The sequence below is a fragment of the Pseudophryne corroboree genome, assembly GCF_028390025.1.
Source record: "Pseudophryne corroboree isolate aPseCor3 chromosome 3 unlocalized genomic scaffold, aPseCor3.hap2 SUPER_3_unloc_9, whole genome shotgun sequence".
Taxonomy (NCBI): Eukaryota; Metazoa; Chordata; class Amphibia; order Anura; family Myobatrachidae; genus Pseudophryne; species Pseudophryne corroboree.
The window spans coordinates 2,528,404-2,600,492 of NW_026967585.1; the positions used below are offsets into that span (position 1 = coordinate 2,528,404).

The 72,089-nt window shown below is 43.5% G+C and overlaps 1 long non-coding RNA gene and 1 pseudogene across 2 annotated transcripts; both read left to right on the forward strand.

The window, feature by feature from the left end:
• Positions 1-19,368: 19,368 nt before the first annotated feature.
• Positions 19,369-22,448, forward strand: LOC134984889 (zinc finger protein 268-like; annotated as a pseudogene).
• An 18,735-nt stretch (positions 22,449-41,183) lies between these two features.
• Positions 41,184-44,969, forward strand: LOC134984862 (uncharacterized). Of its 2 annotated transcripts, XR_010191789.1 has the most exons (4): positions 41,184-41,218; positions 41,370-41,474; positions 44,256-44,351; positions 44,461-44,969. It is a non-coding gene; the product is annotated as an uncharacterized LOC134984862 (long non-coding RNA). The 2 variants fall into 2 exon arrangements; XR_010191790.1 differs by lacking the exons at positions 41,184-41,218; positions 41,370-41,474 and adding an exon at positions 43,874-43,934.
• The last annotated feature ends 27,120 nt before the right edge of the window (positions 44,970-72,089 follow it).

The following is a 72,089-nucleotide window of genomic DNA, read 5'->3' on the forward strand; positions in this document are numbered from 1 at the left end:
TCTGGGTGATGACTGGAGAGGTGACTGCTGGGAATGGGACATTATACAGTAACACCAGGGGATGTGTCTGGGTGATGACTGGAGAGGTGACTGCTGGGAATGGGACATTATACAGTAACACCGGGGGATGTGTCTGGGTGATGACTGGAGAGGTGACTGCTGGGAATGGGGCATTATACAGTAACACCAGGGGATGTGTCTGGGTGATGACTGGAGAGGTGACTGCTGGGTATGGAACATTATACAGTAACACCAGGGGGTGTGTCTGGGTGATGACTGGAAAGGTAACTGCTGGCAATGGGGCATTATACAGTAACACCAGGGGACGTGTCTGGGCGTTGACTGGAGAGGTGACTGCTGGGAATGGAACATTATACAGTAACACCAGGGGACATGTCTGGTTGATGACTGGAGAGGTGACTTCTTGGAATTGGATATTATACAGTAACACCAGGGGACATGTCTGGGTGTTGACTGGAGACGTGACTGCTGGGAATGGGACATTATACAGTAACATCGGGGAATGTGTCTGGGTGATAACTGGAGAGGTGACTGCTGGGAATGGGACATTATACAGAAACACCAAGGGATGTGTCTGGGTGATGACTGGAGAGGTGACTGCTGGGAATGGGACATTATACAGTAACACCAGGGGATGTGTCTGGGTGTTGACTGGAGAGGTGACTGCTGGGAATGGGACATTATACAGTAACACCAGGGGATGTGTCTGGGTGATGACTGTATCACTGTGTGTGTGTCAGGTTCCTATAAGGTGTCAGGATGTCACTGTCTATGTCTCCATGCAGGAGGGGGAGTATATAGAGGAACACAGGGGTCTGTACAAGGACGTGATGATGGAGAATCACCGGCCCCTCACATCACTGGGTAAGAGGAGACTATCATGTAATGTACAGGGGAGAGCAGGTATGGGGGCCCCTATATACACACATCACCTGATAATCACATATATACACTGTACTCAGTCACTGTGTGTCTCCTACAGATAGGCCCAGTAACAGAGATACCCCAGAGAGATGTCCCCGTCCTCTGTATTCCCAGGATTGTACAGAGGAGAATCACAGGATCCCACAGGAGGATCAGGTAGGTGGGATTTATGGTCTCCCCAATATACCAAAGTGACTGTCACTATATGATCTGTAGAGGAGCTGTGTGTCTTATACACTGATATTATACTGTTTCACCTCAGTTTAATCTGACTGTATGCAAATGTCATTAGAGTGTTTGTTTGTTTGTTTTTTAGGCACAACGTCTATCTGATATTAAAATAGAAGGTACAGAGGTAGAAGAAGAGACATATGTGACTGATATAAAGGCAGAAGATACAGAGGGAGAAGAAGAGACGTATGTGACTGATATAAAGGCAGAAGATATAGAGGGAGAAGAAGAGACGTATGTGACTGATATAAAGGCAGAAGATATAGAGGGAGAAGAAGAGACGTATGTGACTGATATGAAGGCAGAAGATATAGAGGGAGAAGAAGAGACATATGTGACTGATATAAAGGCAGAAGATATAGAGGGAGAAGAAGAGACGTATGTGACTGATATAAAGGCAGAAGATATAGAGGGAGAAGAAGAGACGTATGTGACTGATATAAAGGCAGAAGATATAGAGGGAGAAGAAGAGACGTATGTGACTGATATGAAGGCAGAAGATATAGAGGGAGAAGAAGAGACATATGTGACTGATATAAAGGCAAAAGATACAGAGGGAGAAGAAGAGACGTATGTGACTGATATAAAGGCAGAAGATATAGAGGCAGAAGAAGAGATGTATGTGACTGATATAAAGGCAGAAGATATAGAGGGAGTAGAAGAGACGTATGTGACTGATATAAAGGCAGAAAATATAGAGGAAGAAGAAGAGACGTATGTGAGGGGTGATCAGCAGTGTAAGGAGGAGGAGATTCCTACAGATATCAGCACAGGTGAGTAATAAACACTTTTCTCTATCGTCCTAGTGGATGCTGGGGTTCCTGAAAGGACCATGGGGAATAGCGGCTCCGCAGGAGACGGCACAAAAAGTAAAGCTTTTCCAGATCAGGTGGTGTGCACTGGCTCCTCCCCCTATGACCCTCCTCCAGACTCCAGTTAGATTTTTGTGCCCGGCCGAGAAGGGTGCAATCTAGGTGGCTCTCCTAAAGAGCTGCTTAGAAAAAGTTTAGCTTAGGTTTTTTATTTTACAGTGATTCCTGCTGGCAACAGGATCACTGCAACGAGGGACTGAGGGGAGAAGAAGTGAACTCACCTGCGTGCAGGATGGATTGGCTTCTTGGCTACTGGACATCAGCTCCAGAGGGACGATCACAGGTACAGCCTGGATGGTCACCGGAGCCGCGCCGCCGGCCCCCTTGCAGATGCTGAAGTCAGAAGAGGTCCAGAATCGGCGGCTGAAGACTCCTGCAGTCTTCTAAAGGTAGCGCACAGCACTGCAGCTGTGCGCCATTTTCCTCTCAGCACACTTCACACGCAGTCACTGAGGGTGCAGGGCGCTGGGGGGGGGCGCCCTGGGAGGCAAATGTAACCTATATAAAGGCTAAAAATACCTCACATATAGCCCCCAGAGGCTATATGGAGATATTTAACCCCTGCCTGGATTCACTAAATAGCGGGAGACGAGCCCGCCGAAAAAGGGGCGGGGCCTATCTCCTCAGCACACGGCGCCATTTCCTCTCACAGCTCCGCTGGTCAGGACGGCTCCCAGGTCTCTCCCCTGCACTGCACTACAGAAACAGGGTAAAACAGAGAGGGGGGGCAAATTTAATGGCAATATCTTGATATATATAAAGCAGCTATACAGGGAGCACTTATTATAAGGCTATCCCTGTCATATATAGCGCTTTTTGGTGTGTGCTGGCAGACTCTCCCTCTGTCTCCCCAAAGGGCTAGTGGGTCCTGTCTTCGTTTAGAGCATTCCCTGTGTGTCTGCTGTGTGTCGGTACGTGTGTGTCGACATGTATGAGGACGATATTGGTGTGGAGGCGGAGCAATTGCCAAATATGGGGATGTCACCTCCTAGGGGGTCGACACCAGAATGGATGCCTTTATTTGTGGAATTACGGGATAGCGTCAACTCGCTTAAGCAGTCGTTTGACGACATGAGGCGGCCGGACAATCAATTAGTGCCTGTCCAGGCGCCTCAAACACCGTCAGGGGCTGTAAAACGCCCTTTGCCTCAGTCGGTCGACACAGACCCAGACACAGGCACTGATTCCAGTGGTGACGGTGACGAATCAACCGTATTTTCCAGTAGGGCCACACGTTATATGATTTTGGCAATGAAGGAGGCGTTACATTTAGCTGATACTACAGGTACCACTAAACAGGGTATTATGTGGGGTGTGAAAAAACTACCTATAGTTTTTCCTGAATCAGAAGAATTAAATGACGTGTGTGATGAAGCGTGGGTTGCCCCTGATAAAAAGCTGATAATTTCAAAGAAATTATTGGCATTATACCCTTTCCCGCCAGAGGTTAGGGAGCGCTGGGAAACACCTCCTAGGGTGGACAAGGCGCTAACACGCTTATCAAAACAAGTGGCGTTACCTTCTCCTGAGACGGCCGCACTTAAAGATCCATCAGATAGGAGGATGGAAAATATCCAAAAAAGTATATACACACATGCAGGTGTTATACTACGACCAGCTATAGCGACTGCCTGGATGTGCAGTGCTGGGGTAGTTTGGTCAGAGTCCCTGATTGAAAATATTGATACCCTGGACAGGGACAATATTTTACTGTCGTTAGAACAAATAAAGGATGCATTTCTTTATATGCGTGATGCACAGAGAGATATCTGCACACTGGCATCACGGGTAAGTGCTATGTCCATTTCGGCCAGAAGAGCTTTATGGACGCGACAGTGGACAGTCGATGCGGATTCAAAACGGCATATGGAAGTTTTGCCGTATAAAGGGGAGGAGTTATTTGGAGTCGGTCTATCAGATTTGGTGGCCACGGCTACAGCCGGGAAATCCACCTTTCTACCTCAAGTCACTCCCCAACAGAAAAAGGCACCGACTTTTCAACCGCAGCCCTTTCGTTCCTTTAAAAATAAGAGAGCAAAGGGCTATTCATATCTGCCAAGAGGCAGAGGTCGAGGGAAGAAACAGCAACAGGCAGCTCCTTCCCAGGAACAGAAGCCCTCCCCGGCTTCTACAAAAGCCTCAGCATGACGCTGGGGCTTCTCAAGCGGACTCGGGGACGGTGGGAGGTCGTCTCAAAAATTACAGCGCGCAGTGGGCTCACTCGCAGGTAGATCCCTGGATCCTGCAGATAATATCTCAGGGGTACAGGTTGGAATTAGAGACAGATCCACCTCGCCGTTTCCTGAAGTCTGCTTTACCAACGTCCCCTTCCGAAAGGGAGACGGTTTTGGAAGCCATTCACAAGCTGTACTCTCAGCAGGTGATAGTCAAGGTACCTCTTCTACAACAAGGGAAGGGGTATTATTCCACTCTATTTGTGGTACCGAAGCCGGATGGCTCGGTAAGGCCTATTCTAAATCTGAAGTCCTTGAACCTGTACATAAAGAAGTTCAAGTTCAAGATGGAGTCACTCAGAGCAGTGATAGCGAACCTGGAAGAAGGGGACTTTATGGTATCCTTGGACATCAAGGATGCGTATCTCCACGTTCCAATTTACCCCTCACACCAGGGGTACCTCAGGTTCGTTGTACAAAACTGTCACTATCAGTTTCAGACGCTGCCGTTTGGTTTGTCCACGGCACCTCGGGTCTTTACAAAGGTAATGGCCGAGATGATGATTCTTCTTCGAAGAAAAGGCGTATTAATTATCCCATACTTGGACGATCTCCTAATAAGGGCAAGGTCCAGAGAACAGCTAGAGATGGGATTAGCACTATCTCAAGAGGTGCTAAAGCAGCACGGATGGATTCTGAATATTCCAAAATCCCAATTAATGCCGACAACTCGTCTGCTGTTCCTAGGGATGATTCTGGACACGGTTCAGAAAAAGATTTTTCTTCCCGAGGAAAAAGCCAAGGAGTTATCCGACCTGGTCAGGAATCTCCTAAAACCAGGAAAGGTGTCTGTACATCAATGCACAAGAGTCCTGGGAAAAATGGTGGCTTCTTACGAAGCAATTCCATTCGGCAGATTCCATGCAAGAATTTTCCAAAGGGATCTGTTGGACAAATGGTCAGGGTCGCATCTTCAGATGCACCTGCGGATAACCCTGTCTCCAAGGACAAGGGTATCTCTTCTGTGGTGGTTGCAGAGGGCTCATCTATTGGAGGGCCGCAGATTCGGCATACAGGATTGGATCCTGGTGACCACGGATGCCAGCCTGAGAGGCTGGGGAGCAGTCACACAAGGAAGAAACTTCCAGGGAGTGTGGTCGAGCCTGGAAAAGTCTCTTCACATAAACATTCTGGAACTAAGAGCAATCTACAATGCTCTAAGCCAGGCGGAACCTCTGCTTCAAGGAAGACCGGTGTTGATCCAGTCGGACAACATCACGGCAGTCGCCCATGTAAACAGACAGGGCGGCACAAGAAGCAGGAGTGCAATGGCAGAAGCTGCCAGGATCCTTCGCTGGGAGGAGAATCACGTGATAGCACTGTCAGCAGTGTTCATCCCGGGAGTGGACAACTGGGAAGCAGACTTCCTCAGCAGACACGATCTTCACCCGGGAGAGTGGGGACTTCATCCAGAAGTTTTCCACATGCTAATAAACCGTTGGGAAAGACCAATGGTGGACATGATGGCGTCTCGCCTCAACAAAAAACTGGACAGGTATTGCGCCAGGTCAAGAGATCCGCAGGCAATAGCTGTGGACGCGCTGGTAACACCTTGGGTGTACCAGTCGGTGTATGTGTTTCCTCCTCTGCCTCTCATACCAAAGGTATTGAGAATCATACGGCAAAGCGGAGTAAGAACGATACTAGTGGCTCCGGATTGGCCAAGAAGGTCTTGGTACCCGGAACTTCAAGAGATGGTCACGGACGATCCGTGGCCTCTACCTCTAAGACAGTACCTGCTTCAGCAGGGACCGTGTCTATTCCAAGACTTACCGCGGCTGCGTTTGACGGCATGGCGGTTGAACGCCAGATCCTAAAAGGAAAAGGCATTCCAGAAGAAGTCATTCCTACCTTGATTAAGGCAAGAAAGGAAGTCACCGCGAAGCATTATCACCGCATTTGGCGGAAATATGTTGCGTGGTGCGAGGATCAGAGTGCTCCGACGGAGGAATTTCAACTGGGTCGTTTCCTACATTTCCTGCAATCAGGATTGTCTATGGGTCTCAAATTGGGATCTATTAAGGTTCAAATTTCGGCCCTGTCAATATTCTTCCAAAAAGAATTGGCCTCAGTTCCTGAGGTCCAGACTTTTGTCAAAGGAGTACTGCATATACAGCCTCCTGTGGTGCCTCCGGTGGCACCATGGGATCTAAATGTAGTTTTAGATTTCCTCAAATCCCATTGGTTTGAACCACTAAAAGATGTGGATTTGAAATATCTCACATGGAAAGTGACTATGTTACTGGCCCTGGCATCCGCCAGGAGAGTATCTGAACTGGCGGCTTTATCTTATAAAAGCCCTTATTTAATTTTCCATTCGGATAGGGCAGAGCTGCGGACGCGTCCGCATTTTCTCCCTAAGGTGGTATCAGTGTTTCACCTGAACCAGCCTATTGTAGTGCCTGCGGCTACAAGCGACTTGGAGGACTCCAAGTTGTTGGACGTTGTCAGAGCTTTAAAAATATACATTTCAAGGACGGCTGGAGTCAGAAAATCTGACTCGCTGTTTATACTGTATGCACCCAACAAGTTGGGTGCGCCTGCTTCTAAGCAGTCGATTGCTCGTTGGATTTGTAACACAATTCAACTTGCACATTCTGTGGCAGGCCTGCCACAGCCTAAATCTGTTAAGGCCCATTCCACAAGGAAGGTGGGCTCATCTTGGGCGGCTGCCCGAGGGGTCTCGGCATTACAACTCTGCCGAGCAGCTACGTGGTCAGGGGAGAACACGTTTGTAAAATTCTACAAATTTGATACCCTGGCAAAAGAGGACCTGGAGTTCTCTCATTCGGTGCTGCAGAGTCATCCGCACTCTCCCGCCCGTTTGGGAGCTTTGGTATAATCCCCATGGTCCTTTCAGGAACGCCAGCATCCAATAGGACGATAGAGAAAATAAGAATTTACTTACCGATAATTCTATTTCTCGGAGTCCGTAGTGGATGCTGGGCGCCCATCCCAAGTGCGGATTATCTGCAATACTTGTACATAGTTATTGTTAACTAATTCGGGTTATTGTTTAGGGAGCCATCTTTCAGAGGCTCCTCTGTTATCATACTGTTAACTGGGTTTAGATCACAAGTTGTACGGTGTGATTGGTGTGGCTGGTATGAGTCTTACCCAGGATTCAAAATCCTCCCTTATTGTGTACGCTCGTCCGGGCACAGTACCTAACTGGAGTCTGGAGGAGGGTCATAGGGGGAGGAGCCAGTGCACACCACCTGATCTGGAAAAGCTTTACTTTTTGTGCCCTGTCTCCTGCGGAGCCGCTATTCCCCATGGTCCTTTCAGGAACCCCAGCATCCACTACGGACTCCGAGAAATAGAATTATCGGTAAGTAAATTCTTATTTTTTATAGTCTTACATTTCTTAAGCGAGTTTTCTGAAAAGCATCTTACACGCACCTCAGAAAGCGTTACTCCAACAACTCCCCGCCAGGTCGCAACAACGCTAACCCACGTGTACAGTGCTGTTTCGGCGGAAGTCTGTGTTGGATGTACTAGCAAGTCCAGCTGACGTTAACAGGCTGTGGCCGGAGCACGGGAAGAAGGTAAGGCGTCAGTTCCGCATAGCGTGGGGGGGGACTACTACCGAACAGTTGCTGATGCGGCTGCCACCTCGGTACACCAGTGCTAGGTTCCAGGGATCATAGACTCCAGGGATTAGTGTGAGGCCTGGGTCCCTGGGGTTTAAGTCAGCAGTGGGGAGTAAGACGCTCCCCTGGTCACCCCTCCCCCGGTTCATGACCAGTTTCCTCCGAGTTTCCTGCCATGAACTGATTTGCTGCTTCCGTCTGAGATGCTGTGTTTCTAAAGGACCCAATCGCAGCATAGGCGCCTGTGTGACTGGTGCATTGGTCTTCACTTGGGCGTCTATGTTCACTGTTGTGTGCACTTGGAGTTTGTGTACACTATTTGCGTCTGGATCCACTCAGCATTCACTAATGTATTGGGTACGAGGAGTTGGATAAGTGCCTGATGCACATGAGTCTGTAAACTATTGCCGTTTCTTTCGCTGTGTGACTGAATACGTTAAGTTTCCTATATAAGGTAATGCAGTAATATGGTTCTCCTACATACTTGAAATGTATCTGTAGTTGATGATGTGCTCATGTTGCTTATTATACTAATGTATAACTTGTGACTGATTGCTAGTGTGATTGCTGACTTTACTATTTCTGTCATGTATACAGATCCTCAGTGCTGGTGCAAGGCAGGGAGGAATCGGATTGCATGTCACTTTAGCAAGCTATTAATTGATTTCAGTCACAAATTGTGTAGTTAACACCATACAAATGTGTGATTTGTTTATCATGTCTAAGAGCAGCAAGGGTGAGGAGGATATACTCTCCACAGCAGCACCAACACTGATTTCATGTTTGTCCTGCAAAGCTGGGTTAACCTCTCAGGATCTGGTGCAGAATGGATTATGTGCAAATTGTTTTAGCTTTCACCAAAGCCTCCTGAATAATCCTAGGCAGGCACACGTTCAGATGGAACCCCCATGGGCTACGTTTGCACAGACATTATTTGGTGTAGCTGAGCGCATAATGCCAGCTCCTATACCAATGATAGGTTACCCTGTTAACCCTTACATGCAACATTCCCCCTGGGTTTTATCACATCCAGTCCAGGAATCTGCAGCCTTTCAACTAAAACGGACTGAAAGGCCTGTGGAAGGTAACATGAAACTACATCTTCACAGTCTACACATGTTTCAGATGGGGACACTTCGGAGGATGAGGATTCCTCACATTCTGGGTCTGCATACAGAGACGAAGATGAAGGTCCCAGCTCAGTGGATATACCTGAGCTAATTAGTGCTGTGAAAGCCTTTCTATCCTTATAGGAGGCAGCAGAGCCCTTTGTTAAAATCCAATGCTACTGTGTTTAAACATCCCAAAACAGTCAGAACTGAATTTCCGGGGTTAGAACAGCTGACGGAGATTATGCAAGAGGCTTTGGTCACACCCAGTAAGAAGTTTAGAATTTCATGGAAATGGAATTCCCATTATCCTCTTCCAGCTGGGGACTGTTTAAAAAGGGAGTGGCTCCCAAAGTAGATACACATGTCATTCGATTGGTTCGAAAATCTAGATTACCTCTGCCTTCAACATCATTATATGATTGTTACGGATAGAAAAATAGATGTTTTTTTAAAAACAATCTTCTCATTGTCTGGGGTAATTGTAAGACCAGCCATAGCTTCAGCCTGGATGGCAAAAGCAGTGGCGGCCTCGGCTGATGCATTGGAGGATGATGTCTCATTGGCATCTAGTGAGCAAAACTCCCATATTGCACATATTAAACAGGCGGCTATGTTTATGGAAGAAGCAGCCTTGGACATGGGTACTATTGTCTCTCAGGCATCAGCCTCAGCAGTAGCAGCTCACAGAGCGGTCTGGCTACGTACATGGAGAGCTGACTCCGAGTCCAAGGAGGTTCTAGAGTCTTTACCTTTTATTGGAGATATTCTTTTTGGTAAAGAATTAAACAGTATTTTGTAGTCAGAGGCAGACTCCAAGAATGTGAAGTTTCCTTCAACCCACAAATCCAAACCTAGGTTTCCAGCTTTTCGGCCCTTTCGGACCCAGGGAAAAGCAAAAGGGAAGGGTTATGGCAAACAGTCCCAATCTGACAAGTCTGGTAAGACTAAAAAGCAATTAGCAGAGGGCCTGCTTCCAAGTCAGAAGATAAACCGTCAGCTTGATGGTGTGGTCCTCCACCTGGGGGACTCCAGGGGGGTGGGAGGCAGACTTCATCATTTTGCACAGATCTGGCAGCAGTCCACCACAGATGCCTGGGAGCAAGAAGCGGTTTCTCATGGTTATGCGTTTGCCTACAAGAAACACCCTCCACAAAGGTTCTTTTGTACCAGCCCATCTCCCGTAGAAACGAAGGCCAGGGCCTTACAACAGGCAGGTCAGTAGTTGCTTCAATCTGGGAGGATAATTCCAATTCCCTGTGCGCGCGCAACAAGGACAAGGTTTCTATTCCAACATGTTTCTAGTTCAGAAGACAAATTGGTCATTCCGGCCCATACTCAATCTCAAGGTGCTGAACAAGTACATTTGGGTGCCTCTGTTTCATATGGAGACTTTACCTTCCATTATTTTGGCCATGGAGCTGGAGGATTTTATGGTATCCCTTGATATCCAGGATGATTACCTGCATGTTCCTATAGCACCGTTTGCTATCCTCCAGCAACACTTTCAGTTTCAGGCCCTACCATTTGGACTGGCTACAGCTCCCAGAGTGTTCACCAAAATTATGATGGTAATGGCGGCTTATCTCCGTCGACAAGGGATAAGGAGTTTTCCATACCTCTACGACCTATTAATCCTGGTGCAGTCTCAGGAATTGCTTCAGTGTCACAGTTGACTCATAAATTGGGCAAAGTTGTCCCTGGTTCCAACGTATGACTCACTTGGGGGCTGTATTGAATTCTGGTCTTCAGAGAGTGTTTTTACCTCTGAACAAAATGACCACAATACAGTCAAGGATTCAGGAGCTGCTACAGAGTCAAAGGGTATCCATTCACGCAGCTATGCGTGTGATGGGATCAATGGTGTCGACATTCGACATGGTGGAGTATGCTAAATTCCAAGTGGAATGGGTTATATCAGACAATAAAAACTCAGACTATGGTCCTTCCTCTGAAAGTACGGAGGTCATTAGCCTGGTGGCTACAGACATCCCATCTGGACAAAGGAAGACCCTTTAGGATTTCAGATTGGGAGGTTCTGACAACGGATGCCAGTCTTCAGGGCTGGGGAGCAGTGTCAGAAAAATGTTGCTTCCAGGGGCAGTGGACCAAGGAAGAAAGTTGCCTGCTAATAAATATATTGGAACTTCGGGCCATATATATGGCACTCATTCAGGCAAAGGACTTTCTGCGGGGGAAACCAGTTCAAATTCGCTCGGATAATGCAATGGCAGTAGCGTACCTCAATCATCAGAAACTCGCAGCCAAAAGGCAATGAAGGAGGTGAGTCACACGTTACGGTGGCACTAGGAAGCGGAATTTCTCAGTCGACATGCCATTCATGCAAACGAATATGGCATGCTTATATTCAATGGTGCAGTGCCAGGAAATTTGACCCTAGGTCTTTCAGAGTTCCCAGAGTCCTAGCATTCCTTCAGGCAGCAATAGATAAAGGTCTACAGGTGGCTTCCTTGAGAGTTAAGGAGTCAGCATTGACTGTGTGGTTTCAAAAGAAAAATGCTAACCTGCAGGATGTTTGCACTTTTTTCCAAGGAATGCTTCACATCCAACCTCCATTTGTTCCTCCTACAGCGCCTTGGGATCTAGGTATAGTCCTAAAGGTGCTTCAAATTGCTCCATTTGAACCACTGACGTAAGTGGATCTTAAATGGTTGACAGCTAAGATTCTCTTCCTACTCTGCTATTGCCTCAGCTAGAAGAGTTTTAGATTTCGCGACATTGTTGTGTCGCCCTCTTTTTCTGATATTTCACCCAGACAGAGCGGTTCTCAGAACCAAATCTGGTTATCTTCCTAAGTTGGTGTCTAAATTCCACCTTAACGAAGAAATTGTAGTCCCAGCCTTCCAAGGGCCAGATCTTTCTGCGGGAGATGCATCTTTGGACGTAGTCCGGGCTTTAAGGATCTACGTGGATCGTACCAGTGCCATCAGAAAGACAGACACTCTTCATTTTCTACGGATTTCACGAGAGGATTGGCTGCTGACAAGAAAACACTGGCGAAGTGGCTTCGGATGACGATTCAGAAGCATATTCTCAAGATGATATCCCTAATCCAGCTAGTGTCTCTGCTCACTCTACTCGTAAGGTAGGTCTGTCATGGGCAGCACAACGTGGTGCTTCAGCAGAACAGATATGTAAGGCAGCCACATGGTCTTCCATTAACACATTCATTAGACATTATGCCTTTGATACCTTTGCCTCTCAGGATGCTGCATTTGGGCAAAGGATTCTCCTTTCCAATCTGGAGCGCCCCCTCCACGAAATTGATTTGGGACATCCCAATGTATATTCTGTGGATATTACTGTGGACCCTACAGGAGAATTATGTAGTTATGGTAGACTTACTGTCAATAACTCTATTTCTCCTTGGTCCACTGTATCCACAGGGATCCCACCCTGACACACCTGATTTGAGGATCCTTACACTTACTAACCTCTTCCTTCTTGTACGGAAGTGTGTGCATGTGTCTTCTTCTCGCCTGATTAGGGCTCTCTATGATGCTCCTGTCTTGAGCTTTGGAAAACAACTGAATTTCCTGAGCCAGGAGGCGGGGATATAGAGGACTGGCCCGTTGCATTCTGGGAGGCCAAAAGCTTTTGATCATTGGTTCCAATCCGCTGACCTCATATCCCAATGTATATCATGTGGATACTGTGGAATTAGGAGAAATAGCGTTATCGACAGTAGGTCTACCATAACTACATATATTTCTGGCATGGTGCTGGGGCACATGCTCAGGGTTACTCATGCCACATGATACAAAGCTTAGGAAATATCTGGTGCAGCCCCTGTCATGTATCCACATGCTCCTGTAGCAGCCGGCCTCAGGGAATTGGCTAGTGAACGGCTCCTATTACTGAGTTGGCAGCATCTGAGTCTTGCTACCACCGCCTTAGGTATATAATACATTTATTGAGCTTGTGTGTGGGAACCAGCATTCAGAGTCCTGCACATTCCCTGCTGATTACCTGTACCCTGGCACTTGGATGACGGCCTTCTGATCCATGGCCTTAAGGACACACCAATGGTTCCTAATGGAAGTATCTTCAGGAGCGTCCACGTCTAAGTAGGAGGACAGGGCCTCTTGCAAAAATTCTAGTGCCTTCAGCATCCATTAATATATAATCCTGCAATCTCCAAGGTGGTAAAGGAGGAGTAGCGGGAAAAGGCGACCAGGTCCCAATCAGAGGGGTGTGATCAGACCATGAAATTACTGTCGGTAGAAAAATTCAAGTGACCAGGTTCTGGGATACACTGTGATAAATATGGAGACTGACACAGGACATATTATAAAGGATAAGCATTTATTTCTCTAAGTTACAACAATGAGAACCTGCAAATAACAAGTTATACTCAGTTACAGTAATAGCAGGAACACATTAGAATACTCCGCTCTTATCTCAGATGTTTCATGATCTGTTCCAGATGATGGTCATCGATTACGTAGTTTAAACAATATAGTTCAGTCGCCCCCAGGGTCCCCCTTTAATAACATAATTTATCTTATCCTGGACAACTGTCCCCTTTCACCTACTTATGTATACAATATTCCAAACATCTTACTAGACAGTTTCCATCTGAGATACTGATAATAGGAACATATATCTATTATAATCAGCCAGCCTAAAAGCTGTGTATATTCTTCCCACTAATCCTAATAAAGTGAACATATATAGAGCAGTGAGGACATACATAAACAAAATGGAGATACACATGGACAAAATGGCATCTAAAAAGTAGTAACTAATTGTGAGGATACGGATTCTCAGATCACTCAGGTAAACAGTTTAGTAAAGTGGCAAATGCCCTTTATTGTAAATATACACACACAGTACACTAAAACAGTAACTATCACATGCCAGGATGGTATATCACTAGGTCCCCACAATAGTATAGGATTACAGATATATGCGGGAGTATCTATATAGCAGAGCCACCAAGTCTGCACTCCCAGGAAAAGCTTGTCATCCAGTGTCCACAATGCGTCCAGACAATCCTCACTCAGCACACTGGCAGCCTCGTCCTCAGTGCACGTCCAGTAGCCTTTTTAAAACGAGAGGATAACAACCATGCTTCTAGGCCTCAGCACACTGGAAGCGCTATCCTACCAGTAGCTTTCAGAAGCAATACACCTCATTCCTCTCAGGTCAAGAACTCCACACTCTCTGACCTTCTAGCCAGATCTCACCTCAGAAGAGCCCACTCCTCTTGCCTCCCCTGTCTATTCATCACACAAGCTGGTCAGTCAGGAGGTCACAGAGGACTGGAGACGAGGTGTCTGGGCTCCTGTACACAATGGCGTGTATAGGATCAGATTACCTGCAGCTCCATACAGAAACTGTTTACTACTGAACCTACTCCTAATCACATCTGATTGTATAGCTAGGGGACTTACATTACAATGACCTGATACTATGTTACTTACACTCTGGCATACAATCACACACATTGCACACAGTATAACCAAATAACCTGCATATTCCTAATATAACAGATAAAACATAACTACAATATAATAACACAATACAATACAATATTGCCTAGCATATGACTAATAACATAATGGCAATTAGTGGAGTCCATGGTTAGGACCAGGGCTAGGAAAGTAACCGCGTGTATTTCACCACTGTGCGACACGATGCACCGGCTGTGTCGTCACACTATCACCCAATATTGAAATAGATTAATGTAAGGGATCAATTGTAATGACCTAGAAGAAGGTCTATTCTCTAATATGACTGGTGTACAGCAGAGTAATAAGTGTAATCACGCACACCTGGATGTCTATTTCTCCATTATAGAGGTCAGATTCAGCTAATAAAGGGAGCATGAGGAAGCTAAGGAACGGGCGGCATTATTGGTCTGTTCATCAGTAGTGGAGGATCTATCAAGATGAGGGTCTGGAGCAAGAGTAACATCTCCCATAAGGAGAAGTGCAATTGCTTGTAGCTTTTGAAAAACAATATATAAGAAATCGGGGCTGTCTGGCATTAGCGGCATAGAGAGAAGTGAGGGTGACATATTTATAATGGATTTTCCCAACAAGAATCCAATATCTACCATTGCAATCCACCCAATTGCTTTCCAGGTGAAAGGGGCAGTATCTATGGGAAATGATGGGTACACCACAGGAGATAGAGCATGCTGGGTAGTTATTGGTAAACTGAGGGGCAGAGTGCAATGGAACATGTGATTCCTGAGTGGCTACCACCGCCGCCTTCTGGTCAGCTAAATATGTTATTGCAAGACGTCTCTTATGAGGAGAATTAAGACCTTTTACATTAAGAATTAAAAACGTCACCATGATAGAGATCAGATCATGGTATGAAACATCTAGGATCATGTGTGTAAAGTCCAATAGAGTCTGTAGGACGTGTGCATATTTCAAACTATCATAACAGAAAAAATAAAATAGGGAACAAAAATGGAAGACAAACAGAAATAGCGTCCATAAAGGAGCTAGCGATTCCGTCACTAGGGTACCGTGACAGAAAGGTAGAAAAAGGTGGCAGTCGGGCCTAAAAGGGAAACCCACCGACTACCCCAAGTAGCCATATGACAGTGCAAAATCTAATCATCATAGTAACAACTGTACAAAGAAATATCAAATCTCAATGTAACCAATGTGTCCAAAGGAGGTAAAGGCCAGGAACATGGCCTGATATTCAATTTAGGTACTACCAAAACCGTTATAAGGGCAACAGGATGTTAGACGAATCAGTCATGCTTTACCTGAACACCCAAACATTCTAGAAAGGTATTATGAAACGTAAGACTAGAAAGTATATCAGACCATATACTATATAGCAATTAAATAGCACAGGAAATAAAGAGAAACAGACACGTTTTAAACCCATAATAAGAATAAATAAATCTGACCCAAAAATAGATCCATGCCCAGTAACTTAGTCCCAGTTGGCACATGTTACAGTAGGAAACAAACTCTGAGTGTCTCTTGCAGTCTTACAACTTAGCATATTGCTTCAAGACGGAAGTCAACTCATCCGGGATTGGTTTAGGTAAAGTGTCATGAAGGACTGTCAACAGAAAAATCCCACATTTTCAGAATAGCAGGGTCATCCTCGGGTGAAGGTATCACTGTGAAGGTGCCATTTCGCATCACAATAATCTTAGTAGGAAAGCCCCATTTGTATTGCACATTTCCTTGGGTGGAATAGACGTCTTTTGGCCAGCGTCACAGAAGAAATATCTGGAAATATCTGCAGATTATCCAGACACTCGGCTGTGGATGAGGAAGACAAAGCAGACTAGAATGTGTTCTTTTATATGAAGAAAGTGGACCCTGAGCAGAGTGTCCCTCGGTGCTTGGATAGGGGTCTGTTTGGGCTTTGGGAGTCTTCAGTGGAAGCTTCTGAATAGAGGACCGTGGCATAATCATAAAGCTCAGAATTTGTAACAGAATCCGTCATGCCCATTATTCTGATATTATTTCTCCGAGACCTGTCTTCTAAATCAATGACTTTATCACGAATAGAGACCAGGTCTTCCTGAAGGGTGTCATGTGCTGAAATCAGATCTTTGTGAGACGCAACAATCTCTTTCATCTTAGTCTGTACGAGTGCCAATCTCACTGATACCGGACCTCAAAGCTTGAATATTAGAGTTAAGTTCTGAGGTTATTTCAGTCCTTAAATGTAGATAACACAGAATGTATAGAGCATAGAGTAACAGGACCATCTAGTGTGTCTTAAGATGTTTTCAGCCATTACAGCTGGGCTGTGCGTCTGACAGACAGAGAGGGGGGGTTGCAAATCCCACCCCTACATTTCCCTTCAGCACACAATAAAATTACCTGTAACCATACCTGAACCTATCTGGTAATAGAAATTCAGAGAATAAGTTTACACATGTTTAAGCTGCTGCGTCACTTCACGGCTTCTTCGATGTCAGCAATCCTAACACTACATAATGGCAGTGCCCACATAGTGCCATGTAATTTGTCACAGTAGGCCTCATGATAAAGGCTATTACTAAAACACACCCAGACAGAGAGCTAACTTGCCCAGGAGCCACCCCCAGGATCTCCCATGGGTACTACAAGGAACAGCATGCCTTCCAAATACTGCTCCCATTCAATGCCTCTCGCACACAAGCAGACAAACAATGGTAAATGCTCGATCATTCCTGGAGATAATTATGTATCAGGTACTGGAAAGGGGCAGGGGTCACAGACAAACAGACAGAGAGGGGGGGTTGCAAATCCCACCCCTACATTTCCCTTCAGCAAACTAAAAAATGACCTGTAACCATACCTGAACCTATCTGGTAATAGAAATTCAGAGAATAAGTTTACACATGTTTAAGCTACTGCGCCACTTCACGGCTTCTCCGATGTCAGCAGTCCTAACACTACATAATGGCATTGCCCACATAGGGCCATGTAATTTGTCACAGTATGCCTCATGTGCGTCTGACAAGAAGAAGCAGATGATGTTGTAGCGGTCTTAGAAGGACCACCTGAATTTGAGGTACCAAAGGGATGGACAGGTGGGCCAATTTGGTACCTTTTAACCTTTTTTGGAGGCATGTTAAGCCGGCTACAAAGAGACGGACCTCTCAGAGATAGGAAAATACAAACGATCTATAAATAAAAGGAGTACGCTGTTAGGAGGTTACATCAAGATGACACAGTTCAAAATTACATTCTTAGTCGGGATGACAGGGGTAGCCGAGCCAAAATTTCAAGTAAACATGATGTAATGCAACTCAAATAACACAGTAATGACCGAGAAATTCCACTAGAGGTCAGCGTGATCACAGACGTGAAGTACTCAGCACAGAGAGACACAAATGGAAAAATATATTCAGTGAATATATCCACAAAATAATATACTGTGAGGTTGTAATCAGAGTGTAATGAGCTGTACTCAGATGATACTTGATACTGGGCTCTGCATGTAGACTGAGAGGAAGTAGATTATAGTGGTACCATATAAATAGAAGGTAGTTTCACCTCCAGGCAAATGCCTCAATTTAGTGTAGTGACCCCGGTCCAGCCATCACAACACTTTTTTAGCAGCTTATATCAATTTTACACCTTATTGAAGGCAGAAGTCAAAGCATGCGATGGCCGGGCACCAGGATCCAAAATGACAGTCATCTCACTTCCCAATATCACCGCCGGGCTCCACTGACTATGGGCAGCCCGTTCTGTCCCCAGCAGTAGCGGAATCTGCACACCCGTGTGAGTGGGAGAGCAAGTGATCCCGACTGAGCGAAAAGCGCCTTCAAGTCAGGTGTCAGGAGCGTGCAGGAAAACTTGGGCACACTTAGCCCCAGAATACAGCCTGTGGCATCAGTGGCGTCACTAGGCTGCGGCAGTGAACGGTGCCCGGAGGGAGCGGCTTTAGGGCAGTAGGAGTGGTGGACCTAATAGATTGGGTCTTGGTACCAGCGGCGGCTAAGAGATATCAGGTAGGTTAGATAAGAAGCCACTTAGTGAGGAGATCTCCATAAAGCACGCCTGGATGGACCACACCCCTCTTTTTTATTATTTTATATACTAACAGGGGTGACAGGTGTGGTACATCCCTGCAAAGGCAGATCCAATCTCTTTCTCATCAGACTCTGCTGTCTTCCCTGCACTCTCACTCAGATGTTCACTGCTGCCAGTAGCACACGTATGAGAAGCAGAAGTATGGCTGCAGCTGTATAGATTCTGATATGTAATTCTCTGTATCATACTTACCGTACACACATCATCCTTATTACTATGGAGAGTATAGAGTTAAGACACTGATGATGGGGTGTAACAGTGTATTATAACCTATCAGATGATGATGATTACAGTGTATTATATGGTGTATTGCATGTAAAATACCTTGTTCCACACACCTACTCTGCTGTAGCAATATACCTTATATAAGGGTGAGTAACACATGTACAGGCTTACCAGCGTATGAGCACACACATAAAGGAATGCTACCTTACCAATGCTTCCAGGAGTAACGTTAGGAGACATTTCTCTGATCCATCAGCTCATATGACTGATGTTATTGTTCATCTAGAGTCTACGATATGTTCCCCATCTATTGTTTTACATTGGTGCTGACATAGGACTTGGCGAGTGACTACATCTCTATTGATGTTTCATGGTTAGTTATAAGAGAGAGGTATATCTAAGTCTTATTATAATATTATATTTGTTATTGTGAGTATTCTCAGGAGGGTGGACACAATGATTGAGACACAATATTATAAAGCCTTCATTAAAAGTTATGTTTTATTATACCCACACATTTACAATTAAGTGTCCCAGAGAGTCGTCTTATCCTATTGTTTACAAGATTAATATTGTTACAAAAAATGTCACATTTCCATAATGTATTTTATTTCCAGCAGATGGACACACAAGCAGGAATATCTCAGAAGGACATCTAATGTTATCCCCGGATTGTGACATAAAAGATAATGACAGTAGACCGGATTCTCCAGGAGATAACCCCATTACCCCAATGATACATCCAGCTCTATCAGCTGGTCCTTCTGATCCTGGGAAGTGTTCTCCTGATCACTCTGATATTGGTGCATCTGTTACAGCTCTGACAGTAGATACAGTGTTTCCCTGTTCTATAGATGCCAAATGTTTTACACAGAACACAAAGCCTATTAACCCACACACAGGTAAGGCAGGTGGAAGGCCACTGATATGTTCAGAGTGTGGGAAATGTTTTACATACAAATCACATCTTGTTATACATCAGAGAAGTCACACAGGTGAGAGGCCACTGACATGTTCTGAGTGTGGGAAATGTTTTGCACGGAAATCACATCTTGTTATGCATCAGAGAAGTCACACAGGTGAGAAGCCGTTTCCATGTTCTGAGTGTGGGAAATGTTTTACACGCAAATCAGATCTTGTTAAACATCAGCGAAGTCACACAGGTGAGAAGCCGTTTCCATGTTCTGAGTGTGGGAAATGTTTTGCACACAAACTATATCTTGTTAGACATCAGAGGAGACACACAGGTGTGAAGCCATTTTCTTGCTCTGAGTGTGGGAAATGTTTTACACAGAAATCACAACTTGTTACACATCAGCAAATTCACACAGGTGAGAATCTGTTTTCTTGCTCTGAGTGTACGAAATGTTTTACACGGAAATCAGATCTTATTACACATCAGCGAAGTCACACTGGTGAGCAGCCATTTCCATGTTCTGAGTGTGGGAAATGTTTTGCAGACAAATCAAATCTTACTAAACATGAAAGAAGTCACACAGGTGAGAAGACATTTTCATGCTCCGAGTGTGGGAAATGTTTTACACGGAAATCACATCTTGTTACACATCAGCAAAGTCACACAGGTGAGAAGCCATTTCCATGTTCTGAGTGTGGGAAATGTTTTGCACACAAACCAGATCTTGTTAGACATCAGAGAAATCACACAGGTGAGAAGCAATTTTCTTGCTCTGAGTGTGGGAAATGTTGTTTAAGTAAATCACATCTTGTTACACATCAGAGAAGTCACACAGGTGTGAAGCCATTTTCTTGCTCTGAGTGTGGGAAATGTTGTTTAAGTAAATCACATCTTGTTACACATCAGAGAAGTCACACAGGTGTGAAGCCATTTTCTTGCTCTGAGTGTGGGAAATGTTTTACACAGAAATCACAACTTTTTACACATCAGCGAAGTCACACAGGTGTGAAGCCATTTTCTTGCTGTGAGTGTGGGAAATGTTTTACACGGAAATCAAATCTGGTTACACATAACAGAAGTCACACAGGTGAGAAGCCATTTTCTTGCTCTGAGTGTGGGAAATGTTTTACACGGAAATCAAATCTGGTTACACATAACAGAAGTCACACAGGTGAGAAGCCATTTTCTTGCTCTGAGTGTGGGAAATGTTTTACACAGAAATCACATCTTGTTATACATCAGAGGAATCACACAGGTGAGAATCTGTTTTCTTGCTCTGAGTGTACGAAATGTTTTACACGGAAATCAGATCTTATTACACATCAGCGAAGTCACACTGGTGAGAAGCCATTTCCATGTTCTGAGTGTGGGAAATGTTTTGCAGACAAATCAAATCTTACTAAACATGAAAGAAGTCACACAGGTGAGAAGACATTTTCATGCTCCGAGTGAGGGAAATGTTTTACACGGAAATCACATCTTGTTTCCCATCAGCAAAGTCACACAGGTGAGAAGCCATTTCCATGTTCTGAGTGTGGGAAATGTTTTGCACACAAACCAGATCTTGTTATACATCAGCAAAGTCACACAGGTGAGAAGCAATTTTCTTGCTCTGAGTGTGGGAAATGTTGTTTAAGTAAATCAGATCTTGTTAGACATCAGAGAAGTCACACAGGTGAGAAGCCATTTTCTTGCTCTGAGTGTGGGAAATGTTTTGCATGGAAATCAGCTCTTGTTACACATCAGAGAAGTCACACAGGTGAGAGGCCATACTTCTGTTCTGAGTGTGGGAAATGTTTTGCAGGGAAATCAGTTCTTGTTATACATCAGAGAAGTCACACAGGTGAGAAGCCATTTCCATGTTTTGAGTGTGGGAAATGTTTTGCACGGAAATCAGTTCTTGTTATACATCAGAGAAGTCACACAAGTGAGACTCCATTTCCATGTTCTGAGTGCGGGAAATGTTTTGCACACAAATCAAATCTGGTTAGACATAACAGAAGTCACACAGGTGTGAATACATATTCTTGCTCTGAGTGCGGGAAATGTTTTGCACACAAATCAGATCTGGTTAGACATAACAAGTCACACAGGTGTGAAGCCATTTTCTTGCTCTGAGTGCGGGAAATGTTTTACACAGAAATCACATCTTGTTACACATCAGCAAAGTCACACAGGCATTTCCATACTCTGAGAAATAAGCTTTTGTTGCACACAATAGACCACTCAGGTGAGAAAACATTTTAATCTTCTGGAGTATACTTATCATTGCCATGTAATGTTCCTCAAGATTCTGTCCTATCTCTTATGCTTTTTGCAATATACATGCAACAGGTCCTTCTGATAGAAGCTCACCAACAAAGGGCAGGGCTACAGCTCAGCTTTGCAAACCAAACAGACTTAAGCTTGGGGGTTCAGAGTAACAAAATGCTGATCATGTGCGGAATCTTGGGGGTAAATTTACTAAGATGTGAGTTCTATTTAAGATGGGATGTTGCCAATAGCAACCAATCAGATTTCAGGTATTATCTTCTATAAGGTGCTAGATAAATGAGAAGTAGAATCTGATTGGTTGCCATGGGCAACATCCCATCTTAAATAGAACTCCCATCTTAGTAAATTTCCCCCTTGGTGTCCTGGATGGTGGAGTGATACTTGGGGGGTATTCAACTGTTTGAAAAGTCAGGTGTTTGTTTTTTCCTATCTACTAGACCGGAAAAAACACCCCCAACCAACTTTTCAAACAGTTGACTTCCACGCTTAGACCTCAAATATCAGCCACAATCAGATCCTCATCTGAGGAACATAGCCAGACTCCAGCACTTTATTCCCTCAGAAGATCTACCTACAGTCATACATGTATTTGTATCATCACACATAGACTACTGCAATGTCCTCTACCTGGGTCTCCCAGCAAAAGAATTGCACCGGTTGTAGCTTGTACAGAATGCAGCAGCCAGGCTGTTACCTAACCAGCCCGTTCCTGCCACATAACACCTATTCTCTGCTCCCTTCACCGGCTGCCTGTAAGATGGTGACTCTATTACATAATCTTACTGACTCTCCCAGCCCTACATGACCAGGGTCCAAGGTACCAGAAGCAGCGCCCTGTTCGGTTCCATCTGCAGATGAAGGACTGTAACTAGCAGTATCAATTCCCCAAGCAGGGCTGAGATGTCGGGTAGGCGGCACCTTTGCATTAGTGGGGGCTGCTGGAGCAGTGTCTACATAGGTAATATTGTCTCCAAGCAGCGCTGAGGTGTCAGGGGAGACAGGGCGGATGGCTGCAGTGCGGTACCAGGGGCTGCTGGAGGCAGTGTCTATGTGGGTAATCATGTCCCAAAAAAGAGCTAAGGTGTCAGGGAGACAGCGGGTGGCAGTAGTGGAAGGAGACAGGGTGGTGGCAGTAGAGGGGTAGACAGGGCAAGTGACCGTAGTGGGGGGATACAGGGCGGTGGCAGTAGTGTGAGAAGATGGGGTAGTGGGAGGAGACAGGGCAGGTGGTAGTAGTGGGGGAGACGGCGAGTGGTAGTAGTGGGGGGGAGACAGGGCGGGTGGCCGCAGTGCAGTTACATTGGCTGCTGGAGGCAGTAAAGAGGTGTATGGGTCCTGCACAGAATCAGCTGATAATTAGACTTAATGATTATGCTTCCTTATTTCTAATGAATCCCTTGTATGTGTTACTGTTATTTGCTGTGTCAGCCTTTATGTGTGTTCTGTGTAATAATCCTGAAAGTAGTGCTGCTACCGATCTCATATCATTTGTAGTAAATTGGAAAAGATGAGATATTAGGTGCACTCTGGAAGCTTATAGGGGGTAATCAGAGATGAACGCAGATGTGACATCATGCAGCCCCTGAAAAATGGTCCTAGCCCACCCGCGTTAACCCCTCAGGGATGTGACCGCAATGTGCGCATGTATATATTACCACCACCAGCAAACTGTTGCGAGACGCTATTGCGGCTGGTTCTGAATGACCCCCATAGGCTGTTGTGCAGAGTAAAGTATTTTTTAAGTTTAAAATATAGAGAAAAATCTGTGTATTGAAAATATGAAATAAAGTTGTTTAAAAACAAAAGATTTCCGTTGAGTCTTTTTATGTGTCTGTGTATTATCTTATTTCCAGATAATTGTCGCTATGGTGACAGAAACAATTTCCTGTTACTGTGTCCCTTGTAGTGTTACTTTTGTGTCCACATAATATCAGTGTTGCTGTGTATAAATACCCCGTCTGGTGTATAAAGGTGGGTACACACGCTGCCATTGTGACTGTGCGATTTCCCTTGAACTGGCCGGAGCCCAGAACCACCAATAGTGACTATGTACTTGTGTTTGTGGCTATGTCTGATTGTGTGCTTGTGTGAATAGTGGGGTGTATATAGATATCTTATTTTTTTTTAAATAAATGATGTCTGTTCAAAGGTTCAGTTTTATTTTTTTTTTACTTGTGTAGGTGAATTAGGGTTGTATTGTCGAAGTCAAAAATATTACATACACACCACATGCAAACACCAAACCGAGTGGCCTCTGCGTGTGCGTAGTCACCATGCGTACGCATCCACGCCCGCTACGTACACTGGTTCACGTATTGACACGTGGTATGAGTATATACGGTAGCATACGCAATCGCACAGAAAAGCCACAAAGACAGATTCAATATTCTATTTATATAGTGCATAATTTACACATAGTCTCCACACACATTCCCAGCAAGTTACATATACTCAAAGGATAGAATAACAGAGTCATTCAGGATGTGAGGGGATGGAGTAAGGTTAGTACTTAGTGCTTGGTATCCAGATGTGCAGTATCTTGAGATCTACATTCCGGTTGCTATTTGCAGTTTATCGCATGTTTCTGTGCATAGATATGTGCACAATTGTAATATTCACAAATACTGTAAATACTGTACTCTTGATATTCGGCGGGAACCAGGGGTGAACACCTGTAAGCACACCTGGACCGGACCAAGCATCGCCCATTCATTTAAACCAACCTATGACCCCTCATGTACTGTAAATGACCTGCCCTTTGACCTATGAAAGAAGCGCTTACACTTCCCATTGTACTGTATTTGGACACATTGTATAAAGAGAGTCCTCCTGACTAGGCTCAGTCTATTCTCTGAAGGTCATCTTGCTAAGACTGACTGAGGACCGGATCCGGGAGCGCTCGTGAACAAACGTATGTACTATTGGTTGTAGCTCTTCTCTGTAATATTGTTGTATCTTTTATCTGTATATTTTGAGTAAATACTGTTGATGCGTTCGACCACAACATTACATGTAACTACTGGTGTCGCATTCCATTGTTTGGGGATAAGGTGTAGTCAGCCACACGTGTCACTGCATTGTGCGCATAGCGTGTCGGTGTGTATACGCAATGTGAATACATATCTTAGCGGTTATTTGCTTACGTTGTGTGGCTGCAGCGGCCCGAACCACAGTGTGATACAGTATTGCTTTTCCTTGTAAATTAATCAAACTTTACAGTATTTAAATAAACTTACCTGACCCTTGCCTGGAAATGTCCATGTATGAAGGTATGGGAGATACCTGCTGCAGTCCCTTCTACTTACATTTGGGAGGTACAGTTGTTTTGGGGAAATTAGCAGCAAATAGTAAATGATACATTGGCTCCATAACGTCTCGCTGACCCTCTGATTTTTACAAAAATATGTTACACAAAATGACATTTGCATTAACAACCATTAATTAAACAAGAAAAATACAACACAATAAAGAAAAATGATACACAAAAAATAGAAGAAAATCACCAATTCTGGTCTGGATTCATTGACTCTATCAGGAGAACAAGAGACTTCTTAACAAGGACTATGCCAACAGCAACCAGTAGAGGAATCAGGCGTATCCCACAGAATATCAGTGCTGCCACCATACATTGGGGAGAGAAGATGAAGTGCAGATTTCTGAACAGTGCTTTTAGAAGGAACACAAGAAGTGCATAGACCACAATGATCAGAAGTCCTGGACACTGAGGTCAAGAAACCAATGCTGTGGTTCTAATGACCTCAATACAGATTACTTGGAGCAAGAGACTAGGGTAAGGGCAACAAAAAATTTTTTAAACACAATTAAAAATCCGGTTTGAAAAAAAAAACAAATTTAAAAAACGAGGATCGTCCAGTACAGAGGACTGTGTACTCAGCATGTCTAAGTACATACCACTGGACGACACGCTGGAATGGGAGGAGGGGGTGGGCTGTATGGGTCTTTGCGTAAAACAGCTAATCTGTTGAGGAGGGTTTCCCGGCACATAATGCATGGGTTGGTGATGTGGGTAGATGAGTGGGGGCACATTTGGGAGACAGCACATGGCAGGTGGTGTTATCTCACACGTCTCAACAAGAGATTCATCATTGTGCATGAGGTAGCATCAAGAACCAGACACTTGCAGATATTTTGATCCTCCTTCATCAGTCGCATCTCTACCTCGATGTAATTGGCAACAGATTGCTCCAAGTCCGGAGACCTATGTAGAACCTCATGAGTAAAAAACTCTGCATGAGTAAAAAACTGTTGTGAGCTGGGCGGGGCAGAAGTGGTTTTTCGGATGACCTCCACTGTTTTGGGGGTCATTGCTGTGGCGTTGGGTCGTCCACTTCAGTTGCCTCACTCATGGAAGGCTTCACTTCCAGCTCCGGTGTAATATTCTGCAATATAAAACAAAAATGAACTCCATGTAAAAATGTGTGGGTACAATACAATACAAATGTTGATGTACTTACCAGATCCAGATTCTCCGATGCCTCCTCTTCCTCAAGAGTGGGAGAATCTGGATCCAGATTACACTGTGACCTTAGTCTTGGCTCTTGTTCCAAAGTGAATTTCATGAGGTGATAATACCACAGCGTTGGCTTGTAAACCTCATCCGTCCCGTCTCCTGAACATTGTGATTCCATGTACTTCTTGTGCTCCTACAAAAACACTGGAAATTTGCGATGTTCTTCTTTACCTAATCTAGGTCTGCAGCGCTGTTCCTGGCTCTACTGTATCTGATCAGCTGGTCATATGCCTGATTCCTCTGTGTCCTGTTGGCATAGTCCACACTTTTTACACACCACAGGCACTCGTTCTCGTGATACAATTCAATAAATCCAGACCAGAATTTGTGATTTTCCTCTGCTGACATATCTGTGGGAAAAATATTATACACAATTTATCTACAAAGTACAAGTGTAATGTACACACCTGTGTCACACAACCTGCATAGTAACGCACAAACAGCAACTTGAATTATGAGCACCCAGCTGAAAATTAAAACAAATCTGCAGCATCGTTACACATTATTACACACCGTAATGCCCATTACACATTATTACACACTGTTATGCCCATTACACATTATTACACACCGTTATGCCCCTTACACATTATACCACACAGCATAATGCCCATTACACATTATTACACATCCATAATGCCCATTATACATTATGCCACATACCATAATGCCCATTACTTATGCCACACCCCGTAATGCCCTTTACACATTATTACACATCCATAAGGCCCATTACATATTATGCCACACACTGTAATGCCCCTTACACATTATTACACACCGTAATGCCTGCGATCGCTTTCGTCGTAGAAGCCGTCGCTCTCCGGCGACCCCTGGTACCCTGCAGCAACACCCATGCGCATTGCAATGTGTTGCTGCCCTGTCACCGGGCAGCAACACGCCTGCAAATTGCGGGTTACACGCTTGCGCAGTTCAGACCCGATCGTACTACTGTGAGAAAATACAGCATGTGAACAGGTCTGAATGAGGATCACGGTGCGATATGTGCTAATTTTTTTACCATTGTGACTATATAGTCATCGCACCGTGTGTAATGTATACAGCTTTATTCCTTCTATACGAACAGGGAAAGAAAGGTTCTACATAATATCTGTATTCAGAAGGCTACAGCCAGACGCAGGACAGCAGTACTACATGAGATGATGAGCAGTAATCTATATGTTCCCAGAAATTCCCCTGAGATGACAGGACACATGGATAATGTCCCTGATCAGAGGGTGGAACTGTCAAATACTGTGTCAGAGACAACTTTCTAAAGGTATATATATGTATTCCTGGACAGTATGTATATACATGGGTATGTATACATGATACCCAGATGATTCTATATAATCACAATATAACAGTGATTTCATATTCATCATTATCTTATCTATTATATTCACCCATTCTGTGTATTCAGCATATATAGGAAAGTATAATCATATGAAAATGACAATATTCTATAGCGCAGTCTAGAAATCCCGCTGCATTACATTAGGTAAATATGAGTCACCCGTCTCATACATGCACAAAATACTACCATATGTATATGCACTTAGAGACGTTACAACACAGATATACTTAGCACCCTGTTATTCTTGGGATGCCACAAATCCACATTCCATCCATCATATCGCTCCAGACATATGAAAAATAAACACAACAATAAAAATAATATAGTGTGGTATTTCTGATCACAAATGTCCTAAAGTATAGCCACTAGGTGTACAGAGCAGGGAATACATTGTGGACCCGTTTCCAAGAGGTTTTCTTCCACCAATCGTTGCTCCCCTTCAATCAACAGGAAAGACACCACGTGTACCACCAATACATATATGTGCTTACATGAAGCTTACTTGTAAGCCGCCTTGGTAATAGCGCCTACAGGTATCTTTTCCCTTTACTCTCCTCCGGTGTTTATGGATTACACTGCTTACTAGTGATGTGCACCGGACATTTTTCGGGTTTTGTGTTTTGGTTTTTGATTCGGTTCCGCGGCCGTGTTTTGGATTCGGATACGTTTTGGCAAAACCTCACCGAAAAATTTTGGTCGGATTCGGGTGTGTTTTGGATTCGGGTGTTTTTTTTCAAAAAACCCTAAAAAACAGCTTAAATCATAGAATTTGGGGGTCATTTTGATCCCATAGTATTATTAACCTCAATAACCATAATTTCCACTAATTTCCAGTCTATTCTGAACACCTCACACCTCACAATATTATTTTTAGTCCTAAAATTTGCGCCGAGGTCGCTGGATGGCTAAGCTAAGCGACCCAAGTGGCCGACACAAACACCTGGCCCATCTAGGAGTGGCACTGCAGTGTCAGGCAGGATGGCACTTCAAAAAAATTGTCCCCAAACAGCACATGATGCAAAGAAAAAAAGAGGCGCACCAAGGTCGCTGTGTGACTAAGCTAAGCGACACGAGTGGCCGTCACAAACACCTGGCCCATCTAGGAGTGGCACTGCAGTGTCAGGCAGGATGGCACTTCAAAAAATTTTTCCCCAAACAGCACATGATGCAAAGAAAAATTAAAGAAAAAAGAGGTGCAAGATGGAATTGTCCTTGGGCCCTCCCACCCACCCTTATGTTGTATAAACAGGACATGCACACTTTAATGAACCCATCATTTCAGCGACAGGGTCTGCCACACGACTGTGACTGAAATGACTGATTGGTTTGGGCCCCCACCAAAAAAAGAAGCAATCAATCTCTCCTTGCGCAAACTGGCTCTACAGAGGCAAGATGTCCACCTCATCATGATCCTCCGATTCCTCACCCCTTTCATTGTGTACATCCCCCTCCTCACAGATTATTTATTCGTACCCACTGGAATCCACCATCTCAGGTCCCTGTGTACTTTGTGGAGGCAATTGCTGCTGATGAATGTCTCCACGGAGGAATTGATTATAATTCATTTTGATGAACATCATCTTCTTCACATTTTCTGGAAGTAACCTTGTACGCCGATTACTGAAAAGGTGAGCGCCTGCACTAAACACTCTTTCGGAGTACACACTGGAGGGAGGGCAACTTAGGTAGAATAAAGCCAGTTTGTGCAAGGGCCTCCAAATTGCCTCTTTTAATTGCCAGTATACGTACGGACTGTCTGACGTGCCTACTTGGATGCGGTCACTCATATAATCCTCCACCATTCTTTCAATGGTGACAGAATCATATGAAGTGACAGTAGACGACATGTCAGTAATCGTTTGCAGATCCTTCAGTCCGGACCAGATGTCAGCACTCGCTCCAGACTGCCCTGCATCACCGCCAGTGGGTGGGCTCGGAATTCTTAGCCTTTTCCTCGCAACCCCAGTTGCGGAAGAATGTGAAGGAGGAGATGTTGACGGGTCACGTTCCGCTTGACTTGACAATTTTCTCACCAGCAGGTCTTTGAACCTCTGCAGACTTGTGTCTGCTGGAAAGAGAGATACAACATAGGTTTTAAATCTAGGATCGAGCACGGTGGCCAAAATATAGTGCTCTGATTTCAACAGATTGACCACACGTGAATCCTGGTTAAGCGAATTAAGGGCTCCATCCTCAAGTCCCACATGCCTAGCGGAATCGCTCTGTTTTAGCTCCTCCTTCAATATCTCCAGCTTCTTCTGCAAAAGCCTGATGAGGGGAATGACCTGACTCAGGCTGGCAGTGTCTGAACTGACTTCACGTGTGGCAAGTTCAAAGGGTTGCAGAACTTTGAACAATGTTGAAATCATTCTCCACTGTGCTTGAGTCAGGTGCATTCCCCCTCCTTTGCCTATATCGTGGGCAGATGTACAGGCTTGAATGGCCTTTTGCTGCTCCTCCATCCTCTGAAGCATATAGAGGGTTGAATTCCACCTCGTTATGACCTCTTGTTTCAGATGATGGCAAGGCAGGTTCAGGACTGTTTGGTGGTGCTCCAGTCTTCTGTACGTGGTGGCTGAATGCCGAAAGTGGCCCGCAATTCTTCGGGCCACCGACAGCATCTCTTGCATGCCCCTATCGTTTAATTCTGCACCACCAAATTCAATGTATGTGCAAAACATGGGACGTGCTGGAATTTGCCCAGATGTAATGCACGCACAATATTGCTGGCATTGTCCGATGTCACAAATCCCCAGGAGAGTCCAATCGGGGTAAGCCATTCTGCGATGATCTTCCTCAGTTTCCGTAAGAGGTTGTCAGCTGTGTGCCTCTTCTGGAAAGCGGTGATACAAAGCGTAGCCTGCCTAGGAATGAGTTGGCGTTTGCGAGATGCTGCTACTGGTGCCGCCGCTGCTGTTCTTACTGGTGGTCACTGTGTCAGCAAAACTGCAAAATCAAAATGCACCACAGGTATAGAATGTAGATGGATAGTATGCTTAATGACGACACAGAGGTAAGTACAGCAGTGGCCTTCCGTACCGTACTGCTATATATAGTATACTGGTGGTCACTGTGTCAACAAACTGTAAAACTAAAATGCACCACAGGTATAGAATGTAGATGGATAGTATACTTAATGATGACACAGAGGTAAGTACAGCAGTGGCCTTCCGTACCGTACTGCTATATATATTATACTGGTGGTCACTGTGTCAGCAAACTGCAAAACTAAAATGCACCACAGGTATAGAATGTAGATGGATAGTATTCTTAATGACGACACAGAGGTAGGTACAGCAGTGGCCTACTGTACCGTAATGCTATATATTATATACTGGTGGTCACTGGTCAGCAAAACTCTGCACTGTACTCCATTCTATATAATATTATACTGGTGGTCCCCAGTCCCCACAATAAAGCAGCACACTGAGCACAGATATGGAGTGTTTTTCAGGCAAACAATGTATACTGGTGGTCACTGTCAGCAGCAAAACTCTGCACTGTACTCCTCCTATATACAGCTGCTCCCCAGTCCCCACAATTAAGTAATAAGCAAGCACAAAATTTTTGCAATGCATCAACATAAACGGAGAGGATGCCAGCCACGTCCTCTCCCTAACATTTCCAATGCACGAGTGAAAATGGCGGCGACGCGCTGCTGCTTATATACAATCCGAATCTCGCGAGAATCCGACAGCGGGATGATGACGTTCGGGTACGCTCGGGTTAGCCGAGCAAGGCGGGAAGGTTCGAACCTGCCTCGGACCCGTGTAAAAAGGGTGAAGTTCGAGGGGGTTCGGTTTCCGAGAAACCGAACCCGCTCATCACTAGTGCTTACATGGAGTTTACTTGTAAGCCAACTTGGTAAAAGTGCATACAGGTGTCTTTTGCCTTTACTCTCCTCCGGTGTGTATGGATTACACTGCATAAGTACGTATCCGAATGTCAAATGCTTAAAATATTGACATTCATTTCACAGATAAAAAATACTAAAATATAAAAAGATACAGGAACATTTCCATCTTTTACTCATCAGCTCCAAACGGTCAGATTATAACATCGTCACCATTCCCTGGAGAGTGGAATCCCGGGATAATCTCACCCTCCTGATGGTTCTAGACCAACAATGTGCTGGCAAGGCTGATGTACTCTGTCCTGTTTGTCACCACTCCCTACGCGTTCCCACGCTCCTGGCGTCTTTGTCAAGAAATGGTGACAGACTAACATTCATGCAATTTATACCTAGTGGCCGGAAATGGGTCACCGGAAGTAGCCATGTTTTATGTGACACATATGTAACTTCCATATTATGTCCAACTTCCATACTACGTCATTGGGCATGCACTCATTATAAAAATACATCCCAAAATATTATTTTATAACACCTGTAGCATAAATATATATAGGTTTTTAATCCCTAAAACTTCTTAAACATATGGGCGGATATGACGTTTTTCTTTCCCCTCATCTGAGGGCGGAAGTTACGTCTTTAGTTTAGTTTGGCTCCTATCTCCACTTCCTCCATTGGGACAATAATATCATCTCTATCAATCCCATCCCATATCAATGAATCATACTGGTGGAAGTGACGTCACTCCCCCATCCCTGACTAAGGGCGGAAGTGGTGTCACTCCCCCATTCATGACTAAGGGTAGAAGTGGCGTCACTCCCCCATTCATGACTAAGGGTAGAAGTGGCGTCACTCCCCCATTCATGACTAAGGGTAGAAGTGGCGTCACTCCCCCATTCATGACTAAGGGTAGAAGTGGCGTCACTCCCCCATTCATGACTAAGGGTAGAAGTGACGTCACTCCCCCATTCATGACTAAGGGTAGAAGTGACGTCACTCCCCCATCCCTGACTAAGTGTTATGATTCCCGTACTCCAGACCAGAGGAGATCTTTATGGCAGAGGTCTGAATACAGGAAAGATATGCTGGAACGGGAGCAGGAAAGCCTAGTAACCCCATGCGCCCTAACTCCGTTGTCTCGCCCGTGTTATCAGAAATCCCCTGAAAGACTATGGTTGCTTGAGCCCATGGCAGCCGCGTTCGAAGGGCGGATTATGTCTGCCCAACCCCGATGCCCCCTCAGGTCTTAATGGGAGACAAAGGGAAATCCGAGACAGGGTGATAACAAGGGGCCCTCTGACTAAGCAACCAGGCCAGGGGTTACAAGCTATCTAACTTTAACCAAAAGTATGTGCGGACACACCGCCAGGGAAAAGGACAACCAAAGATCCACTGATCCGTTACTCCTATCCAGCACCGCTGGATACCAGAGTGGATGTGTGGGGGCGGAATCCTCCGCAAAAGCTCCAGAAACTAAATACACAAAATAATAAATAGCAAGCGGTCAAGCCGCAACACACGGCTACGCCGCGACTCACGAACACCACAGGATGTTAAAGGTGCTCGGTCGGACTCCAGGAATAGATGACAAATTCCGAGTACTGGATCACTGGGGACAGGAACAACCGGGTTGAGCAGGACTGGAAACTCTCTGTAACTGACACAGCAAACAGGAAGCTATCACCGGCGTCTGTGAGAAGTCCTGGGCGTGCTTAAATATGGGATCCCTCCAATCATGATCCAGACAGGGTAATAATTACATGATGCCGTGCAGCTGCATGCTGCACGGCCAGAAAACACAAGCACTTGATAATTAAGACCCAGCAACGGGGAACGCGGTCTGAACGTGGCGTCCCCGTTGCTAGGGTCTGAGCGGCTCCGTGCGCCCGGCGTCTAGCGTTGCTAGGGAGCCGGCGGCTGTCTGCCTGCGGCGTCCCTAGTTGCTAGGCGCCGGGCCGCACTGACGGGCGGACCCTCGGCGCCTAACAGTACCCCCCCCTTGAGGAGGGGTCAAGGAACCCCTAAGGCCAGGTTTCTGAGGAAATTCTCGAAAAAATGCCCTTTTGAGCCTCGGGGCATGGAGATCCTCATCCAGGACCCAAGACCTTTCCTCTGGACCATAACCTCTCCAATGTACCAAAAAATAAAGCCGACCCCGGGACAACTTGGAATCGAGAACCTTCTCTACTAAGAACTCCTGCTGACCCTGTACATCTATTGGTGATTTCCCCTGAGAGATCTTGCGAGGAAATCTACTGGACAAAACATATGGTTTTAACAAGGAGCAATGGAAGGTATTTCCGATCCGTAAAGTTTTTGGTAAACGTAACCGGAAAGCCACTGGATTGACTTTTTTGATAATTTGAAATGGTCCAATAAATTTAGGACCCAATCTGGCAGAGGTTTGTCGAAGTTTAATGTTGCGAGTCGACAACCATACCCTATCTCCAACTTTAAAAGTGCACGGCCGCCGGAGCCTGTCAGAAAAATGTTTCTCCCGAAATGCCGCTTTTCTGAGAGCCAGATGCACTTTTCTCCAAATGAGTTTGAGATGAGAGGTTAAGGTTAGTGAGGAGACAGAGGAATGTTGAAAAAAGGAATTAGCTCTGGGGTGAAAACCAAAAACTGTAAAAAATGGAGATACATTGGTGGAGGAATGACAGGCATTGTTGTAAGCAAACTCAGCAAACGGAAGAAACTCAGACCAGTCATTTTGGAGTTTGGCCGAGTACAAACGCAAATATTTTTTTAATGATTGATTAACTCTCTCAGTCTGCCCGTTGGATTGGGGATGGTAACCAGACGTTAAAGATAATTTCATCTTTAATGAGGCACAAAAAGACTTCCAAAATTGTGCAATGAATTGTGGACCCCGATCAGAAACAATGTCAGTGGGTAACCCATGGAGTCTGAAAACATGGCGGAGAAACAAGACTGCCAATCCCTGGGCAGATGGCAGTCGGGGAAGAGCAATGAAATGGGCCATTTTGCTAAAACGGTCCACTACCACCCATATGACTCGGCATCCGGCTGACAGAGGGAGGTCCACCACAAAATCCATGGAAATATGAGACCATGGCCTAAGAGGAACATTCAAGGGCATAAGTTGACCGATAGGCAAGGAACGGGGAACCTTATGCTGTGCACAGACCTGACAAGAAAAAACAAACTCCTTAATGTCTTTGGAAAGACCAGGCCACCATACCGAGCGGGAAACTAATTCAAAAGTTTTAGCGATCCCCGGATGCCCGGCAACCTTGCTATCATGAAACTCTGTCAAAACCGTTGCTCTCAAAAACTCGGGGACATAAAGACGACCAGCAGGAGTATTTCCAGGAGCTTGATGTTGAAGCTGCTTTAACTGGGTAAATAAATCTTGTGTGAGACCTGCCCGAATGACTGAAGACGGAAGTATGGGAGTAACAGGACTGTTGTCTTGAACTGGAAGAAAACTGCGTGACAGGGCATCTGCCTTGGTATTCTTGGAACCTGGCCTGAAGGTGATAATGAACTTGAAACGAGTAAAAAATAAAGCCCACCGAGCTTGCCGGGCATTCAGCCGTTTAGCTGATTCAATGTATTGAAGATTTTTGTGATCAGTCAAAACTGAAATGGTATGAGTGGCTCCTTCAAGCCAATGCCTCCACTCCTCGAAAGCCCATTTAATAGCCAGTAATTCCCGGTTACCAACATCGTAGTTGGATTCAGCAGATGAGAATTTCCGGGACATAAAGGCACAAGGATGTAATTCCAGGGAATCCGGATCCTTCTGAGATAGGATAGCCCCTACTCCAACCTCCGAGGCATCAACCTCAACAATGAAAGGCAATTCTGGGTTGGGATGTCTGAGGACCGGGGCTGAGACAAAGGCTTGTTTCAAGGCCTGAAAAGACAACTCTGCTTCACGTGACCAGTTGGTAGGATCCGCTCCCTTTTTAGTCAGTGCCACAATGGGGGCAACTAGGTCAGAGAAAGAGTGAATAAATCTTCTATAGTAATTCGCAAACCCTAAAAAGCGCTGAATTGCTTTTAAATTGGTGGGTTGCGCCCAACTGAGGATGGCTTGGAGCTTCTTTGGTTCCATACAGAATCCCCGAGGGGAAATAATGTACCCTAAAAAGGATACGTCCGTGACATGAAATTCACACTTCTCCAGCTTGGCATATAGGTGATTTTCACGTAATTTTTTTTAGAACCTGACGCACCTGGGTAACATGTTGTTCAATAGAATCAGAATATATCAAAATATCGTCTAAGTAGACTACAACGAATCTTCCAAGAAATTCACGGAGCACATCGTTAATGAGATCCTGAAAAACTGCCGGAGCGTTGGACAGGCCAAATGGCATAACCAGATACTCATAGTGGCCTGATTGAGTACTGAATGCCGTTTTCCACTCATCCCCTGACTTGATTCTGATGAGGTTATATGCTCCTCTCAGGTCAATCTTAGAAAAAATCACAGCCGAACGCAGCTGATCGAAGAGGACAGAAATCAGCGGCAAAGGGTAAGTATTTTTAACTGAGATTTTATTCAAGGCTCTGAAGTCAATGCAAGGTCTGAGTGATTCATCCTTCTTCTCCACGAAGAAGAAGCCTGCACTTAAAGGGGATTTAGATGGCCTGATAAATCCTTTCCCTAGGCTTTCTTTAACATACTCATTCATGGCCACAGTTTCAGGTCCGGACAATGCATATAACCTTCCCTTAGGCAAAGTGGCACCTGGAATTAACTCGATAGCACAATCATAAGGCCTATGGGGAGGCAGAATATCCGCATTGCCCTTGGAAAATACATCAACAAAATCCTGGTATTCCACAGGAATGGGTGCGGGAATGACAGCAGCTATTCTGATGGGAAGCGTAATACATTCTTTATTACAGATGGTACCCCATTGTAAGATCTCCCCCGACTGCCAATCAATGATGGGATTATGAAAGGCCAGCCAAGGGTGACCCAGAACCACAGGAACTGCTGGGCAATGGGTAAGGAAAAACTCAATCTTTTCAGAATGCAGAGCTCCTACCGAAAGTAGAACAGGAGGTGTACAGAGAGAAATATTCCCATTGGACAAGGGACTCCCATCTAAATCATGCATGGTGATACACCTACCCAGGGCTAAGTGAGGAATACCAAAGGCCTTAGCCCATGTTAGATCCATAAAGTTCCCTGCAGCTCCACTGTCCACAAAAGCCGAGACCGAGGAACAGAGGCTGCCAAAGGAAACTTTAGCTGGAACCAACAGTGAATTATTTGAGGAGATAAGCTGCAGACCAAAGTGAACCCCCTCACAACTCACTTGGTCGAGGCGTTTCCCGACTTGTTCGGAGAACTACGGGCAAAGTGTCCCTTACCCCCACAGTATAAACAAAGACCAGATTTTTGCCTTCTGGTTCTTTCTTCAGAAGACAGTTTGGAGAGGCCTATCTGCATGGGCTCCTCTATGTCCATCGGAATGGAAAAAACACAAGGAGAAGACCCAACAGATGCTCCTTTTTCAGCCCTCCGCTCTCTGAGACGACGATCAATCTTAATAGAGAGCTCCATGAGTTTATCGAGAGTCTCAGGAGCGGGATACTGAAGGAGACTGTCTTTTATAGACTCGGATAAGCCGAGGCGAAACTGACTGCGCAGGGCTGGGTCATTCCATCCACAGTCGTTCGACCAACGGCGAAACTCCGTACAATAAATCTCTGCGGGATTCTTACCCTGTCTGAGGGCACGCAACTGACTCTCGGCGGATGCCTCTCTATCAGGGTCGTCATATAATAGCCCTAAGGATCCCAGAAAGGCATCTACAGACAATAACGCCGGATCGTCTGTCTTTAAGCCAAAAGCCCAGGTCTGAGGATCCCCCTGTAGCAAAGAAATAATGATTCCTACCCGCTGAGATTCCGTACCTGAGGAGACTGGTCTTAAGCGAAAATACAGTTTACAAGACTCTTTAAAATTAAAAAACTGCTTTCTATCCCCAGAAAAACGGTCAGGCAGATGCATTTTTGGTTCAGGAATGACCCTCGGGGAAGTCCGTAACAGATCTTCTTGTGACCTCACCCGAAGGGACAGATCTTGAACCATCTGAGTAAGCTCTTGAATCTGACTAACTAAAAGCTGGCCAGGATTTGGCCCAACACCGGAGGGATTCATGAGGCTGACAAATCTCCCAACAGAAAAGGGAAAAAATTAACTCCTGTAAATTTTAAATTTTAGTCTGGCCGGTGATAATGTTATGATTCCCGTACTCCAGACCAGAGGAGATCTTTATGGCAGAGGTCTGAATACAGGAAAGATATGCTGGAACGGGAGCAGGAAAGCCTAGTAACCCCTGGCGCCCTAACTCCGTTGTCTCGCCCGTGTTATCAGAAATCCCCTGAAAGACTATGGTTGCTTGAGCCCATGGCAGCCGCGTTCGAAGGGCGGATTATGTCTGCCCAACCCCGATGCCCCCTCAGGTCTTAATGGGAGACAAAGGGAAATCCGAGACAGGGTGATAACAAGGGGCCCTCTGACTAAGCAACCAGGCCAGGGGTTACAAGCTATCTAACTTTAACCAAAAGTATGTGCGGACACACCGCCAGGGAAAAGGACAACCAAAGATCCACTGATCCGTTACTCCTATCCAGCACCGCTGGATACCAGAGTGGATGTGTGGGGGCGGAATCCTCCGCAAAAGCTCCAGAAACTAAATACACAAAATAATAAATAGCAAGCGGTCAAGCCGCAACACACGGCTGAGCCGCGACTCACGAACACCACAGGATGTTAAAGGTGCTCGGTCGGACTCCAGGAATAGATGACAAATTCCGAGTACTGGATCACTGGGGACAGGAACAACCGGGTTGAGCAGGACTGGAAACTCTCTGTAACTGACACAGCAAACAGGAAGCTATCACCGGCGTCTGTGAGAAGTCCTGGGCGTGCTTAAATATGGGATCCCTCCAATCATGATCCAGACAGGGTAATAATTACATAATGCCGTGCAGCTGCATGCTGCACGGCCAGAAAACACAAGCACTTGATAATTAAGACCCAGCAACGGGGAACGCGGTCTGAACGTGGCGTCCCCGTTGCTAGGGTCTGAGCGGCTCCGTGCGCCCGGCGTCTAGCGTTGCTAGGGAGCCGGCGGCTGTCTGCCTGCGGCGTCCCTAGTTGCTAGGCGCCGGGCCGCACTGACGGGCGGACCCTCGGCGCCTAACACTAAGGGCGGAAGTGACGTCACTCCCCCATTCATGACTAAGGGTAGAAGTGACGTTACTCCCCCATTCATGACTAAGGGTAGAAGTGACGTCACTCCCCCATTCATGACTAAGGGCGGAAGTGGCGTCACTCCCCCATCCCTGACTAAGGGCAGAAGTGGCGTCACTCCCCCATTCATGACTAAGGGCGGAAGTGACGTCACTCCCCCATTCATGACTAAGGGCGGAAGTGACATCACTCCCTCATCCCTGCCTAAGGGCGGAAGTGGCGTCACTCCTCCATCCCTGACTAAGGGCGGAAGTAACGTCACTCCACCATTCATGACTAAGGGCAGAAGTGACGTCACTACCCCACCCCTGACTAAGGGCGGAAGTGGCGTCACTCCTCCATCCCTGACTAAGGGCAGAAGTGACGTCACTCCCCCATCCCTGATTAAGGGCGGAAGTGGCGTCACTCCTCCATCCCAGACTAAGGGCAGAAGTGACGTCACTCCACCATTCATGACTAAGGGCGGAAGTGACGTCACTCCCCCATCCCTGACTAAGGGCAGAAGTGACGTCACTCCCCCCCATCCCTGACTAAGGGCGGAAGTGACATCACTCCCCCATCCCTGACTAAGGGCGGAAGTGGCGTCTACTCCGTGTTTTGATAAGAACAAACTTATCATAACAGAAGAAAGATTATTATTGCCCATTTTGTTTAAAAAACTGAATAAATCACAATTTCTATAGGGATAATGACAAAATAATAAAAAGCAAAAACACAAACCAATACGCTATCAGGGCCGGTTCGAATGCCCTCGGCGCCCCGGGCAGGGAATGGGGGCGTGGCTTACTACAGGGGGCGTGGCCAGTCACGCCCCCTGTACAGCAGAAGCGCCGCTTAAATGCTGAGCGGTGCGCGATGACGTCATCACGCACCGCACAGCAAAAGGTCCTCTCCGCGAAGTGAAACTAGACGCGTAGTGTCTAGTTCCCTTCGCGGAGTGGACCTTTGCTGTGCGGTGCGTGATGACGTCATCGCGCACCGCTCAGTAATGGTCCTCTTTGCGAAGGGAAACTAGACGCTACGCGTCTAGTTCCCTTCACGGGACCAGAGCCGCAGGAGCCGGGGGGACACAGCGGGCAGCGGAGGGCACAGCAGTGGCGGATCTTGCCATGGTGCGGCACTCTCCGGATGGCGCCAGCGCCCTCCGGAAGGCGGCGCCCCGGGCAAAAGTACTGCTTGCCCGTGGCAAGAACCGCCACTGTACGCTATGTGATAAGAATCACAGTACTAAACCATTGGATATATATGTAAAATTTGTATATTCAAAAAGGTCCTTACTGCTTTATACATTTTCACTAAAAGATGAGTATATATAGATCCTAATTATCACAAATTGGTCACTTATATTGATTAACACTTATTTAATAAATAGCACTATTAATACCTTTATTTAATTGATGAGATAACAGCACTTTATTACTATTTAGAATTCAATATTAATGTTACAATTCTAAAGGGCCCTACACACTAAAAGATTATCTGTCCAATCTGGCTGATTGGAAAGAAAATCTGGCAATGTCTGGGATCAAATGGCAATTGACTATTTGCTCTCAAACACTGGAAAACAGACAAAAATGGACTTTAAGACACATTGGTTAAGTTTGTTTCATTAAACCAATTTATCTGAACTGTTTTTGTCCATTTTCTTGATTTTGGTAGCAAATGGTTGATTGTCATTTGCTCCCAGCCATTGCCAGATTTTCTTTCCAATCAGCCAGATTGGACAGATAATCTTTAAGTGTGTAGGGCCCTTAACTGTGAAAAAAGAGTTTGACTTTAATGACCAAAGAACTCTTTACTAGTAGACCTTATAAAGAATTTTTGTTTAATCTTTATTCATCACAGAAAGAATCCCTAAAGCTAACCACAAAATTTAACATCCGCTGACACATTTCCATCGAACTACGGGACCGTGGCACGCAAACGGCGATCGTGATTCGCATGTGATGTACTTCCGCCGGAGGTGCGTGACTGTGACACGCACGCGGTGCGTATTTCCGCCTGAACCGGAAGTGCGGTGCGTTGACACGCACGCGAGAGTGGAACGCATGTAGCGTTCAGATTTTGTCCCCTCTTATTTTTATAATGTCAGGAAGCAGAATTGATGTTAGTTAATCAGTAAGAATGGCATTCCACATAGTACTATGAGGTCTTAACACATTACTAACTAATAATAAATTAATTAATCAGCCAGCAGGAAGTGATGTAATATCAAGGGAGCTATAAAGGGATGCCCCTATATTGCCTCTCATTCTGTAGTTGGGATTCAGTGAGGTTGCACTTGTTCCTGTAAAAAGTAAGTTTGAGTACTATATTGGTATTTTTGGAACTTAGTTATTGGATGGTCTCTTTGAAAATTCATTAGATGAATGGATTCCTTAATTGAAGAGTAACTACTTAATTTTAGTATGATTGTAATATACTGATTTAGATTTACTTGTCCACAGGGAATAGTTTCGTTCAGGATTTGAAATTTTTCCTAAGTCCTCTGTTTGGTGACATGTATAAACAGAGGTAGACTATAAGGTTCCACCATTCTTGATTGAAAATAGGTAAGAACCAGACTAATTTAGTGCAAATATTGAATACCATATGAGGTTAAGTATTTCAGATGTTAAAAAGTTCTTCTTGCTGGTTATAAATTACAGCTGTGAACTTAATTGGCTCTCTAATGATTGATTGAATATACCACTCCCCATTGCATGTTAGATTAAAGACATCATTTAGGGGATCTGTTAGGTAACCAGTAAGAATGGCATTTCACATAGTACTATGAGGTCTTAACACATTACTAACTAATAATAAATTAATTAATCAGCCAGCAGGAAGTGATGTAATATCAAGGGAGCTATAAAGGGATGTCCTTATATTGCCTCTCATTCTGTAGTTGGGATTCAGTGAGGTTGCTCTTGTTCCTGTAAAAAGTAAGTTTGAGTACTATAATTGTATATTTGGAACTTAGTTATTGGATGGTCTTTTTGAAAATGTATTAGATGAATGGATTCCTTAATTGAAGAGTAACTACTTAATTTTAGTATGATTGTAATATACTGATTTAGATTTACTTGTCCACAGGGAATAGTTTCGTTCAGGATTTGAAATTTTCATAAGTTCTCTGTTTGGTGACATGTATAAACAGAGGTAGACTATAAGGTTCCACCATTCTTGATTGAAATTAGGCAGAGCCGGCCATAGCTATAGGCAAACTAGGCAATTGCCTAGGGCATTTGATATGCCTAGGGGCATCAGCAGCTTCTGCTGATTAAAATGATATGCAGCATGCCTATATTCTGTGTGTAGCTTTTCATATGCAGATACAGCCACAGTCTCACACAGTATATAGGCATGCCTCATATCATTTTAATCAGCAGAAGCTGCTTGTGCATCCTAGCCACATTGCAATGCAAATAAGATGCATTTTCATAAAAAAAGGTGCCCGACGTTAGCATTGATGCAAGATTTGTGAGGACACATCTGTATCCAAGCAGAGGCAGAGGTCACAGTGTTAGTGGCAGTGTGAGTGCTGTGTGCATGTGAGTGGGTTGGTTGTGCAGTAGTGTTTGGAATATGTGTAAGGGGCACTATGTGTATCATTATGTGTATAAGGGCATTAATAATGTGCAGCATATGTGTAACAGGGCACTACTGTATGTGTGTCATTATGTGTATAGGGGCACTAATAATGTGCAGCAAATGTGTAGGGAGCACTATACATGTCATTACGTGTATAAGGGCATTAATAATGTGCGACATATGTGTAACAGGGTACTACTGTATGTGTGTCATTATGTGTATAGGGGCACTAATAATGTGCAGCAAATGGTTAGGGGGCACTATACATGTCATTATGTGTAAAAGGGCATTAATAATGTGCAGCATATGTGTAAGGGACATTATGTGTAAAAGGGCATTAATAAAGGTAGTCATAATGTTTAAGGCGCATTATGTTTATAAGGACATTAATAATGTGTCTCATATGTGTAAGGGGCATTACTGTGTGGAATTATGTATATAAATGCATTACTAATGTGTGGCATTATGTGTACAAGGTGCTCTACTATGTGGCGTTGCATATAGAAATGGCACTACTGTTTCATCTAATGTGAATAAAGAGCAATAGGGTGTGGTGTAATGTGAAAAAGGAGAAATTCAGTGTGATGTAATGTGAATAAGGGTCTCTATTGTGAGGAGTAACTTTTATAAGGTAAAGTGATACTACTGTGGGATGTAATATGAATTATGGACACTATTGCATGATAAAATGTGAATAAAGTTGCAGTACTGAGTGGCATAATTGGAATTGGGGTTACTATTGTGTGGCCATGCCCCTTGCCATCAAAATCACACCCCTTTTTGGGCTGTGCGCCAAATGTGCGAACTGTTCCTATTTAAAATATAGGGGATACAAACACCAAAATAAGGACTGCTATGGATGAGGGGTGATGGTGATGGGAAAGAGGTGCAAGGTCAGAGGCGGAACCAGCTGTGGTCCTAGGGGGCACCAGCCAAAATCTTGCCTAGGGCATCATATTGGTTAGGGCCGGCTCTGAAAATAGGTAAGAACCAGACTAATTTAGTGCAAATATTAAATACCATATGATGTTAAGATTAGTATTTCAGATGTTAAAAAGTTCTTCTTGCTGGTTATAAATTACAGCTGTGAACTTGATTGGCCCTCTGTACCACTCCCCATTGCATGTTAGATTAAAGACATCATTTATTAATTAGTTTGGGATAAAAAAGTTCTTCTATTTGAATCACCTTAAATACCTTACATTAAATACTGACATCAGCATGGTCTCTTATAATCAATTGAGGAAGTTGTTGTTATATCTTCTCTGATTTGTTGGTAGCATCTATGTTATTTTAATGGTAAACAGGATGTTACAGGAACATTTCCTATCAACAATCATTTGAGTGACAAAAAACTATTTTATCTTTATCCCTTTTACGGAACGTAACATCATCTAATTTCAACCAAATTTATATATTTTTTTTTGAAGTCTATCTAGGTATGTATTGTACAATGAGTTGTAATGTGGATATAATTGTGTGTATATTGTGAATTTGAAGTTTTATGTGGACTTTAATTGGGGTGTTCTATAACTATTGGTAGTTTCTGATACTTGTAGACCCTGCCCTTTGTATCATTTCCATCAGCTGAATTGATGTTGATTATGTGGATAAATACGGAGCTATTTGATTTATATTGACATTCATAATATTCTTTCGACTTTCCCTCCCTCTTCCCTTCTATTGACTCTCCCTCCCTCTTCCTTTTATCATTTGTATATGGATAATGTTTATTGATTATTATAACGATAATGTTTCAGATATTCTATTTATCGAATTGAATATGTGATTGGATGTAATCATTGGATATTCTAAACCTTTCTAATCAATGGTAATCACTCCTACTATAAGAACTGGTATGTATGTTAATCCACAATAGATTTCAATGGAATACTTACCTGGATAATAATATGTCTTATTAATGAAGACTATATGATTTATATATTTCCATTTGTAACTATCCAGATTCCAAACCCCTGATGAAGTCCTAACGGACGAAACGCGTTGGGTTTTGCAACGTCTGGTTAACAAAGTCCTTATCACAAGCATCTGGTTGGAGATACATCCATTTCGAGTTCTGACTGTGATTACCTGGCTGTAAAATCCTCACATCCAACTGTCATTTATGTACAAGATTGTAATATTGTTTTATATGAATTTTTAGAAGGTTGTGTCAATAACGAACGCTTAGGATAAATATCGTTTGTTTCTGTACAATAAAAACTTTTAATTATTGTCATACAAAAGGCATATTGGCTCCCACGAGAATCCATTTCTATTTATATATAGATCCTATTAATAAAAAAATATATCATGAATCACCTAAATACACTACTCCTAGAATACAGCTAATAAAATCTGTATATGCTAATTCAGAAAGAGGTTTGAGAGTTCCTTGATTCCACTCTCTGACATGTATCAATTAATAAATTCACAAAACCATTTGATTTTGAAATCATGATTTAATCCCAGTGGTTGTAAGGTTTTAAAATAAAAAATCATACTCATTTAATTTTTACGTAATCTATTATCTCTATCAATTGCTCTCCAATTATTCTTTGTTATCGCTAATCCACAAAAATTCTTCATTCCTTTTAATGATTGATTGTGGAACTTCTTAAAATGTAACAAGAATGGATGTTCTTCATTACCCTTATCAATATTACGAGTATTTTCTGCCCATCTTAATATTAATGCTCTCTTCGTTTTCCCTACATATAATTTATTACACGTGCATGCAATCATATAGACTGCATAGTTGGTGTGGCAAGTAATAAAATCCTTTCATTCGAATACACCCATAGATGTTTCTATTTCAGTTACTTGGTGTTTTTATTAGGACATGCTTTACATAACTTGCAATCACCACATCTATAGAAAACTTTATTTCAGGCTAAAAGTCTAGTTCTATCCATCGGGAGGGAACTCTGAACAATTTTATTCTTAATTGTGGGGGCTCTTTTATAAATAAAGTTTGGCTTTTCTGGTAGGATGGATTTTAAGGTTGGATCTTTTAATAGGGTGGTCCAGTTTCTTCTTACTACTTATTCCACCTTTTTATATTGTCAATTGAATTGGGTGACAAAAGCCAAACCCATAACTTTCATCTTTATCTAAGGTAACTTTCTCCTTGCATAATAACATATTCCTATCATATCCTTCCACCTCTTACTGTTTTATTTAATTTATTTTTATCATATCCTTTTCGCTCAAATTTTGAAACCATATCTGAGGCTTGTTCCTGAAAGTTATTTAAGTTGGAGCAGTTCCTTCTTAATCTAACCATTTGCCCCTTAGGTATATTTTGTAACCACTGTGGCACATGGCTAGTATCCGATCCAATATACGTGTTAGAATCTGTGGGCTTACTATAAGTACTGGTAACATATGAATTGCTTATGCAGAAAGTCAGATGTATGTTGACATTGTTCTCATTTAGATGTGCACAAAAGGCATGAAGACTATTTCTATTTCCCCTCAAGATGAAGAGAACGTCGTCTATGTACCGCCACCATTGCACCAAGGGGATCATTCCGAGTTGTTCGCTAGCAGATTTCGGTCACAGCGCAGCGATCAGGCAAAAAATCGGCACTTCTGCGCATGCGTATGCGGCGCAATGCGCACACGCGTCGTACTATTACAATGAATGATGTAGTTTCACACAAGGTCTAGCAAAGCTTTTCAGTTGCACTGCAGGCCACAGAGTGATTGACAGGAAGTGGGCGTTTCTGGGTGTCAACTGACCGTTTTCAGGGAGTGTGCAGAAAAAAGCAGGTGTGCCAGATAAAAAAGCAGGCGTGGCTGGGGAAACGCAGGCGTGACTGGCCGAATGCAGGGCGTGTTCGTGACATCAAAACAGGAACTGAATAGTCTGAAGTGATCGTAAGCTAGGAGTAGGTCTGGAGCTACTCTGAACATGCACAAAATAATTTTTTAGCCACTCTGCAATCTTTTCGTTCGCACTTCTGCTAAGCTAAAATACACTCCCAGAGGGCGGCAGCTTAACGTTTGCATGGCTGCTAAAAGCAGATAGCGAGCAAACAACTCGGAATGACCACCCAAGTCTGCGCCCCAGCCATGCCCAGTCCATACCGCAATGTTCTCCCATGCAGACATAAAAAGATTTGCATAGCTGGGTATGAACTTGGTGCCCATGGCAGTACCGACTTCCTGCTTATAAAAACAACCATCAAAGTTAAAATAATTGTTTCTTAAAATAAATGTTATACCTTCAACCAGAAACTCTATAAGTGAAGCTTCAAATTTTTCTTTAACTAAGGTATTTCTAACAGCTTCTATACCATCACTATGTTTTATTATTGTATATAGCGATGACACATCTGCAGTTACAAGACAATAATTAGCATTCCAATTTACATCAGTAGATAAAGACAACCTTTCTGTCAAACTTGACAGGTGACACACCCCTTTCACCTAGGCTCCGCCCCTTTAATATTAAATGATAGTGTTTTATATCGCTTTAATATTAAATTTTATATAAATTTATAGTGTTCGATATTAAACCGTATTAAAAATTTTCGCATAACACCAGTCGCAGAGTGTCACGCAACACCAGTCGCAGAATGTCACGCAATGCAGCGCGTCAAATCAGGCGGATGAAAGATGCATATTACACAGTGTTAAAACCTGGTAGTTTTAGCGGCATTGATCAATATTATGGGTCGGTTAAAAATAAATTTAAAAGATCCGACGTAAGAAAGTGGTTACAAGAACAAGACGCATACACGCTGCACAAGCCAGCAAGAAAAAACTATAAAAGGAACATGATTTGTGTATCGGGTATAAACCAACAGTGGCAATGCGATTTGGCCTCGCTGATAGATTTGTCAAAATACAACGATGGCGTTAAATACATATTAACAATCATCGATATATTCAGTAAGAGGGTGTGGGGTGAAAGTCTGACCGCTAAGAATGCAGCAACGGTCGCTAATGCTTTTGAAAAAATATTCCAGCGCGGCGATGTGCCGATGAAGCTACAAACCGATAATGGTAAAGAGTTTCTAAACAGAAACCTAAAAAAGGTGTTAGAAAAATACGGTATAAATCATTTCACGACCAATAACGATGTGAAAGCTGCTGTTATAGAGCGCTTCAATAGGACTTTAAAAACACGCATGTGGCGCTATTTCACGGCAAAGAATACCTACAGATATATAGACATTTTACAAGACTTCATACGCAGCTATAACACATACCATAGAACGATTAAGTGCGCTCCAAACGATGTGAATGACTCTAACGCATTGAGTGTCTTCAAAACGACCTACGGTGATTACTTTAGAAGTAAGAAATCCCCAGTTTGTTTAGGAATCGGTGACCACGTCCGTATTTCTAAATATAAGGACATATTTCAGAAAGGTTACGAACAGAGCTTTTCTGAGGAGATTTTTGTTGTACGTAGTGTGAACAGTAAAGGGATTAAACCGCTTTATAAGTTGGCAGATCTGTATGGTGAAGTTATAACAGGTAGTTTTTACCCCGAAGAGCTTCAAAGCATACCAAAAAACTATAACAGAGTTTACAAAGTGGAAAAGATTTTAAAAAATAAGACGGTCAGAGGCCGTAAATACGCGTTAGTCAAGTGGCGCGGGTACCCCGCAAAATTTAACAGTTGGGTCGCAGCATCGGTGATAAAAGACATATAAAGATCATCAGTATCTAACAAGACGAGCGATGGATGACAAGTCGTTCTACATAACCTTACCCAGCAACGCATCGGCTGTTACCTTCCCGCAAGATAAGATTTCTAACTATACGACAAAGTTGGCTAAACCGATAGACTTAAATGGCGAATGGGAAGTGGCACTTACTGAGATACAATACCCGCATACGTGGAATACATTGGATTTACAAGATTGTAGACTGCAATTATCATGGGATGGAACGGCGGAACAGCCGGTGGCGAGAGTCGCGAGTTTGTGCATTAAACCCGGTTTTTATGAAACAATCGAAGCGTTACTGAACGTAATCAACACTGAAATTGTACAAGTGAAACTGGACGTTGGATTAAGACTAACGTATGATCCATTTGCACGCGTTGTAACATGTGACAGTAAACTGTTGTATCAAATCCACGCCGGTTCTAAGCTGACATGGATACTGGGTTTACAGCCTAAAACTAATATTACTAAACCATGCGCCGACATCAAAGGCGGCCAATATACGATGTACGTGTACACAGACATTATCGAACACCAACGGGTCGGGGATAGTTATGTACCGCTACTTCGCACTGTTGAAATGAAGGGTTATAACAATGAGGTTGTCACAATACGATACGAGAAACCCGATTACGTACCATTGTGCAAAACACATTTTGACACGATAGCCATAGAGATAAAGAACGACCAAAACGAGAACATGGCATTTAAGTTTGGGAAAGCGATCGTGAAGCTACACTTCAGACGCCGCAAAACTGAATTTTATTAACTAAGCAGAATGGTTGCTGTTAAAAATTATGGCGATCCGGGCCTCTATGCGCAATATTATAAATCTCAAGCCGGTAATGGATTACCAGGCTTTCACGGCAGCGCATACATGTACGGCTGCGGTTTAGGCGGTATTTTTCGAAGTCTTTTCAGAAAAGCTGTTCCTCTTTTCCGGAGAGGTTTAGAGTTGGCTAAACCGCATATGAAGACAGCGGTTCGTAATATAGCGAAAGATGTTATCGGGCAAGCCACAACGGCCGTTGTGAATAAGATACACGAGGCGAACCAAGCAAAGCAAGACGGTTCAGGACTAATATATACAAGAAAAGGCGTGTCTAAAAGAAAACGGAAGCGTATGATAACGCTTCCGCCTTGGGACATACCCTTTTTAAATAAAAAACAGAGACGACGCAACTCAAAGAAGAAGAGAAAGCCGAAGAGTGCCGTTGGTGATATTTTTTAAACATGTCTTTCATACACCACAAATCCGTTGAATGTGCAAAAACAGAGCTGGATCTTTTTGACGTGCCCCCGACACAAACTAGCATAGAGAAAAGTCTATACGTCGAAGTTCAACCTTTAGCGGCGTTATCCGACACAGCTCCGCTTGAATTTTATATAGCAGCCAGCGGTGAACACTACTACGATCTGAACAATATGCTGTTGTACGTGACATGTAAGATCGTACGAACCGATAACACGCCGATACCGCAAGGTGCGCGGGTCGCGCTTATTAATTACCCAATAGCGACTTTATTCAACTAAGTGGATGTAACTTTGGGCGACAGGCTCATATCACAATCCAACAATCTTTACGCATACCGCGCGTACATTGAGACTATATTAAATTACAGCTCGGACGCATTGTCAACAAAACACACAACAGGATTATTTTACAAAGATGCGGATGGTGAATTTAACAACACGGCGCTGGACGGCCCGAATACGGGATTCAAAAAACGAGCAGGCGCAACAGTGCAGAGTCGCACTGTTGAACTGCTAGGACCGCTTCACTGCGACCTTTTCCATCAACATAAACTAATTTTAAACGCCGTTGATCTGAAGATTAAACTAACCAGAAACAAAGACGCATTCTGCTTAATGTCGTCTGAGGCGGATGCCTTTAAAATACAGATCACAGCTGCATCCCTGTTCGTGAAAAGAGTTCAGGTCTCACCGGCCGTGCGGATTGGGCACGCGCAGGCTCTGTTAAACGGTAACGCGAAATACGCGATTGACCGCGTTGGGATGAAAATCTACAGCGTACCAACAGGCAGTAGAGTATTTAATCTAGAAAATGTATTTTTAGGACAAGTGCCGAAAACAGTTATAGCCGGTTTCGTGGATAACGAATAATTTTCAGGAATCCATAACCGGAACCCCCTGTGCTTTGAACATAAAAATGTAAGTTTTGCGTCCCTTTATCTGGATGGAACGCCGCACCCCGCCAAGCCATTTCAACCCGACTTTGAAAGCGGTAATGCTGTAAGAGAGTATATGTCACTCATACAGATCACAAATAAGCAGAAATCTGACAATGGTATACTGATTGACCGCGAAGAGTACCTCAGGGGCTACACGCTATTTGCTTTTGACCTTTCACCAGAACAGGAGTGTGGAGAACACCTTTCCCTGATAAGAACAGGCAATCTACGTGCCGAATTCCGCTTTGCAGAAGCGTTGGACCGGACAGTCAATGTGATAATATACGCTCTATTTGATAACATCATCGAGATTAATCAAAGGCGCGATGTGCTGTACGATTATCTATAAATGAAATAAACTAACACTACGCTGCTGAAAAAATGAACACATTACAGATAAACTGTATTCTGTACGCCGTGCAAAGCACAAGGCATATTTTTAAAGGAACGTATCCGTGCGATATGTTACCGGTCAGTAAACTGTCGCAATATCCCTGCGCGTTTGTAATCAATACGCATAGCAGCGGGCAGCCGGGTGAGCACTGGTTGGCCGCTTATTTTAACGAAAAGCGTGAATGTTACTTTTTTGATTCTTACGGGTTAGCCCCTGACAGCCCCCTATTCCCAAGAGCAATAATACATTTTTTAAACTTGAATTCAAAAAGTGTTTATCACCAAAATAAGCAGTTGCAAAATTTTAACAGTACCGTTTGCGGTCAATATTGCATATACTTTATATTTTACATGTGTAAAAAATACAAATATGTGGATGTACTGGCCCGTTTTAGTGATGACACAAAACGTAATGATTGTTTTGTTTCAAATTTTGTAAGACGACTCCCAAGAAGCCATTGTCTGAGTCATTATGCATATAGATATATACAGAATTGTGTAACTTGTAACCAACGCTGTGCGTGAAGCGTTTTATGTACAACGTGTCATAACTATGACACGTTGTACATAAAACGTTTCGCGCACAACGCTGTGTGTGAAGCGTGTTACGCACAACGTTGTATTGTTTGTGTAACTTGTAATCAACATTCTGTTTGATACGTTTTATGTACAACGTATCATATCTATGATGTTTTTCTAATAAACAACGTTGTTTATTAAACTTTATATCGTGTGCTTGAAATTTCTTCCGTTTACAGCAATAGAAACAAAGAACAAAACGTTGTTTTATAAAGCATAAGCATATTTTATTGATATATGTATATATATATATATAAAACACGGTAAAGAAGCATTTAAAACATTACATAAAATATTATTGACATAAGTTAAACATTGTGGCGCAAAATACCAACACAAAATACAGTGTATAAAAATATTATAAATTAGTTATATATTATAGTTTCAGCCACTGTGAATCCTGAAATAGATTTACGGATCTTTTCCTAGGCAGTAAGTAACCGTGCGGTGTTGTTAAACCTGGGGGACTTAAAACATTTATTCGACTTTTGTTAAGGGTTTGTAACGACATGGGCGATGTCACAGCGCCATCAGAGTCATCCTGCTTCTCAGCTTTTAATCGTTCTAAACACAGTCTATTCCCCGCATTGGCTATGACGGTTGAGGGAATATTCAATTCAGACATTGCCCGCATAAATTCAGGCCAACCATTCGGTATATTACGGATCGACACACCGTTACTTTGCGTGATGCTTCTTATTAAATCTAACATGTTGGAACCAGGCACAGTGACGCCTTTGTACAGAAACTCCCCTTTACTGTTCCAGTCTGTGATGTGTTTAGAGCGTGTCATTTTACTCAATAGTATTTCACAGTTTTTCTTATACCGGTCATTAACACCGCTCAAAAGCTCATGATAAACAGCATCGGGGGCAATAGGCTATGTCGTATTATTTGATTCATCAACAGATTTTGCAACGGGTGATAAAAGAGCTAAAGTTGACATTTCACTATCAGCCTGTTTACTCAACACCAGGTATTTCTGCAACAACATTGTATATCGCTTTGCTTTTTCATATTCTGATAAATCATTATTCTGTAGTATTTTCACGATCTCTACATCTAGACCATGCGTTGCTGTTTTACGTATGTCGTCGCTGTTCGGTTTATTATGTAAACGGTCTATCTGATTCTGAGGTACCAGATACATTTTCTCAGCGTACTCCATCAACGATTAGACAATAGTCCTGTAATTAGTGGTATAGCAAAACCAAGAAGCGAACCGATAAAACTACCCGACTGTTTAACCAACCTCTTCTTTTTTCCAATGGCACATTTCTTATTACAAAGTGATTTTATAAGCGCTCGCTTCTTTTTAAGGTAGTTCAACTGGCGTTGAGACAGCGGTATTTTACCTTTAAGCGTGTTGAGCGCTATCTCACAAATAGCCGTGACTAAATCGTTTGAAGCGTTGGATAAAATAGCATTTCTTTGGAATGGTGTTGCTTTAATTAACGTTTTTAAAAGCACCCAATTACGTCTTATCCGCCCCGACATGTTCACCGTTGTTAGAATGACAACAAATGACTAAAGGTTGTACGGTTATAGTTTTATAGAACCGCGCTTCTTAATGACAAAAGCGACAGGCGTGTCTGGTGGGAATAAGTCGCTTCGTAAACGATAATCGTCAAGAGCGTTGTTTCTTAAATCAACCAGTAAATAACCATAAGGGGCAGCCGTCGCGGATTCATAGGCTTCGAGAAAAAAACAATGTTTCGATGGGTACATTTGTCTAGCCAGAATGCCCACCTGCATTTTATCCCTGGAGTTTTTGAACAGGACCATATATTTTGTGTTTAAATGTATAGTTCTGCTCTTTTTACCTTGACAAAATATGTTTTGGACAAGGTACAGGATACTGAGATTACGATGGTGTACATACTTTGTGAAAGCTTTCTCAACCTCAGAATTATTACTTGCCGCGTCCATCAAATCATCAATCACTGTTAAATTAATCTTATCAGGGGGAAAAAGTTGATCATCGCTAAAAGACTCTGGTAAGCCCTCTATAAAACGCGTACCGGGGTAATCAAGCAGAAGTTGATCGTATATAGGCTGCCAACAGGTGTAAAACCAAACAACATTATCAGGTACATGAGTCATATGTGTTGCAGCGTGTTGCAACAGCGTTTTCACAAAATAACTTTTACCCGAATTGGACGGACCCGCTAAAATACATGAGAAAGGGTGCTGAAATCTGGTGTCCATCTTAATAGCCGAACGGCAGTGTTGTGAAGTTGTCCGTAAGAGACCGTTTAGTATAAACACACCTTTGCGTCTTCTGCAAAGTACGCGTCTCTATCTGCTAGCACTTTTCACACGTACTATACCGGGTTGACGGATCACAACCTTTTTCTGGTCATCGCCTTCGGGATTTAAAGGATAATCTAAGACCAGTTCTTTCAGGCTGTCAAAGTTAACGTGCTGCGCATTATCAACATTGAGCGTTATACCTTTAACTTTTAAACAGGTCTTTCCGTTGTTTAGTCGATAGCCGTATGACTTGGGACCGGCTGAGACAAATTCTGTTATATGGGTGCCTGTGGGTAGTTCGCTGGTCAACTCACCTAAATAATCACCCAATGGCGGACACCAGTCACCGGGTCTACTGACAAAAATCACAGAGTCTGTGTCGTGATAAAGACATCTATCTTGTAATCTATACAGTAGTTTGTACAGTTCAACACGTGCATAAGCCGTTGTAAAGATGGCTATAGTTACATTTGAAATTGTGCCCCTGGTGTAATGATCTTTGACATACTTCCAATTTACCATAACTGTATCATCGTCAACAAAGTCCAAAGCGGACGCGTTCTTACAATACTATGACGTGTCCGCTTTGGACTTTGTTGACGATGATACAGTTATGGTAAATTGGAAGTATGCCAAAGATCATTACACCAGGGGCGCAATTTCAAATGTAACTATAGCCATCTTTACAACGGCTTATGCACGTGTTGAACTGTACAAACTACTGTATAGATTACAAGATAGATGTCTTTATCACGACACAGACTCTGTGATTTTTGTCAGTAGACCCGGTGACTGGTGTCCGCCATTGGGTGATTATTTAGGCGAGTTGACCAGCGAACTACCCACAGGCACCCATATAACAGAATTTGTCTCAGCCGGTCCCAAGTCATACGGCTATCGACTAAACAACGGAAAGACCTGTTTAAAAGTTAAAGGTATAACGCTCAATGTTGATAATGCGCAGCACGTTAACTTTGACAGCCTGAAAGAACTGGTCTTAGATTATCCTTTAAATCCCGAAGGCGATGACCAGAAAAAGGTTGTGATCCGTCAACCCGGTATAGTACATGTGAAAAAGTGCTGGCAGATAGAGACGCGTACTTTGCAGAAGACGCAAAGGTGTGTTTATACTAAACTGTCTCTTATGGACAACTTCACAACACTGCCGTTCGGCTATTAAGATGGACACCAGATTTCAGCACCCTTTCTCATGTATTTTAGCGGGTCCGTCCAATTCGGGTAAAAGTTATTTTGTGAAAACGCTGTTGCAACACGCTGCAACACATATGACTCATGTACCTGATAATGTTGTTTGGTTTTACACCTGTTGGCAGCCTATATACGACCAACTTCTGCGTGATTACCCCGGTACGCGTTTTATAGAGGGCTTACCAGAGTCTTTTAGCGATGATCAACTTTTTCCCCCTGATAAGATTAATTTAACAGTGATTGATGATTTGATGGACGCGGCAAGTAATAATTCTGAGGTTGAGAAAGTTTCACAAAGTATGTACACCATCGTAATCTCAGTATCCTGTACCTTGTCCAAAACATATTTTGTCAAGGTAAAAAGAGCAGAACTATACATTTAAACACAAAATATATGGTCCTGTTCAAAAACCCCAGGGATAAAATGCAGGTGGGCATTCTGGCTAGACAAATGTACCCATCGAAACATCGTTTTTTTCTCGAAGCCTATGAATCCGCGACGGCTGCCCCTTATGGTTATTTACTGGTTGATTTAAGAAACAACGCTCTTGACGATTATCGTTTACGAAGCGACTTATTCCCACCAGACACGCCTGTCGCTTTTGTCATTAAGAAGCGCGGTTCTATAAAGCTATAACTGTACAACCTTTAGTCATTTGTTGTCATTCTAACAACGGTGAACATGTCGGGGCGGATAAGACGTAATTGGGTGCTTTTAAAAACATTAATTAAAGCAACACCATTCCAAAGAAATGCTATTTTATCCAACGCTTCAAACGATTTAGTCACGGCTATTTGTGAGATAGCGCTCAACACGCTTAAAGGTAAAATACCGCTGTCTCAACGCCAGTTGAACTACCTTAAAAAGAAGCGAGCGCTTATAAAATCACTTTGTAATAAGAAATGTGCCATTGGAAAAAAGAAGAGGTTGGTTAAACAGTCGGGTAGTTTTATCGGTTCGCTTCTTGGTTTTGCTATACCACTAATTACAGGACTATTGTCTAATCGTTGATGGAGTACGCTGAGAAAATGTATCTGGTACCTCAGAATCAGATAGACCGTTTACATAATAAACCGAACAGCGACGACATACGTAAAACAGCAACGCATGGTCTAGATGTAGAGATCGTGAAAATACTACAGAATAATGATTTATCAGAATATGAAAAAGCAAAACGATATACAATGTTGTTGCAGAGATACCTGGTGTTGAGTAAACAGGCTGATAGTGAAATGTCAACTTTAGCTCTTTTATCACCCGTTGCAAAATCTGTTGATGAATCAAATAATACGACACAGCCTATTGCCCACGATGCTGTTTATCATGAGCTTTTGAGCGGTGTTAATGACCGGTATAAGAAAAACTGTGAAATACTATTGAGTAAAATGACACACTCTAAACACATCACAGACTGGAACAGTAAAGGGGAGTTTCTGTACAAAGGCGTCACTGTGCCTGGTTCCAACATGTTAGATTTAATAAGAAGCATCACGCAAAGTAACGGTGTGTCGATCCGTAATATACCGAATGGTTGGCCTGAATTTATGCGGGCAATGTCTGAATTGAATATTCCCTCAACCGTCATAGCCAATGCGGGGAATAGAATGTGTTTAGAACGATTAAAAGCTGAGAAGCAGGATGACTCTGATGGCGCTGTGACATCGCCCATGTCGTTACAAACCCTTAACAAAGGTCGAATAAATGTTTTAAGTCCCCCAGGTTTAACAACACCGCACGGTTACTTACTGCCTAGGAAAAGATCCGTAAATCTATTTCAGGATTCACAGTGGATGAAACTATAACATATAACTAATTTATATTATTTTTATACACTGTATTTTGTGTTGGTATTTTGCGCCACAATGTTTAACTTATGTCAATAATATTTTATGTAATGTTTTAAATGCTTCTTTACTGTGTTATATATATATACATATATCAATAAAATATGCTTATGCTTTATAAAACAACGTTTTGTTCTTTGTTTCTATTGCTGTAAACGGAAGAAATTTCAAGCACACGATATAAAGTTTAATAAACAACGTTGTTTATTAGAAAAAACATCATAGATATGATGCGTTGTACATAAAACGTATCAAACAGAATGTTGATTACAAGTTACACAAACAATACAACGTTGTGCGTAACACGCTTCACACACAGCGTTGTGCGTGAAACGTTTTATGTACAACGTGTCATAGTTATGACACGTTGTACATAAAACGCTTCACGCACAGCGTTGGTTACAAGTTACACAATTCTGTATATATCTATATGCATAATGACTCAGACAATGGCTTCTTGGGAGTTGTCTTACAAAATTTGAAACAAAACAATCATTACGTTTTGTGTCATCACTAAAACGGGCCAGTACATCCACATATTTGTATTTTTTACACATGTAAAATATAAAGTATATGCAATATTGACCGCAAACGGTACTGTTAAAATTTTGCAACTGCTTATTTTGGTGATAAACACTTTTTGAATTCAAGTTTAAAAAATGTATTATTGCTTTTGGGAATAGGGGGCTGTCAGGCGCTAACCCGTAAGAATCAAAAAAGTAACATTCACGCTTTTCGTTAAAATAAGCGGCCAACCAGTGCTCACCCGGCTGCCCGCTGCTATGCGTATTGATTACAAACGCGCAGGGATATTGCGACAGTTTACTGACCGGCAACATATCGCACGGATACGTTCCTTTAAAAATATGCCTTGTGCTTTGCACGGCGTACAGAATACAGTTTATCTGTAATGTGTTCATTTTTTCAGCAGCGTAGTGTTAGTTTATTTCATTTATAGATAATCGTACAGCACATCGCGCCTTTGATTAATCTCGATGATGTTATCAAATAGAGCGTGTCACAACTGAGGGCCTGAGCTGACGGGAGGCAGCCTCAGTTGTAGGGGCTGAGATGTACCGGAACCTGGGAGGTTGTATCAGACCCCTGGACATGTAAGTAACATGAATAATAACTGCCCGAAGGCGTGACCACGACAACTTAGATAAAAGTCAATGATGTTTATTATGACAACTCCGCATCACAGCAGCAATAAAAGAAAACGTAAAAGTCAGCAAAGAATAAATACAGTTCCTGAGTACTACAGCATGGCAGGAGCCACAGGGCACTGGTAGTGTGAGATAGTTCTTATGATCTTCTAGATGGAAAGTCCTTACCAGGCCCGGCTGTAGCAATGGAGATAACCCAGGATTGTACCAGCTGGTGTTCCAGGAAGAGCTGGGTTGCTGAAGGTAAAACAGCTGCTGTGGATACTGGCTGGAACCAGACTGTTGTTAGCACGGAGTGGATACTGGCTGGAACCAGTTAAATAATAAATGAACTTTGGGAGCGATGAAATGTGAACTGAAATGTAGAACTTGAGAGCGGAGAAATAATAATTCCGGTGGAGAGTGGTAAAGTGTAGAAAGGACACCGGCCCTTTAAGGGAAGCTGTATTCTGCTGGAAGCTGAGGCTGGAAGCAGGTAGTGTTGTAGCTGGAAACAGATGAATCCACAATGGATTGGAGAGTCAGGCTACACCGCAGGTGGAATGCTGGTGCGGGTCTCTATGGTGGAAGTCTTGAGACAGGAGCTGGAACCTGGAAGACAATCATAGAAGAGAGACAAACAGGAACTAGGTTTGACAACCAAAGCACTGACGTCTTCCTTGCTCAGGCACAGCTTACTTATACCTGCAGCAAGGAAGGGGTTGGCTAGGCAATTATGCAAATCAACAATACAAACAGCAGATTGGTGGAAATGATCAGATGACAGAATCCAAGATGGCTGCGCCCATGCAGACACTTGGAGGGAAGTTTGGTTTGTAATCCATGTGGTCTGGGAAACAGTAATGGCGGCGCCGGCCACCGGAGACAGGAGACGCCAGGCTGATAGATGCACATTTAACCACGCGGGCACAGCGGAGGCCGCGGCTGATGAAAACACCACTCTGACACTCTGCATGTGGAAACTCAGGAACAGCGGAATCTGGTCCTGGAACGCTGAGCCCGCCTTAGGAGGCATCTGAAGGGTAAGTAATGGCGTCCAGATACCCGGATCGTGACAGCACCCCCCCCTTTAGGAGTGGCCCCAGGACACTTCTTAGGCTTTAAAGGAAACTTTGCGTGGAAATTTCGGACCAAGGCAGGAGCATGGACGTCAGAGGCATTGGTCCAAGAGCGTTCTTCAGGACCATAGCCCTTCCAGTCAATGAGATACTGAAGTTGACCGTAACGGTGACGTGAGTCCAGGATCTTGGCCACTTCATACTCAACGCCTCGTTGAGTTTGGACTTTCGGAGTTGGTGGAAGTGAGGAATGAAACCGATTTAAGATTAACGGTTTCAACAGGGAAACATGGAATGTCCTGGGTATTTTTAAGAAGGGAGGTAACTGGAGTCTGTAAGCAACAGGATTGATGACTTGATCAATTTTAAAAGGACCGATGTAGCGAGGTGCAAACTTCATACTGGGAACTCTTAACCTCAAATTCTTCGTGGATAACCATACCCGATCACCCACCTTGAGAGCAGGAACTGCTCGACGCTTCTTATCCGCAAACTTCTTGTACCTGAACGATGCCTTGAGCAGAGCTGATCGTACGCTCTTCCAGATATTGGCAAACTGATGCAAGGTGATATCCACTGCGGGAACAGAAGTTGCTGGAAGCGGTTGGAACTCAGGGACTTTAGGGTGGAATCCAAAGTTGGTGAAGAATGGTGTTGAAGAAGATGAAGAATGATACTGGTTGTTATGACAGAACTCGGCCCAGGGAAGTAATTGAACCCAGTCATCTTGAGAGGAGGACACATAGATGCGGAGGAAGGCCTCCAAGTCCTGATTCACCCTCTCAGTTTGACCATTGGTCTGAGGATGGTAAGCCGTTGAAAACTTTAACTTGACTTGGAGGACTTGACATAAACTTCGCCAGAATTTGGCTGTGAATTGAACTCCTCGATCTGAGATAATTTCTTCTGGAAGACCGTGGAGTCGGAAGATCTCTTGTATGAATACTTGAGCCAACTTGGAAGCTGACGGAAGGCCGGTGAGAGGAATGAAGTGTGCCATCTTGGTGAACCGGTCAACTACCACCCAGATGGTATTGAACTTGTTGCACATGGGCAAATCTGTAATAAAATCCATCGACAAATGGGTCCATGGTCGACGGGGAACAGATAGTGGAACCAGTTGCCCCGCAGGCGACTGGCGGGATACTTTATGTTGAGCACACTTTGGGCAAGATGCAATAAACTCCAAAACGTCCTTTTTCAGAGTTGGCCACCAATAGGACCTAGAGATAAACTCCAGGGTTTTTTGGATACCTGTATGTCCGGCAAAACGGGAAGCATGGGCCCAATGCATGAGCTTCTTCCTTAGTGTCGGCTTCACAAAACTTTTCCCTGATGGGGGCGTAGAGTCCATCCCTACCGTGGAGAATGCCAACGGATTTATAATAGGATGCTTGTCTGAAGACTCTGACTCATTTTCTTGCTCCCATGAGCGGGAAAGGGCATCGGCCTTGCGATTCTGAGAGCCCGGACAGAACTGGAGTTTAAAGTCGAACCTGGAAAAGAAAAGTGCCCATCTGGCCTGACGAGGGTTGAGACATTGTGCGCCTTTTAGATATAGAAGGTTCTTGTGGTCTGTAAGGATGGTGATTGAATGAGAAGCTCCCTCCAACAGATATCTCCACTCCTCTAGAGCGAGCTTGATGGCTAGCAACTCCTGGTCGCCAATGGCATAGTTGCGCTCCGCTGGGGAGAACTTCCGTGAGAAGAAACTGCAAGGATGTAAATGACCATCTTTAGCCCTCTGAGATAACACCGCTCCTACTCCAACGGAGGAGGCATCCACCTCTAAGATGAAAGGAGAGTCGACGTCAGGCTGTTTCAGGACAGGTGCAGAGATGAACCTCTGTTTTAAAAGATGAAAAGCTTGCATGGCTTCTTCAGACCACTTGGACGGGTTAGCACCCTTCTTGGTGAAAGCAGTAATAGGCGCCACAATGGTGGAAAAGTCTCGTATAAACTTTCGGTAATAATTGGCGAACCCTAAGAACCTCTGGACCCCTTTGAGGGTTAAGGGTACTGGCCAATTCTGGATTGCTTGTAGTTTCTCAGGATCCATCTCTAGTCCGGAACCGGACACAATGTACCCTAGAAACGGAATGGACTTGACTTCAAAGACGCATTTCTCTAATTTGCAGTAGAGATGATTGACACGGAGACGGGACAGAACCTCCTTTACCCAGAAACGATGTTCCTCTAAATTGTTGGCAAAAATGAGGATATCATCTAGATAGACCACGACATGACGGTATAGAATGTCTCTGAAGATCTCATTGACGAAATGCTGGAAGACAGCTGGAGCATTGCTCAATCCGAAGGGCATGACGAGGTACTCATAATGTCCGTCACGGGTGTTAAATGCGGTCTTCCACTCGTCACCCTCACGGATCCGGATGAGATTGTATGCACCTCTCAGGTCCAGCTTTGTAAAGATGGTAGCTCCGCTAACTCTGTCAAAGAGCTCAGTAATCAGGGGTAAAGGATAGCGGTTCTTGATGGTAATGTCGTTCAAACCTCTGTAGTCGATGCACGGCCGCAGACCACCATCTTTCTTCTTTACAAAAAAGAAGCCTGCGCCGGCTGGAGAAGAAGAAGGTCGAATGAACCCCTTTGCTAGGTTCTCTTTTATGTATTCCTCCATAGAATGCGTCTCGGGGAGAGACAACGGATAAGTTCGGCCTCGAGGTGGAACCTTCCCTGGAACGAGATCAATCGGGCAGTCCCATTCTCTATGAGGGGGAAGGATATCAGCAGAAGCTTTACTGAACACATCCGTGAAATCTTGATATGGAGGAGGTGGAACATCAGACGACCTGGGGGAGGAGGAACAGACAGGCAACACTTTAAACAAACATGTCTTAGTACAGGAGGAACCCCATGCCAGGATTTGCGTAGTCGTCCAATCAATTGTAGGATTGTGAAGACGGAGCCATGGAAGGCCCAGGACCACAGGATGTGTGGCTCTTGGAATCACTAAAAGTGAAATAAGTTCGGAATGAAGAACTCCCACTCTCAGACGAACTGGTAGAGTCCTTAGAGAAATAACTGTATCAAAAATTTTACTGCCATCCACAGCAGTTAAGGAAAAGGACGAAGGAAGTCTCTCGGTGGGTAGGGACCACCGTTTAACATAGGCTTCGGTAATAAAGTTCCCAGCTGCTCCGGAATCCAGGAGGGCAATGACGTTCTGATAACGTTGAGCAACTTGAAGCGAGACTGGGAGGTTACAATCTTGAGGAGATGGAGAGGAGATCATTACTCCTAGCCGGCCCTCTCCTTGGCGAGCTAGGATTTGGAGTTTCCCGGACGTTTGGGACAGGCATTAATGGTGTGAGACGGAGCTGCACAGTACAAACAGAGAAACTCGGAGAGACGTCTTCGGCGCTCAGCAGGAGTTAAACGGGAACGGCCAATTTGCATGGGTTCATCTTTAGTTGGTGACAGTTGGCGAGGAGGAGGAGCAGAAGATTTTGGAGCAGATGATCTTCCACGCTCAGTTGCTCTCTCTCTGAAACGTAAGTCAACTTTCGTACAAAGTGAGATTAACTCATCTAACTTGGAGGGTAAGTCTCTGGTAGCTAACTCATCTTTAATACGCTCGGATAAACCATGCCAGAATGCAGCATACAGGGCCTCGTCGTTCCATGCCAGTTCGGATGCCAGGATCTGGAACTGTATAAGATATTGTCCTACAGTACGTGATCCCTGGCGTAAACGGAGAATCTCAGACGAAGCTGAAGTTACCCGGCCTGGCTCGTCGAAGATGCGCCTGAATGTTGACACGAATGCAGTGTAAGAAGATAGCAGGGTGTCGGACCTCTCCCATAACGGTGATGCCCAATCGAGGGCTGAGCCACTGAGAAGAGAAATAATGTAGGCAATTTTTGTACGGTCACTGGGGAAATTGCCAGGTTGTAGCTCAAACTGAATCTCACACTGGTTGAGAAATCCCCTGCAGAATCTTGGAGATCCGTCAAATTTTGCTGGCGTTGGAAGATGAAGACGTGGAGCAGGAATGGGTAAGGTGGGTGGGGTTATAGCTGGAGTCACTGTGGTTGACGCACCAGACGCGCCTGATCCACGGAGAGTGGTCTGAATCCCATCCAGCCGAGTAGAGAGATCCTGGAGACAGCGGATGATGTGGCCCTGTGCAGCCTCCTGATGTTCTAGTCGGGCTGCCAGTTCTTGCATCGGCCTGGCCGCTTGATCCTGGTCTCCGGCTGGATTCATTAGGTCAGTGCTTACTGTCACAACTGAGGGCCTGAGCTGACGGGAGGCAGCCTCAGTTGTAGGGGCTGAGATGTACCGGAACCTGGGAGGTTGTATCAGACCCCTGGACATGTAAGTAACATGAATAATAACTGCCCGAAGGCGTGACCACGACAACTTAGATAAAAGTCAATGATGTTTATTATGACAACTCCGCATCACAGCAGCAATAAAAGAAAACGTAAAAGTCAGCAAAGAATAAATACAGTTCCTGAGTACTACAGCATGGCAGGAGCCACAGGGCACTGGTAGTGTGAGATAGTTCTTATGATCTTCTAGATGGAAAGTCCTTACCAGGCCCGGCTGTAGCAATGGAGATAACCCAGGATTGTACCAGCTGGTGTTCCAGGAAGAGCTGGGTTGCTGAAGGTAAAACAGCTGCTGTGGATACTGGCTGGAACCAGACTGTTGTTAGCACGGAGTGGATACTGGCTGGAACCAGTTAAATAATAAATGAACTTTGGGAGCGATGAAATGTGAACTGAAATGTAGAACTTGAGAGCGGAGAAATAATAATTCCGGTGGAGAGTGGTAAAGTGTAGAAAGGACACCGGCCCTTTAAGGGAAGCTGTATTCTGCTGGAAGCTGAGGCTGGAAGCAGGTAGTGTTGTAGCTGGAAACAGATGAATCCACAATGGATTGGAGAGTCAGGCTACACCGCAGGTGGAATGCTGGTGCGGGTCTCTATGGTGGAAGTCTTGAGACAGGAGCTGGAACCTGGAAGACAATCATAGAAGAGAGACAAACAGGAACTAGGTTTGACAACCAAAGCACTGACGTCTTCCTTGCTCAGGCACAGCTTACTTATACCTGCAGCAAGGAAGGGGTTGGCTAGGCAATTATGCAAATCAACAATACAAACAGCAGATTGGTGGAAATGATCAGATGACAGAATCCAAGATGGCTGCGCCCATGCAGACACTTGGAGGGAAGTTTGGTTTGTAATCCATGTGGTCTGGGAAACAGTAATGGCGGCGCCGGCCACCGGAGACAGGAGACGCCAGGCTGATAGATGCACATTTAACCACGCGGGCACAGCGGAGGCCGCGGCTGATGAAAACACCACTCTGACACTCTGCATGTGGAAACTCAGGAACAGCGGAATCTGGTCCTGGAACGCTGAGCCCGCCTTAGGAGGCATCTGAAGGGTAAGTAATGGCGTCCAGATACCCGGATCGTGACAGAGCGTATATTATCACATTGACTGTCCGGTCCAACGCTTCTGCAAAGCGGAATTCGGCATGTAGATTGCCTGTTCTTATCAGGGAAAGGTGTTCTCCACACTCCTGTTCTGGTGAAAGGTCAAAAGCAAATAGCGTGTAGCCCCTGAGGTACTCTTCGCGGTCAATCAGTATACCATTGTCAGATTTCTGCTTATTTGTGATCTGTATGAGTGACATATACTCTCTTACAGCATTACCGCTTTCAAAGTCGGGTTGAAATGGCTTGGCGGGGTGCGGCGTTCCATCCAGATAAAGGGACGCAAAACTTACATTTTTATGTTCAAAGCACAGGGGGTTCCGGTTATGGATTCCTGAAAATGATTTGTTATCCACGAAACCGGCTATAACTGTTTTCGGCACTTGTCCTAAAAATAAATTTTCTAGATTAAATACTCTACTGCCTGTTGGTACGCTGTAGATTTTCATCCCAACGCGGTCAATCGCGTATTTCGCGTTACCGTTTAACAGAGCCTGCGCGTGCCCAATCCGCACGGCCGGTGAGACCTGAACTCTTTTCACGAACAGGGATGCAGCTGTGATCTGTATTTTAAAGGCATCCGCCTCAGACGACATTAAGCAGAATGCGTCTTTGTTTCTGGTTAGTTTAATCTTCAGATCAACGGCGTTTAAAATTAGTTTATGTTGATGGAAAAGGTCGCAGTGAAGCGGTCCTAGCAGTTCAACAGTGCGACTCTGCACTGTTGCGCCTGCTCGTTTTTTGAATCCCGTATTCGGGCCGTCCAGCGCCGTGTTGTTAAATTCACCATCCGCATCTTTGTAAAATAATCCTGTTGTGTGTTTTGTTGACAATGTGTCCGAGCTGTAATTTAATATAGTCTCAATGTACGCGCGGTATGCGTAAAGATTGTTGGATTGTGATATGAGCCTGTCGCCCAAAGTTACATCCACTTGGTTGAATAAAGTCGCTATTGGGTAATTAATAAGCGCGAGCCGCGCACCTTGCGGTATCGGCGTGTTATCGGTTCGTACGATCTTACATGTCACGTACAACAGCGTATTGTTCAGATCGTAGTAGTGTTCACCGCTGGCTGCTATATAAAATTCAAGCGGAGCTGTGTCGGATAACGCCGCTAAAGGTTGAACTTCGACGTATAGACTTTTCTCTATGCTAGTTTGTGTCGGGGGCACGTCAAAAAGATCCAGCTCTGTTTTTGCACATTCAACGGATTTGTGGTGTATGAAAGACATGTTTAAAAAATATCACCAACGGCACTCTTCGGCTTTCTCTTCTTCTTTGAGTTGCGTCGTCTCTGTTTTTTATTTAAAAAGGGTATGTCCCAAGGCGGAAGCGTTATCATACGCTTCCGTTTTCTTTTAGACATGCCTTTTCTTGTATATATTAGTCCTGAACCGTCTTGCTTTGCTTGGTTCGCCTCGTGTATCTTATTCACAACGGCCGTTGTGGCTTGCCCGATAACATCTTTCGCTGTCTTCATATGCGGTTTAGCCAACTCTAAACCTCTCCGGAAAAGAGGAACAGCTTTTCTGAATAGACTTCGAAAAATACCGCCTAAACCGCAGCCGTACATGTATGCGCTGCCGTGAAAGCCTGGTAATCCATTACCGGCTTGAGATTTATAATATTGCGCATAGAGGCCCGGATCGCCATCATTTTTAACAGCAACCATTCTGCTTAGTTAATAAAATTCAGTTTTGCGGCGTCTGAAGTGTAGCTTCACGATCGCTTTCCCAAACTTAAATGCCATGTTCTCGTTTTGGTCGTTCTTTATCTCTATGGCTATCGTGTCAAAATGTGTTTTGCACAATGGTACGTAATCGGGTTTCTCGTATCGTATTGTGACAACCTCATTGTTATAACCCTTCATTTCAACAGTGCGAAGTAGCGGTACATAACTATCCCCGACCTGTTGGTGTTCGATAATGTCTGTGTACACGTACATCGTATATTGGCCGCCTTTGATGTCGGCGCATGGTTTAGAAATATTAGTTTTAGGCTGTAAACCCAGTATCCATGTCAGCTTAGAACCGGCGTGGATTTGATACAACAGTTTACTGTCACATGTTACAACGCGTGCAAATGGATCATACGTTAGTCTTAATCAAACGTCCAGTTTCACTTGTACAATTTCAGCGTTGATTACGTTCAGTAACGCTTCGATTGTTTCATAAAAACCGGGTTTAATGCACAAACTCGCGACTCTCGCCACCGGGTGTTCCGCCGTTCCATCCCATGATAATTGCAGTCTACAATCTTGTAAATCCAATGTATTCCACGTATGCGGGTATTGTATCTCAGTAAGTGCCACTTCCCATTCGCCATTTAAGTCTATCGGTTTAGCCAACTTTGTCGTATAGTTAGAAATCTTATCTTGCGGGAAGGTAACAGCCGATGCGTTGCTGGGTAAGGTTATGTAGAACGACTTGTCATCCATCGCTCGTCTTGTTAGATACTGATGATCTTTATATGTCTTTTATCACCGATGCTGCGACCCAACTGTTACATTTTGCGGGGTACCCGCGCCACTTGACTAACGCGTATTTACGGCCTCTGACCGTCTTATTTTTTAAAATCTTTTCCACTTTGTAAACTCTGTTATAGTTTTTTGGTATGCTTTGAAGCTCTTCGGGGTAAAAACTACCTGTTATAACTTCACCATACAGATCTGCCAACTTATAAAGCGGTTTAATCCCTTTACTGTTCACACTATGTACAACAAAAATCTCCTCAGAAAAGCTCTGTTCGTAACCTTTCTGAAATATGTCCTTATATTTAGAAATACGGACGTGGTCACCGATTCCTAAACAAACTGGGGCTTTCTTACTTCTAAAGTAATCACCGTAGGTCGTTTTGAAGACACTCAATGCGTTAGAGTCATTCACATCGCTTGGAGCGCACTTAATCATTCTATGGTATGTGTTATAGCTGCGTATGAAGTCTTGTAAAATATCTATATATCTGTAGGTATTCTTTGCCGTGAAATAGCGCCACATGCGTGTTTTTAAAGTCCTATTGAAGCACTCTATAACAGCAGCTTTCACATCGTTATTGGTCGTGAAATGATTTATACCGTATTTTTCTAACACCTTTTTTAGGTTTCTGTTTAGAAACTCTTTACCATTATCGGTTTGTAGCTTCATCGGCACATCGCCGCGCTGGAATATTTTTTCAAAAGCATTAGCGACCGTTGCTGCATTCTTAGCGGTCAGACTTTCACCCCACACCCTCTTACTGAATATATCGATGATTGTTAATATGTATTTAACGCCATCGTTGTATTTTGACAAATCTATCAGTGAGGCCAAATCGCATTGCCACTGTTGGTTTATACCCGATACACAAATCATGTTCCTTTTATAGTTTTTTCTTGCTGGCTTGTGCAGCGTGTATGCGTCTTGTTCTTGTAACCACTTTCTTACGTCGGATCTTTTAAATTTATTTTTAACCGACCCATAATATTTATCAATGCCGCTAAAACTACCAGGTTTTAACACTGTGTAATATGCATCTTTCATCCGCCTGATTTGACGCGCTGCATTGCGTGACATTCTGCGACTGGTGTTGCGTGACACTCTGCGACTGGTGTTACGCGAAAAATTTTAATACGGTTTAATATCGAACACTATAAATTTATATAAAATTTAATATTAAAGCGATATAAAACACTATCATTTAATATTAAAGGGGTGGAGCCTAGGAGAAAGGGGTGTGTCACCTGTCAAGTTTGACAGAAAGGTTGTCTTTATCTACTGATGTAAATTGGAATGCTAATTATTGTCTTGTAACTGCAGATGTGTCATCGCTATATACAATAATAAAACATAGTGATGGTATAGAAGCTGTTAGAAATACCTTAGTTAAAGAAAAATTTGAAGCTTCACTTATAGAGTTTCTGGTTGAAGGTATAACATTTATTTTAAGAAACAATTATTTTAACTTTGATGGTTGTTTTTATAAGCAGGAAGTCGGTACTGCCATGGGCACCAAGTTCATACCCAGCTATGCAAATCTTTTTATGTCTGCATGGGAGAACATTGCGGTATGGACTGGGCATGGCTGGGGCGCAGACTTGGGTGGTCATTCCGAGTTGTTTGCTCGCTATCTGCTTTTAGCAGCCATGCAAACGTTAAGCTGCCGCCCTCTGGGAGTGTATTTTAGCTTAGCAGAAGTGCGAACGAAAGGATTGCAGAGTGGCTAAAAAATTATTTTGTGCATGTTCAGAGTAGCTCCAGACCTACTCCTAGCTTACGATCACTTCAGACTATTCAGTTCCTGTTTTGATGTCACGAACACGCCCTGCATTCGGCCAGTCACGCCTGCGTTTCCCCAGCCACGCCTGCTTTTTTATCTGGCACACCTGCTTTTTTCTGCACACTCCCTGAAAACGGTCAGTTGACACCCAGAAACGCCCACTTCCTGTCAATCACTCTGTGGCCTGCAGTGCAACTGAAAAGCTTTGCTAGACCTTGTGTGAAACTACATCATTCATTGTAATAGTACGACGCGTGTGCGCATTGCGCCGCATACGCATGCGCAGAAGTGCCGATTTTTTGCCTGATCGCTGCACTGTGACCGAAATCTGCTAGCGAACAACTCGGAATGACCCCCTTGGTGCAATGGTGGCGGTACATAGACGACGTTCTCTTCATCTTGAGGGGAAATAGAAATAGTCTTCATGCCTTTTGTGCACATCTAAATGAGAACAATGTCAACATACATCTGACTTTCTGCATAAGCAATTCATATGTTACCAGTACTTATAGTAAGCCCACAGATTCTAACACATATATTGGATCGGATACTAGCCATGTGCCACAGTGGTTACAAAATATACCTAAGGGGCAAATGGTTAGATTAAGTAGGAACTGCTCCAACTTAAATAACTTTCAGGAACAAGCCTCAGATATGGTTTCAAAATTTGAGCGAAAAGGATATGATAAAAATAAATTAAATAAAACAGTAAGAGGTGGAAGGATATGATAGGAATATGTTATTATGCAAGGAGAAAGTTACCTTAGATAAAGATGAAAGTTATGGGTTTGGCTTTTGTCACCCAATTCAATTGACAATATAAAAAGGTGGAATAAGTAGTAAGAAGAAACTGGACCACCCTATTAAAAGATCCAACCTTAAAATCCATCCTACCAGAAAAGCCAAAGTTTATTTATAAAAGAGCCCCCACAATTAAGAATAAAATTGTTCAGAGTTCCCTCCCGATGGATAGAACTAGACTTTTAGCCTGAAATAAAGGTTTCTATAGATGTGGTGATTGCAAGTTATGTAAAGCATGTCCTAATAAAAACACCAAGTAACTGAAATAGAAACATCTATGGGTGTATTCGAATGAAAGGATTTTATTACTTGCCACACCAACTATGCAGTCTATATGATTGCGTGCACATGTAATAAATTATATGTAGGGAAAACGAAGAGAGCATTAATATTAAGATGGGCAGAAAATACTCGTAATATTGATAAGGGTAATGAAGAACATCCATTCTTGTTACATTTTAAGAAGTTCCACAATCAATCATTAAAAGGAATGAAGAATTTTTGTGGATTAGCGATAACAAAGAATAATTGGAGAGCAAACGATAGAGATAATAGATTACGTAAAAATTAAATGAGTATGATTTTTTAGTTTAAAACCTTACAACCACTGGGATTAAATCATGATTTCGAAATCAAATGGTTTTGTGAATTTATTAATTGATACATGTGAGAGAGTGGAATCAAGGAACTCTCAAACCTCTTTCTGAATTAGCATATACAGATTTTATTAGCTGTATTCTAGGAGTAGTGTATTTAGGTGATTCATGATATATTTTTTTATTAATAGGATCTATATATAAATAGAAATGGATTCTCGTGGGAGCCAATATGCCTTTTGTATGACAATAATTAAAAGTTTTTATTGTACAGAAACAAACGATATTTATCCTAAGCGTTCGTTATTGACACAACCTTCTAAAAATTCATATAAAACAATATTACAATCTTGTACATAAATGACAGTTGGATGTGAGGATTTTACAGCCAGGTAATCACAGTCAGAACTCGAAATGGATGTATCTCCAACCAGATGCTTGTGATAAGGACTTTGTTAACCAGACGTTGCAAAACCCAACGCGTTTCGTCCGTTAGGACTTCATCAGGGGTTTGGAATCTGGATAGTTACAAATGGAAATATATAAATCATATAGTCTTCATTAATAAGACATATTATTATCCAGGTAAGTATTCCATTGAAATCTATTGTGGATTAACATACATACCAGTTCTTATAGTAGGAGTGATTACCATTGATTAGAAAGGTTTAGAATATCCAATGATTACATCCAATCACATATTCAATTCAATAAATATAATATCTGAAACATTATCGATATAATAATCAATAAACATTATCCTTATACAAATGATAAAAGGAAGAGGGAGGGAGAGTCAATAGAAGGGAAGAGGGAGGGAAAGTCGAAAGAATATTATGAATGTCAATATAAATCAAATAGCTCCGTATTTATCCACATAATCAACATCAATTCAGCTGATGGAAATGATACAAAGGGCAGGGTCTACAAGTATCAGAAACTACCAATAGTTATAGAACACCCCAATTAAAGTCCACATAAAACTTCAAATTCACAATATACACACAATGATATCCACATTACAACTCATTGTACAATACATACCTAGATAGACTTCAAAAAAAAAAAATTTGGTTGAAATTAGATGATGTTACGTTCCGTAAAAGGGATAAAGATAAAATAGTTTTTTGTCACTCAAATGATTGTTGATAGGAAATGTTCCTGTAACATCCTGTTTACCATTAAAATAACATAGATGCTACCAACAAATCAGAGAAGATATAACAACAACTTCCTCAATTGATTATAAGAGACCATGCTGATGTCAGTATTTAATGTAAGGTATTTAAGGTGATTCAAATAGAAGAACTTTTTTATCCCAAACTAATTAATAAATGATGTCTTTAATCTAACATGCAATGGGGAGTGGTACAGAGGGCCAATCAAGTTCACAGCTGTAATTTATAACCAGCAAGAAGAACTTTTTAACATCTGAAATACTAATCTTAACATCATATGGTATTTAATATTTGCACTAAATTAGTCTGGTTCTTACCTATTTTCAGAGCCGGCCCTAACCAATATGATGCCCTAGGCAAGATTTTGGCTGGTGCCCCCTAGGACCACAGCTGGTTCCGCCTCTGACCTTGCACCTCTTTCCCAGCACCATCACCCCTCATCCATAGCAGTCCTTATTTTGGTGTTTGTATCCCCTATATTTTAAATAGGAACAGTTCGCACATTTGGCGCACAGCCCAAAAAGGGGTGTGATTTTGATGGCAAGGGGCATGGCCACACAATAGTAACCCCAATTCCAATTATGCCACTCAGTACTGCAACTTTATTCACATTTTATCATGCAATAGTGTCCATAATTCATATTACATCCCACAGTAGTATCACTTTACCTTATAAAAGTTACTCCTCACAATAGAGACCCTTATTCACATTACATCACACTGAATTTCTCCTTTTTCACATTACACCACACCCTATTGCTCTTTATTCACATTAGATGAAACAGTAGTGCCATTTCTATATGCACGCCACATAGTAGAGCACCTTGTACACTTAATGCCACACATTAGTAATGCATTTATATACATAATTCCACACAGTAATGCCCCTTACACATATGAGACACATTATTAATGTC